Source organism: Anguilla rostrata, chromosome 14 (genome assembly GCF_018555375.3).
Source record: "Anguilla rostrata isolate EN2019 chromosome 14, ASM1855537v3, whole genome shotgun sequence".
NCBI classification, from domain to species: Eukaryota; Metazoa; Chordata; class Actinopteri; order Anguilliformes; family Anguillidae; genus Anguilla; species Anguilla rostrata.
In genome coordinates, this window is record NC_057946.1 from 28,713,413 (window position 1) to 28,784,255 (window position 70,843).

General features: G+C 48.5%; 3 protein-coding genes across 10 annotated transcripts in view; 1 reads left to right on the forward strand and 2 right to left on the reverse strand.

Moving 5' to 3' along the window:
* The first annotated feature begins 3,002 nt into the window (after positions 1–3,002).
* mmp11b (matrix metallopeptidase 11b) lies at positions 3,003–24,400 on the forward strand. 3 transcript variants are annotated; one of them, XR_010325426.1, is made up of 9 exons: positions 3,003–3,446; positions 13,497–13,738; positions 14,986–15,129; positions 19,430–19,563; positions 19,878–20,134; positions 20,447–20,651; positions 21,634–21,894; positions 22,221–23,871; positions 23,903–24,400. XR_010325426.1 is itself a non-coding variant. In XM_064308444.1 (8 exons), the coding sequence occupies exons 1-8, from the start codon at positions 3,333–3,335 to the stop codon at positions 22,346–22,348; spliced, it is 1,485 nt and encodes a 494-aa protein (XP_064164514.1). In that variant the 5' UTR covers positions 3,003–3,332; the 3' UTR covers positions 22,349–24,400. The 3 variants fall into 3 exon arrangements, 1 of the variants encoding a protein (XP_064164514.1); XR_010325425.1 differs by having other exon boundaries at positions 22,221–23,321; positions 23,357–24,400; XM_064308444.1 differs by having other exon boundaries at positions 22,221–24,400.
* A 4,180-nt stretch (positions 24,401–28,580) lies between these two features.
* smarcb1b (SWI/SNF related, matrix associated, actin dependent regulator of chromatin, subfamily b, member 1b) lies at positions 28,581–39,605 on the reverse strand. Of its 3 annotated transcripts, none has more exons than XM_064307932.1 (9): positions 39,465–39,605; positions 38,781–38,892; positions 38,450–38,558; positions 36,247–36,384; positions 34,641–34,768; positions 33,939–34,105; positions 33,014–33,204; positions 29,679–29,810; positions 28,581–29,407 (listed from the first exon to the last, which is right to left on the reverse strand). In XM_064307932.1, exons 1-9 carry the CDS (start codon positions 39,546–39,548, stop codon positions 29,368–29,370), a joined length of 1,101 nt encoding a protein of 366 aa, XP_064164002.1. In that variant the 5' UTR covers positions 39,549–39,605; the 3' UTR covers positions 28,581–29,367. The 3 variants fall into 3 exon arrangements, with proteins under 3 accessions (XP_064164002.1, XP_064164001.1, XP_064164003.1); XM_064307931.1 differs by having other exon boundaries at positions 38,450–38,579; XM_064307933.1 differs by lacking the exon at positions 28,581–29,407 and having other exon boundaries at positions 29,706–30,475; positions 38,450–38,579.
* A 7,335-nt stretch (positions 39,606–46,940) lies between these two features.
* LOC135238946 (ral guanine nucleotide dissociation stimulator-like) overlaps positions 46,941–70,843 on the reverse strand; it is a 40,333-nt gene continuing 16,430 nt past the window's right edge. For 3 of the 4 annotated variants that reach the window (XM_064307145.1, XM_064307146.1, XM_064307144.1), the window contains exons 2-18: positions 58,952–59,262; positions 58,460–58,534; positions 58,061–58,251; positions 57,361–57,482; positions 56,434–56,649; positions 55,960–56,063; positions 55,688–55,772; positions 53,935–54,009; positions 52,616–52,702; positions 52,354–52,386; positions 51,796–51,917; positions 51,471–51,566; positions 51,045–51,270; positions 50,487–50,561; positions 49,684–49,953; positions 49,161–49,275; positions 46,941–48,658 (exon numbers count right to left, since the gene is read on the reverse strand). In XM_064307145.1, the coding sequence (XP_064163215.1) occupies positions 48,483–48,658; positions 49,161–49,275; positions 49,684–49,953; positions 50,487–50,561; positions 51,045–51,270; positions 51,471–51,566; positions 51,796–51,917; positions 52,354–52,386; positions 52,616–52,702; positions 53,935–54,009; positions 55,688–55,772; positions 55,960–56,063; positions 56,434–56,649; positions 57,361–57,482; positions 58,061–58,251; positions 58,460–58,534; positions 58,952–59,262 (2,379 nt within the window). In that variant the 3' untranslated portion in view covers positions 46,941–48,482. Of the gene's footprint in view, positions 48,659–49,160; positions 49,276–49,683; positions 49,954–50,486; positions 50,562–51,044; positions 51,271–51,470; positions 51,567–51,795; positions 51,918–52,353; positions 52,387–52,615; positions 52,703–53,934; positions 54,010–55,687; positions 55,773–55,959; positions 56,064–56,433; positions 56,650–57,360; positions 57,483–58,060; positions 58,252–58,459; positions 58,535–58,951; positions 59,263–66,280; positions 67,369–70,843 lie in introns of those variants that run through there. The other variant, XM_064307143.1, reaches the window with a different exon arrangement.

Here is a 70,843-nt window from a genome sequence, read left to right on the forward strand (position 1 = left end):
ACGGAGCAAAAGCCGGAGCTTGGCTGAAATGACGCGTTGCCGTGCAACGCTCCTGAAAACGGAGGGAGTTGCCACGGTTGCGGTCGCCGCTGGGAATTCCAAACGGGAAAGAAAAAGTAACACAGGAAGCTTTCGCGAAGGAAGCCAGTCAGAAACATCGAATTTTGCGTGAAAGATAAGCAAACCTTCATAAATCACCCAGGATATTGAGGGACGCGGAGGAAAACGAGCAATAAATCAGCGGAAACTCGCAGCGCCTGCGGAAACAGCGTCCAGGTGTGGAGGCCTGAGGAATGCCTGCCCTCCGTCACGGCTACCTCCGGCTCTGCGGCCCGCGGGCGTTCGGGAGCGGCAGGCCTGATCTGCGCCGCGCGGCTCAAGGTGCGAGAGACGGGGAGGGGGTTCCCTCTGAGCCACGTGACCAATCGAACACCCAACCCCGGGGTGTCTCTGAGCACGTGACCAATCGAACACCCAACCCCGGTGTCTCTCTGAGCCACGTGACCAATCAAACACCCAACCCCGGTGTCTCTCTGAGCCACGTGACCAATCGAACACCCAACCCCGGTGTGTCTCTGAGCCACGTGACCAATTGAACACCCAACCCCGGTGTCTCTCTGAGCCATGTGACCAATCGAACACCCAATCCCGGTGTGTCTCTGAGCCACGTGACCAATCAAACACCCAACCCCGGTGTCTCTCTGAGCCACGTGACCAATCGAACACCCAACCCCGGTGTCTCTCTGAGCCACGTGACCAATCGAACACCCAGCCCCGGTGTGTCTCTGAGCCACGTGACCAATCGAACACCCAGCCCCGGTGTGTCTCTTACTGCTCCGGCCAATCCCAGCTCTTTCTCTGAAACAACAAACTGAGAAGAAAACACTAATCACAACACAGAATTAACTTTTATTTCTGCCTATATTTGAACTTTTGTCTGAACAGTTTTAAACATCTCAATTTTTCAGTGTACAGGGGAAAATGTACGGACCGCTTGACTTGGTTGTTTGAACCAAGGGTTGTGTCACCATGTGAAGGAGCTTGCAGGGTTCTGCCATAGAGGCAGAGACCCTCACAGTGTGAGGTCCAGGTTTTTTGGCGTAGCGCTACATACACCCGAGACCAGGAGCACATGAGGGCCGCAGAGTCCGCGGGTCCGTGTCCTTCTCTTTGAATCAGAACCCAATCTAGGCTTCAGAGACACCAATGCCAATCCATCACGTAAACGAAGCACGTCAGTGCTGAAACACACCAAAATCCAGCAGGCACCTCAGCACTCCTGGATCAGATTATGGCTCCCCTGCCATAGACCGTAAATGAGGTGTCTGTACGCGCCGATAGACCCATTCTGTTTGCTGCGTACCCCCTTTTCTCCCCATTTATAATGGCCAGCTGTTTTCGTCATCAGCAGCCTGCGGCCGCCTGATTGACCGGCTAGGGTCGTTAGCCCAGAATGACATGCTGTCACGCCAGTTAACCTGGGCGACGTAAGAACCTATCGCCTTGTACGGTGGGACCCATTCATCCAATAAAAGAGCACCTTCACAGGCTAACCAACCTAGCACACTCCTAATTCTTATTCTTTATTTCATCAGTTGAACTAACATATTTTCGGCATAAAGCCCTGTACTCTGATAAGCACCCACCCTCACACAGCCTGGACTGAGAGAGGAAACCAATGCATGCCTGAGTGAGGGCAGTTTTATGCACCTCAAAAAACAGATCCTAAATCAGCTTCAGTTTCAAATAACATTACAAGAGTCGGAGCTCCAGAGGCCACAAATAGCTGGTTTGGGATCAGCTGTTAGGGAAGCAGGTAATACCCTATGTTTCCAGGACAGGCCAGCTCACAAACTCCTGGCCAGGAAAAGGTCCATTAAGCATGGTAGTTTTATAGTCTGCACCTGGCTCTGCGGGAGTTGTGCTACATTCGAACTTTACAAGTGCTCCGCGGTAACCCGAGACCGCTCGGCTTTTATAGGAGGTCGCTCTCTCCACAATATACAAAATAAGCGCGTTCTCTGGGCGGGCTCGATGGATGTCCACCGTCGCGCACGCTTCCATGCCTCGCCGCTCACTTGTGCCAGTAATTGATCTTAAGTGGGGCTTCGGGGGACAGGGCGCTGGCCGTTAACTGCCCCGCTTTGTGGTGGTAGTCCGTCTGCTTTCCATGTCAGGGGCGTCTGATCTCCTAAAATAAACAGCTGACAATTACCGGCAGGAAACGTGGCCACGAGCCGCGATTCAGCACTTGGCCCGTGCAGGCACACTGATACCTGCACAGATAACGAGAACATGACGTCATTACGCGGTAGAAACAAGGATTTAAAAAATCCAACCCGCTGCGGAAATACATTAAAGATGCTATGTGGGTTATGACGCAGAATACAAAACGCCAATGAGAAGTCATTTAATTAGTGAGCATTACTTGTTTGGAGAATTGAGTAGGGTACACTTTATGGTTACACGTAAAAGGATATTAGGCTAGGTAAACGACTCTTGAGAGGAGACGCGCGCGCTCGCACGCACGCACGCACACAGAATGCAAACGTTCATTAAACTGGCAATAACCCGCATTTTGGTCGTCATTGTTGCAGCCAAAGATACACGACCCACCGCACCCACTAGGTGGTGCTAAATAAGCACTTCTGGGCATAGCAAGTAAAAATGATCTCTTGTCGATGCTGAGTAGGCTAGTGTGGTGCGTCTATAAATCTTGTTATTTTTGTTGATGTTGTTTGTTGACATTGTTTGGTGTGTTAGCAACCAGTGAGAAACTATCAATGATTGAACAGGGAAAAGTGTAAAAGAACTTGGACTTAGAACTTCTGAAACGTATCGAATAGGTTACTGATACCCTTTACTGTGGCTTGCCATGTTGTTTTGATTACTGGCACACTTGGCAATGGACTATAACTACTATAATAACTATATAACTTATACTTAAATGGCTTAACTAGCAACTCTAAAACTCTCTTTTGTCCTGAAATGAGCGTGTTGCAAGTTGCCACCTCAAAGCATTGGTGGCAGTCTGCACTTCTCTGGTAATTCTGCATACTGCAATTGTCACACGGAGCGACTTGTTGCGCGCTGTCTCGTGAAGGCAGCAAAAGGGTTAAATCACGTGGGAGCGAGAAAAGTTGTCTCCCCTTCCCATAAAGAAGTGTAATTTGAAGAGAAACCGAACAAAGAAGTCTGGGAGTATATAAATCCACCACAGGACATCTCTGCTACAGTCACTGGTTGGGCGGCGGGTAGCGCACTCTGTTGACCGGTTCCGCAATTTGCTCTCCGGTGCTCTGGTATTCAACGAGTCCGTCTCGAGTCGGAGGATGATGCGGGGTCCTCGGCTTCTATCCAGTGCTTTCGTTTTGCACTTCTTCCTTTACGCTTGCTCCGTGCCAGTACCCGAGGGCAAAGCCTCCGCCAGGCACAAAGCTGCAGCGGTGAGTTTTCCTTCAGTTTGGCAAATCTCAGCGCGCGCTTTTGCTGTAAGGTAGGCTAATTATGGTATGGGAATTTCAGCATCATCTCCGGGCTTGAGATGTCTGCATGCTTAAGGGTATCTAGGCAGTAAGTATCATTGATCCCGTGCCTCAAATAAAATACATTTTACAGTGTGCGAATTTGTGTGTGGAAGGGACCCCACGGGACTCGGCAGATGAGCAAAGGCGCGCGGCTCCCACAGGTGTTATGAGAGGTGAAACATGAGACGTATAGAAGTCTATATTGAAAATAATAATCTTATGTTTCAACATATTTTACAAACAACATATTTTTATTTTTATTTCGCGTCATTGCAATACACTGTCGGGAATGGATCGATCTGCGCCGGATGCCGTGAAATTCACCTGGATTATTCAGGATTCTTCAATTTCACATTTTACCGGCTTCTTCTGAAAAAATAAACATATTTATTCTTATACCGAGAGTTTGCCATTGTTCTAGAGGTTGAGAGAGCGAGTTAGACAGTACAGTATTATTTTACGTATAACCCATGTACAAAGTGATTATTTGCTGAGGCAAGTCAGGATAAGTACCTTGCTGAAGGATACAACAGCAGTGTATTGACCCACAATTTTGGAGTTCCAAGCCCCGTTCCTTAACTACTAAGCCACTCGATCACCGTTCCGTTATTGAAAATGCGTACAGAGCAGTGTATTCCTTTGACTGTCCATAATAGCAAAGAAAGACACAAACTTCATACAGAGGCACGCGCGCGTTTGCTTAATGCTTAAATGTCACCAAAGCCAAAGGTAAATTGCCTTTGCTTTCTGCATTGCTTCACTAACGCGAATGGCTGGGTAATGTGCGCGCAGCGCAGGTGTCGGCAAGGAAACCAATCCCTGCAGTTGTGCTTGTTTCTTGAGTAAAACGCGCTCTTTCCTTGAACTGAAAACACCTCAAAGATATTTGACAGCGTAATATTAATTTAGCAAAAAAGTAGGTTACACCATCCGTGCGTTGAAATCCTTAACGATTTTAAATGCATGCAAAGGAGTAGTTGTTTATTTCTTTAATTTGTAATGTGTAATGTCTGTCTACTACGAACAAAAAAACAAAACAAGCGATTAGAAGCATTTTTATCCATCGACAATTTGTCATAACTCGAGGCAAAACGTGGCGCCATCCCGCTCATTCAGGTTTTAAATAGTTGACTTTAATTGCCTTCATTCAGAAGGGCGCCTGGGGCACGATAGTTTTTTGGGGCCTTTGACAACCGTTTCTAAGGATATAGTAGTGGAACTTGTGAGTGCGCGCGTGCGTGCATGCATTACATTTTCTCTCCAAAATTATGTCACAAACGTTTGAAACTTTTTGTTGATCTCAGACCATGTGATCCGATGTACTTCTGAACGGATCTGAATGAAATACTAACAGTAATATTTTAAAATGGCAAGATTGTGACATGCTAAGTTGGTGGTATTGATGGTATCTTTCAGAAGTATGGTAAATTTGTGGTATTCGCAGTTTGCTGTCGAGTTGGTTTTGTGGTATTGGAAGTATGTGATGTAGTTAGCGAGAGCTAGAGCTGGAGGATGGTCTATTTTCCTTGAAGCTAATAGTGCCTGAGAGAGACAGAGATTATACAGGCAGAGACAAGTCATGTGGCACGTAGAGCTGCGTAAAAACCTGTCTGTTTGCTGATGCAGCAAGAACCGAGGAAAATGGATCGCCGATGTACTACACACTGCAGAAGAGTACTTGTCTGCGGTGTGTGGAGTTTAATTTAGCAAATATGACCAGCCAATGGACAATGTGTCAGAGGGGATTCCAACACCACTCGTCCCTGAACATACTAACAACACGCCGAACGATGAAAACATTTCAAATGTGCGAGAAGGGAATGGAGGACTCCCAGAAATAACGGAACGGACAGATGCATCCCGAGTCTGAAGTCGAGATAGGCTAAACCCTCTACGTTTCACCTTGAGCGCTACATTCACTCTAAACAGACCACAACATTCTGCAACAACCTTTGAAGTGTGTTGCTCCAACACGGTACGCGTGCTGTGGGTGTAACCAGAACAACTGAGTTACTTATTTAAGAACGAGTGCCGCACGAGTGCCGCACCTGTACGCAGTGACCCTATCAGCAGCCGCAGTGCCAGCGCAGAAAACAGAAATCAGTTCGTAAACATTAGCCGTGTTTTTTAATGCGTCCCGCAAATAAAGGTGTGAGTCACCGTGTTTTAGCTCAGCGTGTTCCTTGGCTCTGGCTAATCTTAGCGATCTGTAAATCACCGCTTTGGGCCCGGCAGCGCTTGTCAGCAGAGTGGGGATTGCTTTGCAGCGAGGGCCCTGGGTGGGGTTACAGGTAACAGGTATGGGCTTTCAGGTGGATACACTGACGTTGTGCAAACACGAACAGGTACTTTGCCTGAAGTGCGAGTTTTATAAGTCCTCTAAGCAAAGGCATGGTTTTTTTTTATTAAGCTATTATGATGATGATAATACTAATGGTATTTTCTTTTCTTTCTGAAAGACAATTCATACAAGGCAAAAGTGCGTTTTTAATCTAAGATGAAAATATAAGGTAAACGTAAAACATAGAAACTACATTATATAAATATGGCTGATCCTGAATCAGTGCATGTAATAAATTATTCCCACCCATTCCCTTTTGTGTGGAAGGGTTAGAGTCTGACCCAGGATCAGTGTTTTGGGCCATATGGGTTGCACGACCAGAACTCATCGAATGACCCATCAGCTGATCGGTCAGGCCAGGACATATTTAAGCTTCTCATTGGTCTAGTGCATGGATGGGCCCCATGGTTTGGTATCAAATACTGACAGTGTCTCATTGCACACCACTGCTGGTCAATCCTGGGTATAAATGAAGTGTCTTCCTCCAACTTAAGTCTGTGTGAGCCTGTCCATCCATCCATCCATTTTCTGAACCACTTTCTCCTGATCACAGCTCAACACACACTGGGTGAAAGGCAGGAATACACCCTGCATAGGTCACCAATGTGATCCATCACAGGAGCCGGACTTGTGAACTATGACAAGAAATGGCTGCTGACATCACATGCTGGTCTGCTGGGTGTTCCAAACTGGGGAGAAAAACCAAAAAAAAGGGGTGGGGGGTTCATTATATTAAAAAAAGCAGCGCTCCGAGCTCCGCGGAGGCGCTGACAGGGTTAACCCCGCGCCCCTGACAGCGCGGTGAGGGGGCCGGTGTGCGGGAGCGTGCGGGGGGGCCGGTGTGCGGGAGCGTGCGGGGGGGGGGGGGGACGCTGGCGGGCCGGCCTCTGCGGAGAGCCCGTCAGTCCAGCGCCGGCGGCGGTTTCTCTGCGACGCTTCGGAGAGGCCGCTCCCGAGCGGGAGATCCGGAGCGATCGGCGGTGTCCAAACACGCACACGCCTGCACAGATAATTGCAGCCCGCTGGATCTGGGCCTCTTTCATCAGCTGTGGTTGCAGAGGTGATGGGGGGGAGAGGGAGGGAGGGAGGGGGGGTGGGAATGTTACTGTTCCTCTGTAACAGTCCCATTCTCCAGTCCTTCCCTTTGTTTCCTCATTCCTCTGCAGAAGGTGCGGAGATGATCTGAAAGCTCAGTCACTGAGTGGCAGATTATTGAGCTTAATGCGGCTCTATGCTTGACCTGATTTGTGCAGATACGCACCATACTTTTTAGTCAGGCGATCTAGGTCAAGTGCCTCTCCCAAAAGTGACAAAAGCTGAGAATCTTCGCCCGGGACTTGTACACACAACCCCCCCCCCCCCGACTAAGCTTCACACATCTTGTGGAAAAACCCGGAGGGCCGAAGATCTGTCTTTGGTCTTCCTCGTGCAGCTGGAGCTAAAAAAAACGAAATGACACACCGGCTGTGGAAACGCCTGGGGAAGTCCCATTTTTTATGGCGGTATTCCATCCGACCCGCATCGGGCTTGGGCCTCAGGTATGAACCAGAGCTGCCCACATCTGCATGCTGAATGAATGAACTGTTTCAAAAAAGGAGGTCAGTGCACATCAGTCAGTCAATAAGGCCAATCCGGTGCTTCGCAGATGGAGGGCAGCGTAAGATTGCAAAAGGAAAAGGTTTGGACTACACGGATGCAAAATAAGCCCTTTAATGGTGGAAATTAAAACTGACGCGTTCCGGTGCTGAATTAACCATTTACCAGAGTATAGTATATGGTATGGAGTATGGTGTTGTTGTAACATTATTTATTTGATGATTTTAAATGCTGGTTATTTGGAAAAGTATACAACAGACATTTACTGCCTGAAAAGTGTGACCAAAATGCAGATTTGTAGCAAAAGTCATTATTTATACGTTAAGTCTCATGAGAGTTTCATACAGTGTTTAGAGAGAGAAACAGGAATCCGCAGAATGCAGGAGAATCAGACTTCAGCCTTCCTACCGCCTGTCCTTGGTTCGAATGGCATTGCCCCTAAATCTGAGGGCGGAGCTATAGCACACTCAGGTGCATGCCCTGGCGGCTTTGCCATCGCGGTGGGCGCGAGCGGGCCGGCGGACTGAGTGCCGCTGACCTCAGGGTGCCCCGTGCCACCAGGGAGGCGCTGGCTCCCCCGCCGCAGCCCCGATTCGGGTTGTTGTCGGGTTGTTGTTGTTGTTGTTGCCCTTGTGCCAAGGTTCAGGATCTACATGGTACACCTGCATATCACAGATGAGCCATAAATGACCCATAAATGATCCCTTCCCTCTGCAGAGCACCAAGAATGGTTAACTGAGACAGGTGGCCACAGTATCAGGGAAGCTTACAGACAGAACGGACCCAGTTTTCAACGACTCTCTAATATGAATCTGTACGACTGATTGGATGCGAAGCGGGTTTGATGCCATTCCTGTTCACCCCTGCTTCGTGCCGGCCCCTCATCCAGCGTATGGCAGCCCGAAGCTTCACCTGCGCTGGCCACCGGTTTTCTCTGGTTCACATTTCACAATGAATAGAATACGGCATGTCAATTAAGCACCATCCGTCTGTCAGTCATATGTGCGGTAACCTACGGTAAGACTTCACCGAGACTACATATTTCACGGGGGATGCCAAAACCATGCCAGATACAGTTCTGTCCCATCACAGAGGTATAATATACTGCAGTAAAGTGCAGTAAAATATACTATCAGGATATTGTAACAACACTATGGCAGGGCATTGCTGCCACAGTAGGAGAATATTTTTCGCTCATTATCTCGCTATAACCAGAAACTTTTCTTGTTAACAAGATCCTCATTAAATTCTCATAAAAATTTCTCATTATGGCAAGAAACTTTATCTCATTATAACGAGAAAGTAATGTTTTGAAGAGAGGGTGACACATTCCTTACTAATCAAAAGGCAGTTTATTGACATCAGCAGGTCATATAGCACAGCACTGCAGTGCCCTCTCCTGGGATTACAGAGAACTATTCTCACGCTGAAATATTATGATAGCTACTGCCATCAATACATACAGCCAATCAAATATTTTTTCACTGAAGGCCAATAACTTTGTTGGTCAGACTAATCGTTTCTTCTTCCTAGTGTAGAATTCTTCTTAGTGTATGCATACTTATTGCAATAGCACCTAAAGTGCTCAAAGATCTCGCCTTGTCCCAACCCAAGACTTAAGTAACACTTGATTAAGTAATACACACTTTTATGGAGTTATTGGCCTTCACTGAACGCATTCTGTGCATCATTTTCGAAAGGTATGTCTTCTCATCATAACAAATTATGAAAGTTTCTCCTCATAATGAGATACTTTAGTCATTATAACAAGATACATTGGTATGTTATTATAACGGGAAAAGGATCTCCTTTTAACAAGAAATGTTTCTCATAACCGGACACTGTGCAGAAAATATTTCTTCACTGTGCCACCAATGCATTGCTACACTTCACATTTTGGCAAAACTAAAAAATAATTGTCACTTTCACATATTTGATGATACGTGTATCTATTAGTATTTTTTAATAAATTGCTGAAAAATGTATACATCAGCATGGTCTCAGCGTGCATATTTTCAGGACATGGCTGTATATTCCCTTTCTGTAATGTTGGAGCCTTCAGGTGAAGCCCAGACTGCAGGACCCATACAGCCTCCTCTCTGCAGTTTGATCCTGTCTGTCACACAGGAAGTGGCAGTCTTTCATGTTCTCTGGGGTCATGTCATGGGGTCAGGCTCCTTGGTCTGGGATTTGATCTTTTGAACTTTTGGAGAATGTCCCTCCCAGTTGGACTTGACTGAGAGCCTGAGGCAGGGGGGGGGGTAGTTTGGGGGTGAGGGGCAGGACAGACAGGCACCCAGCTTTTTAATGCAATTGCACTCTCAACTGTCTTCAGAGCAACTGTCTGCAAAGGCTTAAATGCAGCTTTACATTACATTCCATTACATTTATTTGGCAGACTCTTTTATCCAGCGACATACAAAAAGTGCATTTCATGGTCACGGACAACTACAAAACACAGGTTCAGTAAGATACGACACTTATTTTGTACAGCTATTTCTAGCCAAGAACACTGTTTAGTTCACACGGTGAACACTATTCAGACCTAACTTATGCCAAGCCAAACTAGGCAGAAGAACAAGCTACAGTATTAGGACAAATACAAATGACCAAAAAGTGCTGAGATGGGGGAACATGTAACGGGTGTCATGAAGGGGGGGGGGGGGGTGGATTTAGAATGAAATGCAGCTGACAGTGCAGAGCTTATGTGGAGAAAGCGCACAGACTGCTTTAATGCATGCGCTGACATGCACCAGAATGAAAACTATGAAAGGACAGATGGACAGGTCTCCTACCGCAGAGGGCGTAGCGCCTGTGTCTTTGGAACATCTCGTTTTAAGGCTGACGCATCAGCATAGTACGACAAACCGGAGGCCCCAATAGGAGGATTCACATGTCAAGAGAATTCAGATACACCCACCCACGTTTACTGAACTGGGTAACACACCATTCATACCTATGGGCAATCTAGAGTCTACAGTTAGCCTACTGTTATGTCTTTTGGACTTTTCCAGAGGAAACCCATCCATGCGGACACAGGGAGAACATGTAAACTCCACACAGAAAAGCCCCGGCGGGATTAGAACCAAGGACCTTCTTACTGTGCCCGAGATCACAAAGCCGTAAATCACAGAGCGCTTGTCAGCGCTCATACTGTACCGCAGGAAAACCACACACAGTACTTACATTCGCAGAGAAGATCCTCACGCACTCACTCACTCACTCACTCACTCACTTACTCTCCTGATCTCTCACCTGCTCACTCACTCACTCACTTACTCTCCTGATCTCACACCTGCTCACTCACCCACTCACCCTCTCACCCACTCACTGTCCCGATCTCACACCTGCTCACTCACCCACTCACCCTCTCACCCACTCACTCTCCCGATCTCACACCTGCTCACTCACCCTCTCACCCACTCACTCTCCCGATCTCACACCTGCTCACTCACCCTCTCACCCACTCACTCTCCCGATCTCACACCTGCTCACTCACCCACTCACCCTCTCACCCACTCACTCTCCCGATCTCACACCTGCTCACTCACCCACTCACCCTCTCACCCACTCACTCTCCCGATCTCACACCTGCTCACTCACCCACTCACCCACTCACCCACTCACTCTCCCGATCTCACACCTGCTCACTCACCCACTCACCCACTCACTCTCCCGATCTCACACCTGCTCACTCACCCACTCACCCTCTCACCCACTCACTCTCCCGATCTCACACCTGCTCACTCACCCACTCACCCTCTCACCCACTCACTCTCCCGATCTCACACCTGCTCACTCACCCACTCACCCTCTCACCCACTCACTCTCCCGATCTCACACCTGCTCACTCACCCTCTCACCCACTCACTCTCCCGATCTCACACCTGCTCACTCACCCTCTCACCCACTCACTCTCCCGATCTCACACCTGCTCACTCACCCACTCACCCTCTCACCCACTCACTCTCCCGATCTCACACCTGCTCACTCACCCACTCACCCTCTCACCCACTCACTCTCCCGATCTCACACCTGCTCACTCACCCACTCACCCACTCACCCACTCACTCTCCTGATCTCACACCTGCTCACTCACCCACTCACTCACTCACTCTCCCAATCTCTCGCCTGCTCACTCACCCACTCACCCTCTCACCCACTCACTCTCCCGATCTCACACCTGCTCACTCACCCACTCACCCTCTCACCCACTCACTCTCCCGATCTCACACCTGCTCACTCACCCACTCACCTCTCACCACTCACTCTCCCGATCTCACACCTGCTCACTCACCCACTCACCCTCTCACCCACTCACTCTCCCGATCTCACACCTGCTCACTCACCCACTCACCCCTCACCACTCACTCACTCACTACCTCTCCATCCCATCTCACCTGACTCACCCTCACCACTCACTCTCCGATCTCCACCTGCTCACTCACCACTCACTCACTCACTCTCCGATCTCACACCTGCTCACTCACCCACTCACCCTCACCCACTCACTCTCCCGATCTCACACCTGCTCACTCACCCACTCACTCTCACCCACTCACTCTCCCGATCCTCACACCTGCTCACTCACCACTCACCACTCTCCCACTCTCACTCTCTCATCCCGCACTCACTCACTCACTCTCCGATCTCCACGCTCACTACCACTCACCCACTCACTCACTCACTCTCCCGATCTCTCACCTGCTCACTCACTCACTCACTCACTCACTCACTCTCCCGATCTCTCACCTGCTCACTCACTCACTCACTCACTCTCCCCGATCTCCCGTCACACCTGCTCACTCACCCCATCTCCCCTCTCACACTCACTCACTCTCCCGATCTCTCACCTGCTCACTCACCCACTCACTCCACTCTCCCGACTCCCCTGCTCACTCCTCCCATCTCCACCTCTCACTCTCCCGATCTCTCACCTGCTCACTCACTCACTCACTCACTCACTCTCCTGATCTCACACCTGCTCACTCACCCACTCACTCACTCACTCTCCCGATCTCTCGCCTGCTCACTCATGCACTCACTCATTTACACATTCATCCAGTCATTCCTTACTGAAGCACAAACTTTGAGAGACTTCCTCAAAGTAACAGAAGTGCTTCTTTTTACAACTATAAGGAAAAAAGCACAGTAAAGGCCAATGCTGGTTCTATTGTTCAGTTCTTGGTTTTGAATGTCTTTGTCCGCTGAGAAAGAGAATATCCCTAAATTGCTGGTTTTAAGCCTTTAAATCTTGTCTCACAACCCCTAAATTCCCCCTCCCCCAAACCCAAGCCTCTACCCTTCAGCTCATGGATGTTTTTTTTTTAGAGGGAAGTGACAGGGAATTTTCTCTTGCTATTTCCACAGGAGAGGCGGCTAATGGTAATAAAGATCAGAAAGGTCCACTGGGGGCCTAACTGCTCCGTCGAAAACCAACCCCCCAGCCAACTAATCGTTATTTCCTCTAAATTCTGCAGAGGAAATTGACTGTGATAATGCGTGAGATTATCCACATCCTGTGAACTTCTCTCCGTCTCAGACATTCCAACCCCCCCCCCCCCCCAAGAAATACTGAGGAACCTCTAGTGATGTGAAATGGGGTCACCATTGTTGTGACTCATTTTGGATTCTGATTTACCTTGAAGCATGACAAGGTTTAGTGCAATACATCCAACAAACACAAAAAAACAACAAAACAAAGAATTTTTTTTTTTTAATCTTTTGTTCAATAACATTTTTTTATTAGTACTGTTGGGTATGTTTCTTGAGTTTGATTTTTTCAAAAATTGCTCGTTAGATCAATTGATTTTGGGTTGATTAATTTCATCTTTGTTTCATATATTGTTTGACTTCTCAATAGGTTAATTGAGTTGTTAATCTAGTTGCTTCATGTTGTTGCGTTGATTAGGTAACTTATTGCTCCATTTATCTGTCATTCGGTTTACTAGTTCCTCTGTCGATTGGTTTATTATTGTTCCATTGACTGATTGATTTATCAGTGAGTTGATTGCTCGTGTCTGTGTTGCCAGGGTTGGCTCCAGAAGCCCCACCCGTACCCGCTGAAGAAGAGGGTGCGGCTGAACCACGGCCAGGACACGCTGAAGGAGGCGACCCGCGTTACGCCCGGAAACGTCTCCGAACTCTGGAGCCGACCCCGATGTGGCGTCCCGGACTACCCCGCCCAGAAGAGGGGCGTGGCCACTGGGAGGCAGCGGCACAAACGATTCGTTCTGTTTGGGGGCCGATGGGACAAGACTGACCTCACCTACAAGTGAGACTATTATTATTATTATTATTATTATTATTGTTGTTGTTGTTGTTATTATTATGATTATTGTTTTGTTATTATTATGATGATTGTATTATTGTTATGATTACTGTGTTATTATTGTAGTTATTATTATCATATTATTATTATCATTGCTGTTCTTGCTGTTGTACAGGTAAAAAATACAGTGATTATTATTAATATCAGTGATGGTGTTACAGCTGTAGCAGTACTATTGGACACAGCAGTATTAATCAGGGTGATGAAAGTAGATTTCCCTTTGATGACCAATGCGAGATCACGGCTAAAGCAGTACCTGTCCGGGGAGGTCTGGGGTGATGGTCTGAGAGGGTACAGACTGGCGATCAGCCCACAGTAACCAGGCATCCAGCATCAAAGCAGACGGGGGTGTACACAGTATCCCCTAAAAAACAGAAGTATCACACTAATTAGCTTGTCGTGTTTCATTTCTCTCAACGGCCATCCACCCGCACCCCTCCATCACTTTCAGTCAGGCAGGTCAGGGGTCAGCCGCATGTCGGGGGTCAAACGGATCCAAGGCCCTTGATGTAGAGAAGAGGCAGTGGAAGGGGAGGGGCTAGCTCACAATAGCCCTGCCCCCACAACACCCCACCCTGCTCCAGATTATTTGGGGTGGGGGTAGGGGTGTAGTTAGCAGGTGGGGGGTAAATAGCTGGCGTTGAGCCTTACAGAAAATCCTGTTCATTTCACCCCACTGGAGTTCACAGTGACCCCCCCCCCAGCACACACAGACATGCACATGCACACACACACACACAAACAGAGAAAATACGTGCTGTGGTTCCCATGACTACATTCATGTGTGCGTGACCCACAGTGCAGAGGCAGGCCTGAGGGTGTTTTCATGAGGGTGCCTTGCACACAGCCGCAGTATCGCAGCACGTAGGTGGCATCGCGCCCGCTCAGATGGCACAGGATGAGGGCGCGAGGCTGTTCGGACACGCCAGCCGAGCTCAGGTGCAGGGATTACCTAAAATACCGTAATACCAGGGGCATCGACTGCCTGTCACAACTGGGCACATTTCAGATGACAGTGACAGAGGTGGAGAGGGAGCTTTGGGAGTTTTGAAACACCGGACACGTGCGTTTTTTAAAATGTATTTGTGTGTGCATGTGTGTGTGTGTATGTGTGTCTGTGTGTGCGTGCGTGCGTGCGTGTGTGTGTGTGTGTCTGTGTGTGTGTTCGTGCGTGCGTGTGTGTGTCTCAGGATCGTGCGTTTCCCCTGGCAGATGAGTAACGACAAGGTGAGGAGCATCCTGCGGGAGGCGAACCAGGTGTGGAGCGACGTCACCCCCCTCACCTTCACCGAGGTCAGCCACGGCCGCGCTGACATCATCATCGACTTCACTAGGTAAGGCCGCCATAACCAAGCAACCTCCAGCTTCAACAGTTAACCCCGCCCTGACTGAGCAGCCCCAAACCAGGTAACTCCGCCCACACCTGGTGACCCCACCCTGACCCATGACCACATGACCCCACCATGACCAGGTAATTCTTCCTTAAACAGACACTTCTCTGTCCTGGTAGCTCAACCCTGACCAGGTAAACCGACCATGTCTAACCTTGAGTACCCAGAGCACCACCCAGGGAGGAAGGGCTTATTGCTCGCTAGTGCCCTCTCTGGTGGACTGGTTGTGAACAGTCCTCCTCTGGCCCTTACTCTCCTGAATAGATGAAGAACGTTGTAGTGATGGGATGGGTCCTCAGCAATTGGGCGTTCCAAAGCAAAAGGTACTCAGGAAAAGAAGCATTCTGAGCTGCTTTAACTGAAGCTAACTTAAACACTTTTTAAATAAAGTTTAATTATCTGTTAGAACCTCATACTCTTCTACAAAAAACCTGAGTTGGCTAATGTTTCAGCCTCGAGAAGAAGGACCAAATGAACCCTGGTCCTGGTGAGCTTTGTGCAGTGTGTGCAGGTTTTCACTGTCACTCAGCACTTAATTGATTGGATTTAAGCTGCTGATTACAGAAATAACTCACTCCACCTGGGCTCTCGGGTCTGAATTTGGTTGCTGATTTTTAAGGTGAAAACAAACACCTACAGACCCTGGGGCCCTCCAGGACCAGAGCTGGAGAGGCCTGCGCTCGCAGTGTGTTCCCCAGCCCCATTAGATTCTCACCAAGCAGCAACAGAGCCTGTAGGCCCCGGCGTGTGGAATCTCTTCCCCTTCGCGGTGTATTGTTCTGCTCTCTCTCTCTCTCTCTCTCTGTCTCTCTCTCCGCCCCTCTCTCCCTCCCTCCCGCCCTCCACCGCAGTATCTAAATCTATGAGCAGTGCAGACGTTTAGAGTCCCCGAAAGATGCAACCCTTGCAAAAGCGAGATGCCGAACATGGACTCCCAATCAGCAGGAACTAACCACCAGTGTCGAGCGGCCGGTGGAGCCCGGGCTGTGCGCAGGGCAGGTCATTACACCGCCTGCGTCAGCTCCTCCAGGCCCCGGGCTCCAGGCCCCGGGCTCCAGGCCCCGGGCTCCAGGCACAGCTCGTAATTTGCCTGCTCACACAGTGCATTCCAAAAACACAGCGGGCAGCACTTTTCACCCGCGCCCGTCCTCCAGGATACGGCAAAAAAAGAAACTACTGCAAAAGGTTGAGGACAGAAAAAAATGTATCCGGAAATTAATTAAAAGACATATTCCTAACCCAGAATAACATGGGAACAAATAGAGCAGGTGGAAAGATGAAGTTGTAAATAAGCGAGGTGTTGTAAAAAGTGGTGGCCAGTTCTCTCCGGTGTGGTTGTGTTTACTGAGCTGTCCCTGTTCTCAGGCTGTCCCGTTCAGCTCCATCTCCTTCCATGGGGCCAGAGAACACCTCACCGGTCTCTCCCCTCCCCTCGTCGGCTCGATTCTGGTTCTGAGCGTTCCCTCCAGAATAAACTCTGTGTGTGTCTGTAATCCAGGCAGCGGAAGGAGCACCGGCCGTATTTCAGAACCTGCGTTCCTACCCGAGCTCCAGGATCGCTCCCTTTCTTTCTCACACAGTTTAATGGCCCACATTCGTCTGTGGGATCTGTGAGGCGTCCCTCCCCCCCATTTTTATACACCTGCCAGTTGGCTTCCGGGCACATGCTTGCTGCTGCAGTCTTGGCACAGGTACAGCACAGGTACAGTGTGGTGCGTTTCCTACTCCTACAAAACACTCCTGTCTTTACAGACCCACAGGCACATAGGAGTTCTCATGTCTCTTCATGAGTCACATGGCGTATTGATGTCTCTTCATGAATCATATGGTGTATTCATATCTCTCCCTGAATCATATGGTGTATTCATATCTCTCCATGAGTCATGTGGCGTATTCATATCTCTTTATGAGATCAGTGAGATCAGATCAGTGGGATATAGAGATTCTTGTCCTTTATAATTGGGGCCTGAGCTCTGTCAGTCCAGCTCAGGGGCCTGTTTTAATGGGGTGGAAAAATTCACCTGCAGAACTGGTCCCAGGCCAGCTGCACAGAGCCTTTTACCCCCCACGGAGCTCACCGCTGTCCTGACCCAAAACCAAAATGGGACAGGCTTGGTTCAGGCTTGGTTCAGGGTGCCCCATTTTGCTGACGCACTAGGTTCAAGCATAGTGGTGCCCCACAATGATCTGTACCACTGTATACATGGTGTGTCTACATGGGATAGATATGATTTGTTTTTTTGGTGGGGGGGGGGCGGTAATAATGGTACTATAGGGAGATTACTTATTCCCAGATAAAAATAAGGTTTTAGGACAGGCTGCATAACGATTTTGCCAGCAGAGTTTTGAGGCTGTGATGAAAGCTTTGAGGTCTTTTATTATTGTTAGTATATCTGTCAGTCATTCGACATTCCTCTCAGTCCGCCACAGAGTGTATTCACAGAGAGAGCGAGAAAAGAAAGAGAGAGAGAGAGACAGAGACAGATTGAGGAAGAGACAGTGAGAGGACGAGAGAGACAGAGTCAGAGGGGGAAGAAGTGCAGACAGAGAGAGAGAGAGAAGTTCAGACAGAGGGTGTAAATAAAAGGCTGTAAACCCTGTGAATATTTCAGCAGCCGACCCCCCCATTTAAAAGCCGTGCCATCCTGTCATCAGCGCTGTGTGGGGCGGTCGCTGTTGGCGGGATGAAAAGGGCATTTGGCGCCGTCCTCAGCAATACCCCCCTCCCCTCCCCCTCCCTCCCCTCCCCTCCCTCTCCCCCTGGAAGTCCCCCCCTTTGATTATTTTATCATTTATTTCCTCACTTATTTACGTTGACTTCAGTTAGTCACTTCACATTCACCTGGCGGATGCTCTGATCCGGAGCGACTTGCAGGTGAATGGATCAGCTTGCCGGGTCATGCAGTCCAGGGACAGGCAGTCCCTTGGGGGTGTTCAGGTCTGGGCATGACCCACATGCCGGGTGCTCCATGGACTCACTCCGGCTAAATGGGGAGCCTGGATGGGCTGAATTTCCTGCTCTCTACATGCTGTATACAAATACGTTCTTTATCTTCTTAACAAAGCTAAAGAACATAATCAGAGGTGAGGGAAGTTCAGGGGTCATACGGTAAAGGCCTTGCCACCTCAGCCAGCTGACTTCACTAATTAGTTCCACCTCCTGACTGGGCTAATGAGCGAATACTATGGGTGACTGGAATGAAATTTTACTTCCTGAACCTGAATTTTCCACCTTTGATCAGAAGTGGGTCCACATGCGTTTATAAGAGCAGCAGTGATGTAGACCTGGCTAATGACACCCTTAGGCCAGAGAGAGCATGCTCGACAGAGGCCACTGACAATCCTCGCCATGGCCGCTGGTGCATCCTGGGTAGCGGGGCGGTGCCAGCGTGCTCATGTTCATCTGTAGCCCCAAGGCAGGATTGGTGCAGCACTTTAATAGAGTACTCGCGAACATTTAAAGTTTAAGTAAAACAAAGAGAGAGAGAGAGAGAGAAGCACGGATTAACTGTGTCTGTACCCCACCCAGACTGAGCTGGTCTTTGGCACTGTGTACGCCTGTCTGTTATCTTTATCAGGGTAATATGTTTGCTTTGTGTAGACCTCTTATCCAGGGTTGAAAGACACCTGGGCACCAGTTCATCATTTTGAATACTGTAACCCTTTATGTGCTAGGAAAAGCCCTGCAGATAGCTTAGCAAGAAATGTGTGTTCTTAGGAATTTTAAGAGCAAATCCTGGCTTTCGTTCTAAGGTATGATTGGGTTATGATTTGTTAGTTGAAAATTTGTTGAACATTTTAAGGGATCTGCAGGATGGGTTTTTGGCATATAATGAGTTAAAGTATTTCAGGGATGTATTTGAACTTTGACCCAGGTGTGTGTGTCACTCATGTACGATGTGTCTGAGATACCTGTTTGTCCAGGTTGAGCACTAGGGCAATAAAAGGTAATAATAGCCTCCCCATGCCCACACCTGGGAATCACAGCAATTTCCATCCATATTTAGCCCCGCCCACCCCTACTGTAGCCCTGCCAGTCACTGGTGTAGCTCCACTTCTTCCCTGATGTTTTCTGAGCTGCTCTGTTGGATTGACAGGTACTGGCACAGGGGACAGCCTGTGGAAACTCTAGAGATGTCCCACAATGATCGGTACCAGTGTCTGCACGGTGAAGAAGTACAATCTGTCCATATCCTGGACAAGCACGATGGGATCATGTTGGGACGTTGTGTTTGATTGACAGGTACTGGCACGGGGACAGCCTGCCCTTTGACGGGCCTGGAGGAATCCTCGCCCACGCCTTTTTTCCCAGAACCCACCGGGAGGGAGACATTCACTTCGACTATGACGAGACATGGACGGTGGGAAACAGCATTGGTCAGTGTGTGGGTGGGGGACAAAGGGGCGTCCAATGAAAAATAACCACATAATGCATTTATAGTTTAAGTATCATAGCACTTTACAGTGAAGTTATACTTCACTGGCCACCAAACGACCAATGACGGGCCTTGCTTCAGGGTACAGCAGCAAAGCCACACCCAGCTGTCAAACCAGAAGCAGAAACTCAGTGCCAGCATGGCAGACTGAAATCTGTGCTCTGTGTCTCCTCCCCCCTCCCCTCCCCTCCTCCTCCCTCTCCCTTCCCTCCCCCTCCCCTCCTCTCCTCCCCTCCCCCTCCCCCTCCCCCTCAGGTACGAACCTGCTCCAGGTAGCGGCTCACGAGTTTGGCCACGTCCTCGGCCTCCAGCACTCCCAGGTCCCTGGAGCAGTGATGTCACCGTTCTACAGCTTCACCTACCCGCTGGTGCTGAGCGAGGACGACAGGCGGGGGATCCAGTCCCTGTACGGCCAGCGCCTCACCCCCGAGCCCCGCCCCACCCAGCCCCGCCCCTCCAAGCCCCGCCCAACCCGCCCTCACATCATCGAGACCAACGAGATCCTCACCGTGGTAAGTGTGTCAGTACAGCAGCAGACATGCACACACACACACACACACACACTCTCTCATGCTCACACAGAGGCACACACAAACACAATCTCATATTACCAGATGCAAATTCATACACATACATTCTTACACACACCGCACTGAACACAAACATATATTTACTTTATGTACTGCTACTACCAAAAAAACATCAAACATAGACTAATCTCTTTCCCTTTCCCTCTCTCCCTCCCTCTCTCCCTCTCTCCCCCTCTCTCTCTCTCTCTCTCTCTCTCTCTCTCTCTCCCTCCCTCCCTCCCTCCCCCCCCGCAGCCGGACACCTGTCACACCGATTTTGACGCGGTGTCGATGATCCGAGGCGAGCTGTTCTTCTTCAGGTCGGGGTACGTGTGGCGGATCCGGGACGGGCACCTGCAGACGGGGTACCCCGCCCTGGCGTCCCGGCACTGGCCGGGGATCCCCGATAGCGTGGACGCCACATTCGAGGACGAGTCCGGGAACATCTGGTTCTTCCAAGGTGGGTGAACGGGGTGTGGCCTGCGGCTGTCATAAAAAAGGATGGGTATGTTAACAGGGTTTGGCAATAAATACCAAGGCACAATGATGCTTAGTTATATCATATTAACCTTTGTCCATGGTGGAGTTCAGGGGTGGCCAACCCTGATCCTGGAGATCCATAGGATAGCCATAGGGTGTGTGTGTGCGTGTGTGTGATGCAGGGGAGAGTTACTGGGTGTGTGTGTGTGTGATGCAGGGGAGAGTTACTGGGTGTGTGTGTGTGATGCAGGGGACAGTTACTGGGTATGTGTGTGTGTGATGCAGGGGAGAGTTACTGGGTGTGTGTGTGTGTGATGCAGGGGAGAGTTACTGGGTGTGTGTGTGTGATGCAGGGGACAGTTACTGGGTATGTGTGTGTGTGATGCAGGGGAGAGTTACTGGGTGTGTGTGTGTGTGTGTGTGTGTGTGTGATGCAGGGGAGCGTTACTGGGTGTGTGTGTGTGATGCAGGGGACAGTTACTGGGTATGTGTGTGTGTGATGCAGGGGAGAGTTACTGGGTGTGTGTGTGTGTGTGTGTGTGTGTGATGCAGGGGAGCGTTACTGGGTGGTGTGTGTGTGACGCAGGGAGAGTTACTGGGTGTGTGTGTGTGTGATGCAGGGAGAGTTACTGGGTGTGGTGTGTGTGATGCAGGGGAGAGTTACTGGGTGTGTGTGTGTGTGATGCAGGGGAGAGTTACTGGGTGTGTGTGTGTGTGACGCAGGGGAGAGTTACTGGGTATGTGTGTGTGTGATGCAGGGGAGAGTTACTGGGTGTGTGTGTGTGATGCAGGGGAGAGTTACTGGGTGTGTGTGTGTGTGATGCAGGGGAGAGTTACTGGGTGTGTGTGTGTGATGCAGGGGAGAGTTACTGGGTATGTGTGTGTGATGCAGGGAACAGTTACTGGGTATGTGTGTGTGTGATGCAGGGGAGAGTTACTGGGTGTGTGTGTGTGTGATGCAGGGGAGAGTTACTGGGTCTTTGACGCGGGGAGGCGGATCACGGGTCCAGACCCTGTGCAGCGGCTGGGCCTCCCGGTGTCCCACATCCAGGCCGCCCTCCTGAGGAGCGAGGACCACGCCCAAAGGGTCTACTTCTTCAAATCGGGCAGCTACTGGCGCTTCAGCCCGCGGGAGAGGCGCGTGGACACCCCCCACCCCCGACACATGCAGGACTGGAGGGGCGTGCCCGCCAGCGTCGACGGAGCCTTCCAGGACCGGCAAGGTGAGTGACCTCCGACCTCCGACCTCCGACCTCCAGGCCAACGCTGGGGTCAAATCAAGACTGCCAGCTTACATCCTTGGAAAATACACTTCATACAAATGACACTTCCGAGTGACTCAGGTCAGCTCCATTTCATTTCAGTCAATTCAGAACAAAGAAAGGCAATTCTGTTGGTTAATTTAAAAAGCTATACGGAGCATCATGGGCGGCACAGTGGGAAGCACTGTTGCCTCACAGCAAGGAGGTCCCGGGTTCGAATCCGGCCGGGGCCTTCCTGTGTGGAGTTTGCTGCAGGTTCTCCTCACCCTGTCCTGTCCACATCTCAGGGTACATCCACTTCCTGAGCGGCAGGCAGTACTGGAAGGTCGACCCGGCGACCCGGTCCGTCCTGCCCGGGTATCCGCGAGGAATCGGGATGGACTTCTTCGGCTGCCCCGGGTCTAACTACCGATAGGACCCCCTGCGGAGGGACGGGGGTCTCCTGGACAAAGCGGGCTCAGAACCTGTGCACGGTCATCTTTTTCGGGGCCCTGTGAGGTCGAAAACATGCCAGTTTCCCCACATCGCGTTTGGTAACAGGGGAACAAATGCAACAATGTTTTTTTTTAAATACATTTAGTTTTTTGTTGTTGTTTATGTTATAGTAAGTATATCAAAAGTGACTTTGAATCTCAAGACCTCAGCTCCCTGTTTGAAGAAGCTCTTCCGTGTCGAGGAAGACTCGAAGAGCATGAAGTCACCCCCATTATTTTCCTCCCCACACCAGAGTTGCCACCAACTTCACATGAAGCCACTCCCACTTAACCCCCATAAGGACAGGTCAGTGTCTTGGACACATCAACACCCCGCCCACTAGCCTGATCAATGATGAACATGAGAGAGAAAGGCAGTCTCTCCTCAGACCTGTACATTTCACCTGGCAGAATGGCAAGCCAAATTTAAAATATCTATTTCATGCCTTGCTCTAGTACAGTGAAGAATAAGAAGCACGTGGGTCGGTTGGAGATGCTACAATATGTGAACAAGTTAGAAGACCACTGTGCAGGGACATTACACTGCAGTACTGGAGATAGTGAATTAAAAAAATAAATAAACTTAAAACATGCGTAGAAAACACTTCAAACTTAGAAAAAACGCTTAGTTGACGTGACATACCTGCAACATGAAAGCTACAGAGGACTAAAGAAATCATATACGCCGTTTGATTAAAGAGTATAGTCTGTGGCTGAATGCAACAGACTAAATACTTTAGCACTGAAATTCCTTACCTGTTCTACCTTCCAACTCCTCTGAAATCAGTCAAAATTAGTCTCCTGGGTCTCCAGACATGAAAAATGAAAGGTGGAGCTCTGCTCAGAATCCAAAAACCTTTTCTTCTCAGGTAACAAAGGGGAGCGTTTATTTTGTGTGTGCACGTGTGCGTGCTCGTGCGTGCGTGCGTGCGTGCGCGCGATGCCTTCAGCCTGTTTTTCCAGCCTTGTTAAGGGGAGCCATGCTACAAATCAATTTAGTTGAAACTGAGAAGTGTTGTAGTGACCAAAACGGCATGATACCACCCCTCAGTGGCTTGTAGGACAACCACCTGCAGTTCTCCTTCCTCCTAATGCAGCCCAGCATTCTGTACTACAGGTTAGTTCTTTTTAAATAGTTTTTTTTTTTTTTTTTTAAATATCGCTTTGTCTTTTTTTATGCATAAAGGTGCTAAAAATTTAAACAAACAGGGTGGTGGTTCCTGTTTCAGGGTAATACTGAGGTTTTATCAGTGCGTCGGAAACGTCTTACTGTGGTGTTTCTGAACAAAAAGGACAAAATGCAGGGGGAATTCACAACCCCAACCACAAATTCCAAACAGCTTTCCAAAAAATGTGCTAACACTTAGAAAAAGGTGCTTTAAATGTTTACTGTTGTTATTGTTATTATTGATTGAGCCAATTAACTGAGAAGTGCGATGAAAACAGGAGTGTGAAATCCAGACTGGTATTGAAGCGGAAGTGGGAATTCTAGATAGGAATTGAGCAGGAAGTGGGAATTGCAGACTGGCATTAAACAGGAAGTGGTAATTGATGAATAGCATTAAAGGGGAAGTAATTAATTAGTGACTGACATTAAAGGGACGGTGTGAATCAGCAACTGTAATGAATACGCAGCGGTATGACGTGACTGATATGAAAGCTGTGCTTCTTTCCTGCAATATAAATGTCATTTCCTGTCAGTGCTGGACACTGATGTCATAATTCTACTTCTCACTTGTAAGGGAGTTTTATATGCATAATTGTGATCACGGTTTTCAATGTAATCCATGCAGAGACTTATTCGGTCTTTGCTGGCACTGGTAGCTTTAGATGCTATGGAGAAAACTCTTTAGCACTCAGACACTGTTATTGTAACCAAATACATGTATCTCTGATCTGAAAATCTTTTAAATCAAATACCGTATTTACTGTGTAAATAAATCTTTAAAATGTTGTACAATATTTTGGTACAAATAAAGTTTTTCTTCTTTGTACAGAGTCCAATTCATTTCATTGCAAGTAACAAGTGCTGTGCCTTGTATCATGTAATGTTTCCAAAGGTTCATGTGGTCACATTGATTTTGAGCATAAGATGCATCAGAGCATCAAAAAGAAAACTCGGACGCCACTAAAAATCCTGTTAAGTCCAAAAGAAAAGGTTAATAAAAAAAAGTCAACCTAGCAAAAAATCTATGATTTTATTCTAGGAACAAAGTGAACTCTGGAATGAATGTTCACCACGCGCATCATGCTCTTTCCATGCAATAAAAGCACTTCTACCTCCATCTCTTAATTCTTCACCCCATACAGCTGCAATCTTTACAGCCTGTTCTCTGCACCCCCCCGTCCCCCTGTCCCCCCGTCCCCCCCGTCCCAAAACCATGCCTGCCTTGAGGGGGTTCTACTCTGGTACAGAACATTGAGAACTCACATGTGACACATCACCGTGAGGGAGAGGGCCTGGGGTTACTTCAGCTCAGAGGACTCCAGTCCTTGGGGTTCGGTGTCTACTGTTCTTTTGTGTTTCGGCATTTATGCGCAGATCCAGCTGCCCTCCAGGGCTGGAGTTAAACCTGCAGAGTCTGCGTTCTGGGGCATAGACTCAGAGGCGTGGCACCGTCTTCCAGAAACACTGGCCTTGTTACACGAGACAGTCTGTGCAGACAGGCTGAGGTTTTCATACATAATTATGACCGGGGGCTACAGAGGTGTACCGGTTCAGTCAAATGCAACACTGAACAGAACCCTGTGTTGTTCTTAAAAATAAACAGCAATCGCCTGCGTGAGCAGTTTTCAACTCCCGTCCAAAGGACACTGCAGGGCCCGGGGGGACACAGCATTGATCACTGTCATACGGAGGAGATGAAAGAGAAAGTGCTTCTCCACCACTGCGAGCGCTTCAGCTACAGCCTGAGCAAGCACATCTACACCACTGTGCGTTACAGCCTTTACAGTCTGAGCACATCTACACCACCGTGCGTTACAGCCTTTACAGTCTGAGCACATCTACACCACTGTGTGTTACAGCCTTTACAGTCTGAGCACATCTACACCACTGTGTTACAGCCTTTACAGTCTGAGCACATCTAAACCACTGTGTGTTACAGCCTTTACAGTCTGAGCACATCTACACCACTGTGTGTTACAGCCTTTACAGTCTGAGCACATCTACACCACTGTGCGTTACAGCCTTTACAGTCTGAGCACATCTACACCACTGTGTTACAGCCTTTACAGTCTGAGCACATCTACACCACCGTGTGTTACAGCCTTTACAGTCTGAGCACATCTACACCACTGTGCGTTACAGCCTTTACAGTCTGAGCACATCTACACCACTGTGTTACAGCCTTTACAGTCTGAGCACATCTACACCACTGTGCGTTACAGCCTTTACAGTCTGAGCACATCTACACCACCGTGTGTCACAGCCTTTACAGTCTGAGCACATCTACACCACTGTGTTACAGCCTTTACAGTCTGAGCACATCTACACCACTGTGTTACAGCCTTTACAGTCTGAGCACATCTACACCACTGTGTTACAGCCTTTACAGTCTGAGCACATCTACACCACCGTGCATTACAGCCTTTACAGTCTGAGCACATCTACACCACTGTGTTACAGCCTTTACAGTCTGAGCACATCTACACCACTGTGTTACAGCCTTTACAGTCTGAGCACATCTACACCACTGTGTTACAGCCTTACAGTCTGAGCACATCTACACCACTGTGTTACAGCCTTTACAGTCTGAGCACATCTACACCACCGTGTGTCCACACTCCTTACAGTCTGAGCACATCTACACCACTGTGCGTTACAGCCTTTACAGTCTGAGCACATCTACACCACTGTGTTACAGCCTTTACAGTCTGAGCACATCTACACCACCGTGTTACAGTCACCAGGGCGAGACCTTACACTCCAGCCTGATCAAGAGGCCTTTAAACAGTCACCAGCATGAACCCTTCTGCAGTCGGGCATGCCCCATTGCCTCCCCAATGTCAAAGTAGCTATTTACAGCTGCATTCATGCAGTGATTATGGAAGCCAATTCAGAACTGCATACATCTGTGATTGTCTTCTGAAAGACGAGGGCCATGTCTGAATCAGCTTACTTGCCCACTATTGAGTATACAAGTTGCAGACGTGTTGTATACTCAATAGTATGCAAGTAAGCTGCTTCGGACAGAGCTGTGATGTTGCCGGCTGTTTCTTTTCACAAGCCAAGCTTACAGAGGCATGAGGCAGAGGAAGACACTTGACGTGCAGCTTCACCAAGCAGACGGCAGGAGATCTGTTGACCAGCAGGGGTCGCCAGCGAGCGATGAAACACCAATGAACGGTCCCGCACTCGGGCCATGCGGTAACCACGCGTAGCCTCTGCAGCAGTGGTGACCAACCCCGTTCCTGGAGTTCTACCACCCAGTAGGTTTTCATTCCAACCGTACCAAAGCACACCTCATTCAACAGCTAGAGATCTCACTGAGCTGCTAATTAGTAGAGTCAGGTGTGCCAAATTAGGGTTGAAATGAAAGCCTACAGGACGGTAGATCTCCAGGAACAGGGTTGGTCACCACTGCTCTACAGGGACGACAGCCGCAGATCTCACCGGCCGCGGTCCGGATCCGTACAGAGACAGCGGGGCCAATTCCTTCTATTCCAACACGCCTTTAAAACGGCCACAGCATACAGCCGCACAGGAAGGCATGCGAGACCGCGAGGCAAGAGCGCTTATACATTTCACAGTCATCTGCACGTCCTCAGGGTAAAAGTCAAATAGCAAAAAAAGGGGAAACCATACCTGTACTGTGCGCACAATAACCCCACCCCCAGACCCCCGCAGGACAGCACAGGCCCGCACCGGTCCTGGCCCCTCCAGAGCATATGCTTAACAGCCCCTGACGTTTTATTACTGAACATAACAAAGGCATTTTTCTCCCTGCATTTAAAAAAAAAACATTTGTGCCAAGAGTAAGATACCAAGAGTAAATTCACTTACTGGGTTTGGTCCTTGCATGCGAGGACAAAGGGAAATATAACATGTAATGAATTCAGACAGGCGTTAGGATAAAAGCAGAGAATGAATGTAGGAATTATGTACACATGAGAGAGCGCTGCACACTTTCACATTGGCGCACTCACAATTACTTCAAAATGAACGACGGAGAGACATCCTAGGAATCCACTGCCTCACAATTACCGACTATAAATGCTGAGGAAACGGCGGTGTGGGGAAAACCCGTTAACCCACACACAGTGGACTTTCAGCACGTGCGGGCGATTGCATTTTCGGGAGGGGGAGGGAGTCTGCGGGTGGATTGCAGGTGCGGGGGAGAGCATCTGGAAAGTTCCCCAATACGCTTACTAGCGGTGGGTTGTGGATAAGGACAAAGGCATCCTACCAATTACATGCGTGTGTGTTGGAGGGCAGCAGGATTCAGCGCCGTCGTGCCAGAGCGGTTCAAGGTAACGGAGCCATGATGTGAAAGCTCTCGCTCGCGCTTCCGATTCGCTGTTCTAACGTACTGGTCGCCGATAGCACGCGGCGGATTCACAGTACATTTGCGGCTTTGTTGAATCTCGCCGTCTCCAGTCACCGGCGTCTCGGACAAGCGACGTTTCTTATTTTGTGCGTGAGAACTGAAGAGATAACTCGCCGGATACCGGCAGTGTGGCGCGGCCCATAGCCGTTCGTATTGCAGCCGATTAAACCAGGTTCAGATGCCGGGATTCGGTCTATTAATTGTAATGTGCTGCAGCCTTTGCTTTTTACACAGGACCATTACGACCGTTGTGTGTGAAGCCGTTCCAGCTGCGGTCCATATCAAAGACGGCGCAATCTCGCATAAAGTCAAAAGTGGAAACAACGTTTCCTGGCTATGACACTGCAAAACGCCGTATAACTGGGGCTCCAAGGGTGAGTCGAGCCGGGCGGCGTCCACAAAGAGCCGTCACCAACTGTTAATTCAGCTTGCAGCTCAACCCAACCAAGAAACTTTCCACTCGCAATAGCCTCTTGCACGTCAGCTAATCAGACCACTGTATCCTGTGCAAAATTAGAGTTCCTGGAGATCCACCGTCCTGTGGGTTTTCACTCCAACCCTAACAAAGCACACCTCATTCAACAGCTGGAGATCTCATTGAGCAAATGCATGCGGACAGGCCAGGGAAGTTCTTAAGTACAGACTTTATTACAAAAAAATATGGAAAAAGAGGAAAAAATAATAATACTAAGGCCTGGATTCAGTCAATGTTCGTCCACAACAGTTCACTCACAAATTGAAAATACAGTACTGCTATTTTTCACAAACATATGCAACTATTTACGTTATCTATATGACTGAACTAACAGTCCCTCGCAGCGTTTTAAATAATTTAACTGATCAGCAGCCTGGAGCATCATGTTGTGAAGATAGCTATATGATAATAATAACAATAATAATAATAAAAGACTGAAATGTGGCTTGGTGGATTTATCTTGCCTTGGCTTGAAATAGCTGCATTTAATTGTGAGCCACAGAAGTTGAAGAAAAACTGTAACGGAAATCTAGGCCCAAGTAGTGGAGCTCACGACATGGTTCGCTCAGCACCTATACAAACTAAACACACTATCGGCTTGATGACAGACATTACGAGTCGATGGTTCTCTACAGGGGGAGTCTCCTGGCTATGTGGCCACACTGGGAGCGTCTGTGAGCGATGATGTGAGGACGTAAGCAAGCAGAGGTTCGGCCAGGAGAACGCTGATCTGGGTGCAACGCTAGGGAGGCCTGCGCTGGGCCCTGACCCAGGATCAGTGTGAGCGCTCTGCTGTGTCCCAGATGAGTGGGTAGGGGGGAGGGAATGTCTCTGGTGTTGTGTTATTGGGGGCGGCTCGTTCACCCAAACGGCCGCCCCCGCGTGAGTCCTAAAAGCTTTGACCGCTGACGTGGCTTCCTCTGCGCTTCGTCCACGTTTACCAGGCCGGGGCGGTGTTGGCCAGCCTCCTCATTCGCCTGAAAGGGAAACACAGACACGGGTGAGAGGTTCACCTTGCGAAACAAGTACCTCAAAGCCTGCACTGAAATATTAACGCAGAACAGCAGCAAGTTTCACTGCAGACGTTTACAGCAGCGTGCACGAACGTGCAGGTCAGGCTAACGGCCATTTAGGATTTATGAACAGCACTGCTATGAAAATTCAGACAGGTGGAGGTGGAAAGGTGGAGGCCAGGGGGATCTGGACAGGTGGGGGGAGGTTGGCTGGGACGCAGGCAGAGAAATTCACCTGGTGTTCCGGTCCTGGTCTCTGATCTTCTTCTCCATCTCCGCGTCAGTCAGGGTCTCCAGCAGGGGGCACCACTGGTCAGCGTCGCCCGTGTTGCGGATGGCGATTTCCACCGTGGGCAGGGGGTTCTCGCTGTGCAGGAAATGACATCACGGCCAAGGACAGTCAGTGACGCTGCTAATGCGTAAGCATGCCCTCCCAGCGGGACGAGAATGTAAAGCAGGGGGGTCTCCCAAAAGGGGGGGGGGGGAGAAACAATCCACATTTTATATATTTTCGCACATCGGTTTTTACTGTCTTATCTCTTCTACCACTAATTCTGTGCACATGTTGCATGTTCACAAAAGCACCGTGCATTGAGAAGTGATGACGCTAAATCTGTGTGTATCGTTAAATGTGTTTCATGGTTTTCATTATTTTACACAAAGGGCATCAATCCCAAGTCAGGCTTCTGTGGTCTCTGTAATCAGATGGGGTAGGCCTCAGAAACAAAGTGTGTGGACTCATTAGCCAAATGGCGATTTAAACGAGGTGCTGTTATGCTGAAATCCTCCAAAAACCAGCAGAGTTACTGGCCCCTACAGTGACATCACTACTTTGACCATTTCCCTCCTCAAACCCAAACAGAGATGCCCCCCCAGGTTAGTCCTCAGCAGGGAGGGGGGCAGTGTGACAGGCAGGGACGGAGAGGAGAGTACTCAGCTTCGTGGGGTCAGAGGTCATGCGCTGGGACAGAGGGCGTGGAGGGAAGGAGGGGGGAGGGGCTAAAGGACAAGAATATTGACCTGAAATCAGACCTATTGGGGACAGACAGTGAGAAGCAGGGTTAGGTTTGCAATTAAAAATAAAAATCACACAGCATAAAGAGCCAGAGTCAGCCCCCACATCCCAAATCAACACCGACAAGAGAGAGAAACAAGCAAAGCAGCCTCCCCACCAGTACACACACACACACACACACACACACACACCACAACACACACACAACACACCACACACACACGAACAGCAGCAAAACACCACAGATGCACACAACCGAGAGCTCTCACAACACACAGCAAGCAGCGACGCTAGACCCCTGAATAGAACCACTGACACACGTAACGCAGGCGTGAGCGGTTACACCAGAAGAAGCAGCACTTTCTCAACGCTCTCCAGGTGTCAACAATGGCCCTGGTCACAACAGAAGACAGACATTCTGAGCATCGCTTAAAACGCCATCCTGAGTGTTAACAACGCACGTTGACATCAGAAGATCAGCACATTCTGAGCATCGTTAAAACAGCACAGTCTGAGCATCGTTAAAACAGCACAGTCTGAGCATCGTTAAAACAGCACAGTCTGAGCATCGTTAAAACAGCACAGTCTGAGCATCGTTAAAACAGCACAGTCTGAGCATCGTTAAAACAGCACAGTCTGAGCATCGTTAAAACAGCACATTCTGAGTATCGTTAAAACAGCACAGTCTGAGCATAGTTAAAACAGCACAGTCTGAGCATAGTTAAAACAGCACAGTCTGAGCATCGTTAGAACAGCACAGTCTGAGCATCGTTAAAACAGCACAGTCTGAGCGCTGATGATCCTGTGCAGTTTTCCCACTTGCCACTACTGCGTGTGTCATTATAAAGCTTGGGATGCTAACGTGGCGATTTATCCCTTTGAGACAAATCCGAGCAATCTGTTTTTTCCGAAGCGATATAAATTTTGGTGCAGGGGCTATTTTAACACGCGACAACGCTTGCCAGATGCAGTGGAGGGCTCTGATAATTCTCCCAGACCCTGAGAGCTAAAGTACCAGGGAGAGGGGAGATGAGGGGACAGGGCTGAAATAACCACCGCAGTACCGCGGGAGAATGATAAAGAGGGTAAGAGAAACGCAAGGAGTTCTGCGTCCACGGAACTGTTCGACACGGGCACACAGAAAACACGCTGCTTCGAATGCCACCTCCATCTTGAAATTCTGAAATAAAACAATTTCATTAAGCAGCATCAATATCGCAATTAAAATTAACTTAAGAAGTGAATACTGCTGTGTGAGAAATGTAAAATCTGTGATCAGAAAACCCACTGGAGAGTGCAAGAGGGGTGAAGCAAACAGACCCGGTGGAAGTGTGAACCTGTGAGCATCCAACGATCTTGCCTGGCCCCGCCCACTCAGGTTGACTGACAGGTGACCACTCCAAGAAATACGTGTCGTGATATGAAGCGTTGCGATGAAATGGAAAGAGAGCTATTTGGAAATGTGCTATTTGGAAGAGTACCATTACGAAATAAAAGTAGCCTCTAGAGAAAAGCCATGTTGATATAAAACCTGATATTATGAAATAAAAATGAAATTAAATGTTATTCTGAAAGTGAGCACCACGAAATAATACTTCATTCAATGAGTTGGGCATCATTTCATTGCGGAATTATTTCGCAATTAATTGACTCATTTAAATACATTTCTGCATTTATTCATAGGATTATTCATATCATAAAGGCATTTAATTTTGACAAAACCGGGATTCCATACAGTGCCATTCCTGTGTGCAGCTTGTGTGCCACAGATGCTGTGTGTGTGGTGCAAATGGAGTGCTAGAGCATGCTGGGAACCGGAGCAGTGCTAAATCCACTCCGAACGGGGCGCTAACCCGCGCTAACGCTAACGCTAACTCTGCGCTCTACACAAGACGCAGTGTACAGAGAGAACACTGCGGGAGCAGCGCTTCAGTGCTAAGCTCCGCCTACTCTGGTTACGGTCCCGCAGAATAAACGGAAAGCTCCGCCCCTACAGCCGACCGCCAGGCTGCGGGTTCGGCTACAGTCGCGTCCCCTGCCCCTGGCCACTGCCTGCGGGTTCGGCTACAGTCGCGTCCCCTGCCCCTGGCCACTGCCTGCGGGTTCCGCTACAGTCGCGTCCCCTGCCCCTGGCCACTGCCTGCGGGTTCGGCTACAGTCGCGTGCCCTGCCCCTGGCCACTGCCTGCGGGTTCGGCTACAGTCGCGTGCCCTGCCCCTGGCCACTGCCTGCTGCTTTCTGTGCACGTCCTCGTTAAAACGTCTATGAAGCAACGCGTTTGTAACCAAGCTCCGCCACCAGCAGTGAAGGCAGCGAAAGATGGGGTGGGGCAGTGTGGGGCGGGGCTGGACAGAGGAGGCGTGGCTGGACAGTGAGGGGTGGGGCTGGACAGAGGAGGCGTGGCTGGACAGTGAGGGGCGGGGCTGGACAGAGGAGGCGGGGCTGGGCAGTGAGGGGCAGGGCTGGACAGAGGAGGCGAGGTTAGACAGTGAGGGGCGGGGCTGGACAGAGGAGGCGTGGCCAGGCAGAGCAGAGGGGGCGGGGCCGGGCGGTACCTGAAGGCGTAAGTCCTCTGGTGCCAGCTGAGCTGGCCGCGGATGCTGTAGGCGATGGTGGTGACGAACTCGCCCCCAAGGCCCAGCTCCGAGCACAGCTTCAGGGCGAAGGTTTCCGGAGAGTTCTCCTTCTCCGACATGTCCCACTCGAACTGGTCCACCAGAGAGATGTTCCCCACGTGGATGTTCAGCTGCGGAACAAACAGGCCTCCAATAAAACAAGCAACCAGAGAACAGAACCCACCATCAAACAGGAAATGAAGCCTCAAACAGGAAACTAGCCCAGAGGACCCAAATGAAACAGGAAGCCAAGCCACATAAAGGAAATAAAAGACTCAAACAGCTGGAGCAGCTATCCAAAGCTGTGGCATAAGGATTAGCTGTTCCAGTTGATATGTGGCTCTGTGGTCTCGATCTCCAGCTGAGCAAACTGCAATTAAGCATTAAGGTTTTCTTTGTGTCTTTAGTCAATGCACCGCTTCAACATCATGAGAGCAAGACCCACTTTGGGGTTCTCCCGTTATTTCTGAAATAACTTGTGCAGAATGCCCCCAATGATTTGTGCTACGCTAACGTTACCTAGGATACTGTGAGCTCTCTTTGTTAAGAGACTTGAAGCAATGATGTGACAGAGTCGGACTGGTATTAATTGCCTACTGCATGTTAACATTAACTCAGGGTTCACAGTCACAGTTTATTTCAATCTCATCTCATCTTCACACAGGTGGTAAGTTAGCCAACCTTTTAACTTCCACTGACTGTGCTTGTGTGATATCGAGCAAATCACAGCATGGTGAACTCCTCAGCCCCATGCCCTGTGTGCCAGAGCCAAGGAAGCGGAGCTGGAAGAGGGGTCCCTCGTGCAGGAGAGAGTCCCCCTGGCGGGTCCCCAGCAGCAGCAGCGCCCCCAGCCTCCGGGCCCTACCTTGATGATGACGCGCTGGTCGGTCTGCTCCTCCAGGATGCTGTCGGTGGGGTAGGACTCGATCTGCTGCCGGATGGCCGAGGCGATGGCCGGCACGAAGGTCAGGGGGTTCAGGTCCAGGTCGTCGCACAGGATCTCCGCAAACATCTCGGGGGTCATGAGCTTCTCTGTACGCATGCGCGCACGTACGGGTACACATACACACACACACACACACACACACACACACACAGGTTCACACAGGTTCACACACACACACACGTACACACACACACACACGTATACACACACACACAGGTTCACACAGGTACACACACACACACATACACACAGGTGTACACACACACACACACACACACGTACCACACACATACAAAGGTACGCACACAAGTATATATATATACACATGCACACACGTACAAATATGAACAAACAGATGTACATGAACACAAACACACACACACACACACACACACACACACAGACACACACACACGCAGAGCAGTGTGGACATTAGTATGTGTGCGAGTGCGGGTGTTTGTGGGTGTCTGTGTGTATGCATGTGTGTGTGTCTGTGGGAGTCAAACAGGGTGAGCTCATACAGAATGGACATGGCCCATAACAATCATGGTGGACTCATACGGAAGGGGGCAGGGTCAGGTTAAACAGGGCGGGGCGGTATGTAAGGGGGCGGAGCTGTACCGTTCATGTTCCAGGTGAAGGCATCGCGGAGCTTCTGCCCGTCGATCTCCATGTCCAGGCGGATAGGCACCAGCACCTCCGACTGGCCCGCGTTCTCATGGATCACCGCCGGGTCATGGTCATCAAAGCTGTGCACAGAGAGAGGGAGAGAGACCTTTCAGCCCAGGAGAGACCAGTCAGCTGTACTATAGGCCCAGGAGAGACTCAATGACACGCACAAGAGAGACAGTTGCTTGTACAACATGCAGAGGAGAGACCTGTTGGCTGCATGTTACAATTCATACAGCTGTTCAACTGAGCCCTGAGCTCTCGAGTCGACTGCGAGCAGAAGACCCAAGAACACTCCGGAACAGGGTCACACGAGAGAGGCCCAGTCTTCTGACTGGCTGGCGAGACACTCATGAGTTACAGCAAGGGTGGTGCGGGGTGCTTTTCCCATCTTAGTCCAGTGAAGGGGGGGTGGGGGGGATTGGGAGATTGTGGGGTTGGGGGGCTTGGGAGGGGTTGATGCCTTGGCAGTCCCTGAAGCATTTGGGTCAGGAGAGGACAGAGAAGTCAGTTTACAGGAGGCTACAAAAAATTTTTCGACACATAATTTTTTAAGGCAGAGTGGAGGTGGACAGAGAGCAGACAGGAGGAAACTAACGAGCGTAACTGCGCCAGAGGGGCGGAGCCAGCAGGGTGCGGGGCCGCGTTCCACCTCCGGGTCCCAGAATAAACCCGAGGGGGGCGGAGCTCGGAAAGTGGAACGCGACCGATCGGCAAGTTCGTTTCCCACGGAGACCGCAGACATTTCGGGACCAGAACACCCCCCTCCCCCACCCACAACATCGTCATGTTCAGCCCTGCAAAAGCCAACACTGCATTCACCATTTCAAGGAATGGTGATTAGTCGCCCCATTTTCCGCAGTGTAAAAATAAGTTCATGGATTAAAACAAAGCAATAAAGTCTAATATTTGGTTGCATAGCTCTTAAATGCAATAGCTGCGTCAAGTCTACGACCCACAGACATCTCCAATCATTTGGAGTCTCCTTTGGAAATGCCTTTCCAGGTCTTCACTGAAGCCTCAGTGGATTGTTGTTTCAGGGGGTTTCTCTCTTCAGTCTCTTCGATGGCAAGTGAAATGCATGGATTTGGATTTAAATCAGGTGACTGGCTTGGCCAAAACCATCCACTTTTTCCCCACTGATGAATGCTTTGGTTGCGCAGGCGGTGTGTTTGGGGTCACTGTCTTGCCCGCAGAATTGAATTCTTCTCTACCTTTTTTTTTTTTTTTAAACCACCAGGTGGCCCAATGCTTTTAGCCTGTACTGCATATTATATAAAAACTTCAGGTAGATAAGAATTCAGTTAATATATGCACATCTATTGAAAAATCTATCAAAGCACAAACTTTTTTTTTTCTTTTCAATTTCTACCTCCTATAACACAAAAAGATGACTTCTAAAAAAAAAGATGATTTTCCTCAAAAAATCCTCCTTTGGATTTAATTACAATTAATTTAATTACTGGAAGTCTCAAAAAACCACAGGTGGCCCAATACTTTTAGCCTGTACAGTATATTATATACAGTACATTTATATATATATTTAAGGTGTACACACCAGAGGGGGAAGGTCCTCTTCTTGTCGCGGCCCATGCGGTTGCGGTTGATGGAGGTGGAGCAGGGCACGGCGTCCAGGTGGTGGGAGCTGTTAGGCAGGGTGGGCACCCATTGGCTGTTCCTCTTCGCCTTCTGCTCCCTGATGGCATGGTCACAGCGTGAGGGACAGGCACATAAACCAATCACCGTCACTACACCACCCACAACCACCAGAGCCACCCCTCCCACACACACACACACCCCTGGCTTGTACGTAGCCTTAGAGCTGTGATTTACAGCCCTGATCCCAGTGGGCTGTAGGGTCTGCTGGTTTTTGCTTTCACCTTAAAATCACTGACTAATTCACACCCGTGAAAGGAGGTGAGATTCAGAGTAAATAAGTGTTGAGTAAAACAGCAAAAACCAGCAGGACCAGAGCTGAGAACCACTGCCTAAGAGCTTTAAACTCCTTCACATTTTCAACGGTCGCCAAAAGTAAGGTGGGCCACACTTAGAAAAACAACAGACTTTTAAAATAACATTGATAAAACAGACATGTGCAATACACATGTAAAACACAGCCAATGCCTTTGACTTAAAGCCAATCTTCATGTAAAGCCAAGTTCATATAAAGGCCTTTTACGCTGCTCTTCATTCATGTAAGACAACTCAGGCCGCACGGAGCCAAACCAGGACTTCTTCCCGGCTGGTGTGATTAAATCTGGGGGGGGGAGCGACAGACAGCGTTTCCGCACCGGTCAGAGTGGGGCCAAAACCCCCTCCCCCCCCGAAACAGTCAGCGAGGCTTGGCTCTGATCAGAAGCTGTACTGAAGATGTACTGAACACTCACCGCCCATCCTCAGGCACTCAGACCCAGTGTAAACAGTGCAGTCAGCCCTACCGTGTTATTTACGCCCTCACCAGACCAGACGCCCTCGTCCGGCGAGACCAGCCAATTAAACTGGGGGGGGGGGGGGGGGTGGTTGAGAATGTAAAGCCAGTGAGCCAGGACCTCGGTATGATGTTTCATGCAAAAAATGGCGTCTCCCACAGTACGGTGTCCTTGTCACGGCATCAGGCCATTTGTTTTTCTACTTGGTCCAAAGGAAAGACTGCCCCCTACTGGTTGTACAGTAACACTTCAGCACCAACCTTTCTCTCAGAGGTCTCCCAATGGCAGACTGACTAACCCCAGCCGAGCTTATCTTCAGCAATAAGTCTAGTCCTCTTTAGCTTCAGCACTAACCAAACACAGCTCAGCTTAGCTTCAGCACCAGCCAAACCGTGTCCTGTTAGCTTCATTAGCAATCACATCCAGTCCAGATTAGCTTAAGTACTAACCAAACCCAGCTGGGTTTAGCTTCAATACAAACCAAGCCCAGCCCAGTTCAGCTTCATCACTAGACAAGCCCAGCCCAGTGTAGCTTCAACATTAACCAAGCCAAGTCCTGCTTAGCTTCAGGATTAGCAAAGCCTTGCGCTGCTCAGCTTCATTATGAACCAAACTCAGCCCTGTTTAGCTTCAGCATTAACCAAGCTCAGCCTGGCTTTGTTCGGTACTAAACAAACCAGGTCCTGCTTAGCTTCAGTACTAACCAAGCCCAGACTGGCTTTGTTCGGTACTAACCAGACCAGGTCCTGCTTAGCCTTAGCACTAACCAAGCCCAGACTGGCTTTGTTCGGTACTAACCAAACCAGGTCCTGCTTAGCTTTAGCACTAACCAAGCTCAGACTGGCTTTGTTCGGTACTAAACAAACCAGTTCATGTTTAGCTTTAGCACTAACCAAGCCCAGACTGGCTTTGTTCGGTACTAAACAAACCAGTTCATGTTTAGCTTCAGCATTAACCAAGCCCAGACTGGCTTTGTTCGGTACTAAACAAACCAGGTCCTGCTTAGCTTCAGCACTAACCAAGCCCAGACTGGCTTTGATCAGTACTAACCAGGCCAGGTCCTGCTTAGCTTCAGTCACCAGGCAGGAGAAGGTTACTGGGTTTGTACGGTACCTAGCGACAAAGCAGAGCACTGCCTCAGATTTATTATGCTAACAGTACATCTGAATCTAACAATTTCGTCACACTGTCGCTGGATCTCAGTGTTGTTTATGCACTTCACCTGATAAGCCACTCTGGACAAGAGCGGCCTTCTAAATGTGCAACGTTACGAGATGTGATGACGACAACCACGCCGAACAGACAAAAGACGGGGTCCCCCGTGTACTCTACCTGAGGTATGCCGGGGGCTCCGTGCTGATGGATACCGCCTTGTACTTCTCATCGTTCCCTTCGAAGATCTCCTCCACCTCAGACGCCTTCAGCAGTGTCACACTGGTGGCTAAAGTTGTGTAACCATGATCTAACACAAAAAAAACACTGAAGACACTGATGTCCAAAAGCAGATGATGGGATATGCTAGGTGGCTGTCTACCTCGTTGTCTGGAAAGGCGAGTCTTGCTTTAATGCCCCATTGCCCGGAGTAACCAGCCGCTCTGACGTCATTGGAGGTTCAATTGAAGGTGTTATGCTATTCCACCAAAGGCAAGAATGTATCACTCACCGTGCGATGACGCTACAATCTTCTTCCTCTCTTCGACGGACGCGAGTCTCCTCCACAGCGACGGATACCTTTTGTACAGGGAGCCACGGAACATGCGCAGATAGTTGCCCACCTGTGCGAAGAGAAAGTGCAACATCAACAATCACAATCTGGTGGTCGTTTCAAAACCTTTGACATCTAATTAGCAAAACTTTCACACAAAATTACCGAACGTGCCAGTCAGTTAAAATAAATGGCCACTGCAGTTGGACAATTATCTATAGCTAAAGATTACTTCTAGCTGAAACAAGTCGTCCTTAATTAAACTTAGAAATGAAATGTTAGCTAGCTAGATATCATCATCAGCTAGCTAAAAGTAGGAACCTATCACCACCCACTAAGGCACTTAATATAACTAAGTAAGTAAATGATAACCATGTTGTGCTACAACTGGTTACCTAACTAGTCAGTAGCTACGAAACGTCGTTAGTTCGATAGTCTAGCTAGATAATCAACTCATTCGTTCATTCATTCAATCAGATGTTAGTTAGCTAGCTAGTTAGCTGGGTACACCTTGAATACATTACCACAACCTGCTAGTTGCATTCTGGGCCGTTTTCAAAGCGCAGCAGTTAAACGTGCACAAGAAATTGTGAAATACAAATATATTCGGATTCTGCGTTCTCCCCGCAACACCATGCATACCTCTGATCCAATCATGTAAAAATCTCCATCCTGTTCTAGCTGGAATTTCACCGGTTTCTGCCCGAACGTTTTGCTCAACGCCATCTTTGCTGTAACAAAAGAGGCCCACTGCGCATGCTCGGCCACATGTTAAAGAAAGAGGACGCTTTCTAGCGCCACCTTCAGATCGATCAAGTTGATCAACGCTGTACTCAGTAGAGTAATCAATAACGTGATGTGTTAAATACGTTGTTGCCTTCCGTTTATTGATTCCCAGAGTAGTGCGGACTGAAATAAGAGAACTGAGTTTGATGCCTGAAGATGTTGTAAATACAAATCCCACCCAAGGCGCTTGTAATCCTGCAACGTTTATTCTTGTGTGGCAATTGATAAGGATTAAAGACTAGTTGTTTCGACTAAAATACCTTGGATACATAATATGATCATAAGAATGTAATGATAATTATTACTGTGAAATAAAGATAATCACTCTTCTTTCCTGGACATATATTCCCTCCTTCCCATTAATCCATCCTCTGTCTTCTCTGCAGTATACATCCGATACATCTGCTGCAGTGTATGTCAGTGTTTGTAGTGCTGTTCTTCCCTTTCCTCATCTTCCCACCCGAAACTGCTCACTATCAGCTACAGAATGTCACGGAATCATGGCACATTGTCCCAACCTTTGGTTTAGTTTACCCCAAAATGATGAAGTGTTAAGATTAGCATCAGGCACTGTGTATATGTGTGGTGGAATTCAGTGCAACAGAGTTAACACATGAACATCCACTACAGAATATGACATCATCTTTTCATAAAGTAACGAGAGGTCAATTATTTCATTTGGGTATCTTTAGTGCCATTTCATCCAAGGTCTTTAGTCCAGCATGCTAATCATATTTCTTAATGTGTGGCAATAGCAGTAGGCAAAAAACTACACTTAGAAACCCCACAACTAACCTACAGCAATAGATATGCCAGTCCAACCTAGTGTTATAATTTATAGGTCAGCATTAGACGCAGGGCATTTGCTTGTCTGTCGGAAAGTGATGTAGCTCTTTATAGTTTATACATCAAGAGATAAGGAAAGGTTCTCTCTATGAACGTTTTGACATTCTTTGTATATGATTGGGTCTGATTGGTTGTGTTTTTTAACCTCAGTTCTTTTCCACAGAGTAGTTGGCTGCTTCTCTGCCATTTTTACCAGCTCAACGTCATTTATAAGTGGCTGGAGATAAGAGACTCTGCGTAATACATGAATAACAATAACTGGCCAGGTAAACTGCTGCTTGGTTTTCATGGCTTGAGTGGGGATGGCTTTCAGCCTGGTCTAGGTCCAGAGTCTGACAGCGCAGTACGGTTCATCAGGAAGTTCAGAAAAAAATATTTAAAATACTACTTTTTTTATTTTTTAAAAAAGTATTTCTTTAAAAGGGGAAGGCTAAAACATTGCCAAGTAAGCGCTCTGCATTACAGAATCCCTCCCCTCAGAAGTTGTTTCACAGGCAGACATTCCTATGTGAAAAGCATATGGGTTATGACAAAAACAGTTCACTCTTCTGTTTCACATCAGGAAGTCTGGCTCGTATCAAGGCTGCGCAGCTTTGTTTTTTTTTACCTTGTTTTTGGAGACCCTTGCCTTATATTTCCTTCAGGCACAGAGAGGATATAAATAATATTTTAGTCTCAAGTTTCGAAAAACTGCACCATTAGAGGTACAGTATTTCTGCAGTAGAAGAGGAAAATGGACACTGAAGGCTGTTGTTATTATTATTATTATTATTACTATTATTATGGTGCACTTTGAAGATCTCATCTCAAAGCACTGTACAAGATTAAAACCAAAAGAAAAAGGAGTTTTTAAAAGTATATCAAATCTATGCTAGTCAATAAAAATACAGAATGTTTAAGGACAGACTATTCTGATTCACAATAAACTACATGATAGGACAGTACCTGTACTTCAGAAGGCATCACGTGAAGGCTGCCAGTTCTGACTGTAACTCGGTCAAAGGACTGAACTGGAACTGCTTCAGCAAATATAATGTATGACGGAGTAATATCATTATTATTACATGTTAAATTGCATAACTGCCAGATGAATAGCTGTACAAAATAATTGTACCTTACTGAACCCGTGTTCAGCAGTTGTCTACGACCATGAAATGCACTTTTTTGTATGTCGCTTTGGATAAAAGCGTCTGCCAAATGAATGTAATGTAATGTTCTTATCTGCAGTGACTGACACGGATGGGAAATTCTCAGCTCTTGGAGGTAGGTTCTTCCTGGAGAAATTCTGGTTAAAGGAATAGTTCACTATCTGGAGTTTGAATATTATTGCAGTTTTTGTGTGTTTTTCATTGGCCCATACAGTTGTTGTGCGATATACAGGATATTTTACATACTCAAATAAGTTTCAGAACCTGCCAGATTTAGCGTGATGGGTATCAGGGCATTCGGGGGTTCGAGGTCTAAAGCTAGCAAATACACTTCAGCTAATTACGTCTTGTACAGAGATCGTATTCCTCCGTATACTGAAACTGAAATAATCTTTCTAAAACTCCAGAAAGTGAACGGCAGCTTCTCTCCAAGCATACACTGACTGTGTCCCACCCTAACCAGCGACCATTTTGGTTGTCCAATCTGTACAACCCACACGGCTGCTGCACCCACCCTAACTGCAATGTGTTCAGTTATGCAGAACACAAAGGAAACACCTAATCACCATATATTTCTGGCAAACCCACCTCTTCTGTGTTTTCAGAGGCATTTGGTAATTTCAAAGTCTACAAATGCAGTAAATTCTTGCTCTCTTGATCTGAAATAATTACAACCCGGCAGCAGTTTGGGACGTGGTATCCTCGTAAGACCCACCAATGCATTTTGGTCCCCTTTAAGAGACATGAGTCTCTGGACTTAATCTCAAGAACCGTGTATTGTACAGTGCTGAAGCCTATATTATATTTTTGAAAATTAAAATGCTTAAGCTTCTTCTTCTGCTGGGTGTCTGGAGGATATAAGAGGGGACTGCGAAAGGGTCTCTCGAGCTAGCCGCGCTAAAATAAATTGACCCAGATTCCGCGTTTTGCTTGTTTGATCAGACGGTTCCTCGAACGGAGGGACTACCCGATGATGGAAAAAACGCTTATTGCAGAAGGTATTTTATTTCAGGCAAGCGAATGGCAGTGGTGGCTGTGAAGGCTTTGTGGCGACCAGTGGCCTTTTTTGCGTCATTCCTCTGTCATGTGTTCTCAGCCTCGTCTGGAGCAGGAAACAGGAAATGAGAACGGCGGCGCTACGCGTATTATAAAGAAAGAAATGCTGATTTGTAGCCACGTGGACACGCAGAAGATCAAAGCGACGTTTGGGCCTACATGCCCCAACGAGAGAGACATCTGGAAATGTTCTTCTTATCTTCATCTGCTCTAATACTTCTGTGTTTTTGATCAGCCTTTGCTTTAGTTTAGTAAATTTGATATTAAAAAAAAAAAAAGAAAACCAGTGGCTTCCTTCCAAGGTGGGAAAGCATGGTGAGCAAATAGCTTCCTTTTGGCAGGAGGATAGACAGCAGGTTCTTTATCAGTACTCGACTCCGGGAAGTTATGAGAAACAAGCCAGGATTATTTCCACCCCATTTATACCTGGGCCCGAGGCTGAATTCAGAGTAAGGCCAAGGATCATATGAGGAGATCACAGTGAACTTATACACGCAGACCATAAAAAAATCATAGACGGCACTTACACAGAAATAAAAACACACTTTTGACACTATGCGCAGCATTTCATTGACACAGTGCCAACGCAGATCAGGCCAGATTTATTAAAGGATTAGCACGTGCAAAGGCGTTTAGCTCCAGGAAAATATTTCCCATACTTCCACCAATGTTAAAAGCCAAGATAGTGATTTATGTATACATTTACTTTTTGCATGTGCTACAAACTTTAGGAAAAGTGTCACTCGGCAGTGATTATATAGCAATTCAAGTTAAGTCTGCAGTACTACTGCAGGGAAACTGAACTGAATGCTTTACAGGTACGAACCAGTTTCCTCAACCACTACGCCGTACCGTCCTCCATTGAAATGAGGGGGGGGAATACAGAAAAGAAAAACCTTTTGACAATATCTTAAAATTCTCCAATGATTCACCTCAGCAAGGGTGCCCCACATATAGCCTGAAGACAACAGCGAGAGGTAATCCACAGCGGTATCGCCGCCTGTAACCAGGAGACGGTGTGCGCATTGCTTTCCCCGTGTGAAAGGATAATTACTTTCACTGAATCCGTCCGCTCTGCTCCGGGCTCCGGCAGACAGACCCCAGTTCAAAGGCGGTGCCTCGCGGTCTGGGAGGGAAAGCCTGTGGTTAGAAAGCCTGATAAATTTGGTTTGTCAGAGACACAGCTCAAAATAAAGCGGCCCCGCAGCTGTGTTAGAAGTCGTATCCGAAGGGCTGCGTCTATCGTAACTCACTTACTAATTTTGCCTGGATGTTTACATCGTGGTTTATCATGTAACCCACGTTGCTTAGACACGTTATTATTTCACCCATTATTTCAGCTATGTAATTACTTGTTCTATTTCTGGTTCTTTCGTCTAAACCACATAAATTGTGTATGAATTTTAAATGTACTTTGAAAATATTCTGTTGTCTTGTGACCCACCTCACCCAACGACCCACCAGTAGGATCCAACACAATAGTTTAGAAACCACCATTCCAGACCCTGGTCTTGGAGAGCCGCGGGGTCTACCGGTTTTTGTTTTTATCTTAAAACCAGCAAGAATCTAGATGGGCAGTGTACTAGTTTTCACCATAAAACATTCGTTGCATAAAAAAATATCTGACCTGTTGCTCTGTACTGTCTCCTCTTCACTTTTTGGCGGAAACTTATAAACTTATTTTTCATTGCCGTCGTTATAAGTTTGCTTCTCATAAAATTAAAGCAAATCTCTGCTCCCACCTAGAGGTTATTTCCATGATATACAGTCATTCCGCCAACATGTCCCAGAAAGAAAAGAAACGGTACCTGTAGGAACTTCTGTACTTCAGAGTTTGTTGGGCTGAGAGAGAAATGAAACACGGGCAGATAATCACACTGCGATCCTTTATTACACAGGGTTTCCCCAATATGGTAAACAGCTCTTCAGCAACGGGGTAACAAAAATGCTCCATCGTACAAAAGACACAAGATTGCAAGAACTTAAAAACCAGAGGGAGGTGGGAGACAAGTGAATTCACAATTACACTGCTATAAACTTTGTATATATGTACATATATATTAATTTAGTTACATACGAAAAGAAAATGTACAAAGCTACACAACAGCACTATGTACAACTCAATAAATACAGGCAGAACATGCAAAAAAATACATTCCCTCTTTATACAAAAACATACAAAATTAATATACAAAAAGAAAAACAAGATAGTGGCCAACCATAGTAAAAATGATTTGTTCTTTGAGTGAGTTAAATGGCACCTGATTTGGGAGTTTCAAGCCCGTACCCCTAAAAGCACTAAGACCCCACGAACTGGAACCAGGCTGGCTCATTATACCCCTTTCCCACTGTAGAGCTAGAACCAGACTGGCTCATTATACCCCTTTCCCACTGTAGAGCTGGAACCAGGCTGGCTCATTATACCCCTTTCCCACTGTAGAGCAGGACCCAGGCTGGCTCATTATACCCCTTTCCCACTGTAGAGCTGGAACCAGGCTGGCTCATTATACCCCTTTCCTGCTGTAGATGATGTCACTACCATCAAACCAACTGCAAGCCGTTTCTCTTGGTTAGCAGCTGGAAGCAGGAACTTAGTGCTTTTACAGCCCTCAGGTATGCAACATCTGAGAGCATAGACACGTGTAGATGTTATGATTTATATCTATTTCTGCCTCACAGAGTGTGGACTCTGCATCCTCAGCTGATTAAAGTCACATTTTGCATCGCACAGCAACGAGTTCTGGCCATTTCCACTCCAATCTTGTCAATTTGGGAAAATAATTGAAATTCAAATCATTAATTTAAAACTCTTCAGAGAACATTATGGGCACTTTTCAATTGATGAATTGTATTGCAATTAATTTCCTAAATTGACTGAACTTGAATGGAATTGACCCCCAAACCTGGTACAGTACACACGCAATTAGACACTTTGATATGCATCGACGCACTTTGTCATATCTTGAAAAGCCATCTTAAATGAACACACACAAGATACTTGACATTCTGCCCGATAACATTTCTACTCAGATGTAAAAATCTTAATTTTTAAAAATTATTAATACGACCAGCGACCTGCATACAGCCGGTATTGTTGCCATGGTGGCATGTACTGTTCCAGCCATATTTACCCACCCAATACCTGATCTTTGGCACATGTATAGCAAGCCCAGTGATGCCCATTTTACCTGTGTACCTGGACCACACCCACTGTGTTCTGCGGTTGACATCGAAATGTTTTTATTGGTCCCGACAAGTCAATGACTGACAGCTCACCGCAGGGTCACCCATTGTGGAGTTCATAAAATTCACTGTCCCAACCTTAAATTCCTCTGTCCCATTCACTCATGGTCTCTCCCCCCACCCCCTGCCCCTTACAGTAGCCTTTGTGATGTCACACTCAGTCTTACAAGGGTTGGTAGAGAGGACTGGAATACAAGGCAGCAACCTTCCAAAAGATCCAAAAGATTGGTTGCCATGGTAAGCATGGGCCATCTTCCTTTTGGGCAAATCCAGGCAAAAAGAACTGGGGGGACTCCATTATAATCAAAGTGATCATAACCTAACCCAGGAGGCAATATGGGCGAAGGAGGGGTAATATTAGCACCAATACTAAAAGAGAGTAGCAAATAAAGGCAACACAAAAAATAAAAAAGATGATTGCAATGATGATTTCAACAGTAAGGGTTCATAATGCCCTTTTTCATATATATATATATTTTTTAACTAAAAGTACACAGATTATTGTAAAATGTCAGTGAAGCTTTGTGCATGGTGACAAATGTGTTTTTCTTGTATCTCCTGACATCCCTGGTCACATTCGAGTGTATTATTTTTCCACTGATACAATGCGTGACAAATACATGGGTTCTAAAAATTGCTATCTTGCCAACACTGAAGAATGGGAGAAAACTCTGAAGAGGTGCCAGCAACAGGTTCTTTTTCATAACATTTTGCTTTTCAGAGACATTTTAAACATTGAACTGAGTGCAAGCAACGTTCAACAAGCTAAAGTAGATCAAGGTGAAAGGTGCTGTCGAAATAGCTAAATGAAAAACATAACAGAAGACTAACAAAGACCACTCTCAGAGTTTAGTTAATGTTAGCTAACTTTTGTGAAGGCGAAATTTTTATTTCTTTCTATTGTTGTATTTTTAGCATTTTCTTCCCATTTTCAGTTTGGGTAATTTCCAATTCTAGTAAGACTACTTACTCCCATCTACAACATCCACCACAGTCAGGATGGGTGACCAACAAAAATAAGTGCAAGTTTTAAAAGGTAAACTTTGAAAACTTAGGGAATGTTGCAATTAAATGCCTCAGTACCTGTACAATCATAAAAACCTAACCTTGTAAAATGCTTCAAAGAAGTTTTGTGGTAGAACTGTAAAAAAACAGCTACAAACTAATGAGAGCAGCAAATGAAAACAAGAACTTGGCCCATTTCTTTCAAAAAAGTCACAGGGCATGCCTGACACCTGCACAGTGTGAAATGCATAAAGAATACCGGGTAGGAAAAAATAACGCTACGCTGGAAGGCTGGTCATGTGACTTCTACAGGGGGGACCAGTCATGTGACCACTGTGCAGGAAGTCTAATCATGTGACGAGCCCTGGTCAGTCCTGACCTTCTCATGGTTTTTGGGGTGAATGACTCCTCTTCTTTCTGTTGGCTACTTGGACAGAATGGCTCGGGTAATTTCTTTTTGGCTGCCTGAATGGCTGTTCGCTCTGCCTCCAGGTCAGGCACAAGCTCTGATATTACCAAAAAAAAACAAAAAAACTTAGTGTTATGTAATGTGCTTGTACAAAAGCTAAAAGGTATGTAGGCCATATGCCTATAGGCCATCTTGGAGCATCCTGCGAAACTAGGGCTAAATGTAGCCCTGTGGAGGGGGAATGCATTGTTTGGTGCACTAGGTTGTGCATCACTTGTGGTGCTCCCCCTTCCTCGTTCTCAAGGTTACAGTCTGCACCCTAATCTGACTGCAAGATGACATTGATACACATTCAGTGAGGAATCCAACGACAGTATTACAAGATGAGAACCGAGCTGTTTGGCTCTATTGGTCAAAGAAATCACAACCCTTCAGTTCGACCCAGGCGTCAGTGGCCAGGAATGGCTGTCTGTGGTAGACACGAAGTGGCTGGCTGCACTCACAGGAAGCAGCTGCCTGCACTCACAGGAAGTGGCCAGCTGCACTCACAGGAAGTGATTGGCTGCACTCACAGGAAGAGGCTGCCTACACTCACAGGAAGCGGCTGCCTGCACTCACAGGAAGTGGCCGGCTGCACTCACAGGAAGTGGCTGGCTGCACTCACAGGAAGCAGCTGCCTGCATTCACAGGAAGTGGCCGGCTGCACTCACAGGAAGTGGCTGCCTGCACTCACAGGAAATATTCTCACTGGAAATGACAGCCTGCACTGACAGGAAGAAGTAGCAGCATGCTCTCTCAGGAAGTGGCAGCCTTTTGGGTGAGGCGGCGGGGTTGGTGGGGAGGGGGGGTTTGGGGGTGTGAAGTTTACCTCTCCATCTGCACAGCAGCAAAGAAGCACAGAGCCTGTCTGACCTCATAAGGGGGTAGTCCTGCCATTCCCCCAGTCTGTCAGTCTGTATGTCTGTCTGTCTGTCTGTCTGTCTGTCAGTCTGTCTTTGCTCCATAGTCACTGCCCAACAGTCTCCTACAGGCCTGCCCGTCTACTCGGTGAGAGGGCGGGGCCTGACTAGCGAGAGGGCGGGGCATGTCTGGCCATGGCTGCAACAGGGTGGGTGGAGTCCCAGAGGGGGCTCCGGGTGGGCGGGACTCCGACTGGGGGTGCCCCCCTCAGAAGATGCCCTTGGCAATTTTGAGGCCCTTCTGTTTCATGCGTGGGAGGGTGGAGCTGGCCACGTGCTTGGGGCGCTCCGCCTTGGGGAAGCCCCGCCTCTTCAGCACAAAGTCGTAGTTGGCCGAGGAGTTCATGGCGTAGAAGACGTTGGCATTGTCAGGGATCTTCAGCTCTGGGGAAAACAGAGACAGATATGTCACCATGATTATTACTATATTATTATCACTGACATAATTATTTTAAGATGATGATGATGATGATGACACTGTCCTCCATAGAACATGATGTTAGCCAATGATTGTCAGCACACTGCAGTATGCAAGGCCAGCACACACATGAGGTAGAGGAGGACACTTCATGTGCAGCTCAACAGGCGAACCTTGGGCATCCAATTACAGAGCTGGAAAATCCATGTTCACAAAGAAAAAGTCCTCTCCAGTATTTTGTCCCAGTCACCTGGATTTTTAATTAGCACCACCATTCTTCAGCCAGGAGGTAGAGGAAATTTGTGAAATTGGCTGGCTGAGGTCATGGGTGGAAGAAACACATGGCAGGACCTTTACTTTGCTAGCATGACCTGTGTGCCACCCTGCGGCCTGCTGGTCACGGTCAGCACTAGCCTGCTCTGGGTCCGATACCAGACTGCGGGGTCCGTGCGTGCGGTGGAGACTGACCTTTCTCCTCCGAGATGCGCTGCAGGAGCTCGTAATCCTCGGGCCGCTCCCGGTCCAGGTTGTGTTTGACCATCGCCTTCCGAATCACCGCCGGCGTCTTGTCTTGGCTGGTAACCTGCGGCAACCAAGCAGCCAGCCAATCAGGAACGAGTCTTCAGAAACGCCTCTACACGCCCTCCTCTTTCTCATTCCTTTTATTACTGTCTCCCTTCATCTCTCTGTCTTTCTCCGTTCTCTCTCTAACTCTTTCCCTCCATCCCTCCCTCTGCTTTCCTACCCTTCCCCTCTCTCTGCCTCTCTTTCACTCCTGCCCAACATCTGATCAGTATGCACTTGTACATGCTCTCTCTCTCTCTCTCCCTCTCTTTCTCACACACACATACACACCAGTATACTGCTGTATATGCTGTCTGTCTTATTCTCTCTCTCACTCTCTCGTGCTCACACACACACACACACACACACACACACCCATACGCTGTTGCATGTGCTCTCTCTCTCTCTCTCTCTCTCTCTCTCTCACCAGTATGCTTTTGTACATGTTCCCGTTGTCCACGTCCAGGCTGACTCTGATGATGCAGCAGTCGTCCACCTGCTGGTTGTAGAGGGGGAGGGAGAGGGAGGAGTAGCTGGACACGCCCGAAACCGAGCGCTTGTGTGAGCGGGAGGCGGCACCAGAGGCGGAGCCAGGGGCGGGGCCAGGGCTGGAACTGACAGAGGAGGACGACGCGCTGCTTGAACCCGAACCCAACCCAGCCACGTCCAGCGACAACAGCGAGGTGGAATCCCAGAACTGGCCAGTAGAGGGCGACACGCAGAGACCGTTAGCAGCGCTCATTCAAACACAAAGAGTCTGCTATACCAGCCTCATTACTCAAAGTGATGATGATTTACAATGCATTGCACATATCATGCCATATTATTAATGGGCCCTGGGTGTGGTTTTCTGACAAATACATATAGGCTAATACCTACAGATCCATAAATATATATGTATATATATTCATATACACATTCTGTACATATACCTCATACACAGCAGAGGCAACAACAAAAACAACAACAGTAATAATTACATCAATAACACTGATCACCACTGATCACACCGTCACCCACAAGAACTGAACGAACTGAAGAACACTGCTCTACACTGCGTGGACATGATGTCCTGTAAAGATGATGATGAAGAGGATGAGGATGAAACCAGTTTTCAGTGATATAACAGTGAGAGAAAGAGAACAAGGGTAAGAGAGGGACGAATAAAAGAGAGAAGGATAGAGAGAAAGAGAGAGAGAGAGAGAGAGAGAGAGAGGGAGAGAGAGATACCGTGGGGGCGAGGTCTTGTTCTGGTCCTCCTTTCCCTAAGGCGGAATTGGAATGTTTTACTGTCGGCGTAGACGTCTACAGAAAGGAATCAAGAGCCGCAGTCACCACACACTTAACAGTCGGACCGTACCACTTCTCTGGGCTTAGGGGTGACCATCACAACCATCAGAACTTTCACACAGAATCCAGGAACATGATTATCAGAAATACATTTTGAGTTGCATTACATTATTACGCTGGAATCATTGGGCAGATGCTCTTATCCAGAGCGACACAGTAGTGGAGAACATCAGTGTCACTCTAAGGAAAACAAGAATGCAGTATCACCCAGAAGGCACGGAGGCCCATTTACAAGCCATATATATGCTCTGCCTACCTACTCTGTGCCTAACTACCCAATCACTCAACAGGCACACACTGTAACAATCACAGGACTGACGCTCACTGTCCAATCATACAACAGCCACACACTGTGCAGTCACATTACACACTCTATCTTTCGTAATCTGACATATATATATCTCCTTCCCTCTGTTCCCGTGTGACCTCTGACCTCACCTTTTTGTCGTGCGCGTCCGGGGAGTCGGAGACGAAGGTGACGTTGACGTCCTCCACGTCGGAGCTGCTGGAGCCGGCCGAGGTGACGCTCAGCGAGTCGGCGCTGTCCCCGCCCCCCGTGCTCCCCAAACCGCTCAGCAGGAGGCCACAGCGCAGCTGGTCAAACGACTTTGAGTGAGAACTGCCCACGCTGCTGCTGCTCCCGGCCTCCGCTGCAGGCTGCCGGCTGGGGGGGGGGGGAGGAGAGGGGAAGAGGGGGGAGAGACAGGAACAGAGAGAGGAGGCAAGGACAGGACATTAGATGGGGGCAAGAGAGAATTTGAGTTTGATTTTGAATGCAATTTGAAATTGAAATGGAGAAGAGGGCGGAGACTTGTTCATTCCAGCGAATGATAGGATGAGAGGCAGAAGGGGGTGGAGACTCACTCGCTCCAGCGTTTTATGATGCCTGTGTTCTTCTTGGCCTTCAGAGTGTTACTGGCCGACTCCGAAAGAGGTTCGATGTCACATGACTGGCTGTAGCTATACATGAACACAGAACAACGTGTCAGAGCCTGCGTGTGTATGCCTGTGTGAGTGAGTGAGTGAGTGAGAGTATGTGTGTACATGTGTGTGAGTGAAATGTGCATGCTCATGCATGCATGTGTGTGTGTGTGTGTATGTGTGTGCATACGTACACGGATGCGTGTGTGTGTGCGTGTGTGTGAATGTGTGTGTGCGTGCGCGAGCGTGTGTGTATTTCTATGCTCACCTCTCTGCCTCTGTGAGTTTCTCCACAGCAGACAGCCACGCCCTGAAGTGTGTGTTCCTGGTGAAGTTGTAGTTGTTACAGGCCAGCTGCAGCAGTTTGATCTGAGCGATAACCTCAAACTCCTGCACCAGAGGCAGTACGAGAGAGAGAGAGAGAGACCCACACCGTTACCTAGGAGATCACCCTCTTCACCCTGGAGACCACCCCATCAGCAGGGACCCCCCTCCCAGCCGCATAGGAGCCTGAACAGCAGGGTGACACATCACCCACAGTGACGGCCAAAAAGAAGGGAGGTCCTGGAAGAACTGGGGTTTGCGGGTTCAAACCCAGACTGGGCACAGTCACAGCACTGCTGAAACAGCGTGCTAAACCAAAACTGAACTGTTTCAGCTGCGCTAATGGACATTGTGTGTAAAAGAGTGTGTATAAGAGCTGTCCTGAGTGAGTGCGCCTGTGCAGAAAACTAAATACAAGTGTATTCATGCGTTAGATTAAAGAACATGCTGCCTCTTCGATGCTCAGCCCATATGAGAGCGTCAGGGGGGAAATCCATCTCACCTTTCTCCTCTTCTCAAAATTGATCAGCCCCACCTGCAACAGTAACAAAAACACAAGGCCAGAGCTCATTTGGGGCTTCATCAGGACATCAAAGCGATACACCTTATCATAGGAAACAAAAAAATAAAACATGCACCAACACTTGCAAAACAAACGTGTCAAAATTTAATGGAACAATTCCTTTCATGACAGTGAGTCGTATCACAATGCACATCAACCAATGTTGCTTTCTCCTGGGGGCGGGGCAGGGGGCGTGGCTTACGTCCAGGTAGTCCTTCATGGCGGTGTCCATCATCACCAGGTCAGTCAGGAAGGTACCCAGGTAGGGGATGGTCCCCTGCATCACACTCTAAGACACAGAGAGGGGGTGTAAGGGGAAGGGGGCACCTGTTTTGTAATGTTTTAGTGTACTATATAGAACTGCCACATTACAAGGATAGCCGAACAGTTTGATACACTGTGTCCTACAATTTATAAATTCCTAAGCGCTGATGGTCATAATTATTATTTCAGGGCCACTGATGGGATTCAGTTGTTCAAAACACTGACTGGGCCAGATCTGCTGGGCTAGCTGCTGAGGGAAGGAATGATTGACATTTGAGTGGGTGGGGCTTAGGGACAAAAGCTGATAGTGTGAGACTGTTTCAGTGTCTGCGGATAAAAATAGATCAGGGAAAGAGTTCAGGAGCAATGAGATAACGAACTGAAAATCAGGAAACTCTGAGCAACTTCTTTTTTTACTGCCCACATATTACTGTCGGGAGGATAATAATTACATAACCTTCACCCAGTTATTATCCTGCATCTCAAAGCTGCAGTTCCCAAAAAGCACCACAAGTGGGCGCAACATCCCTTTCTTCGTCCTGAAATGTAACTATACATTGCTAATTCTCTTGTAACCACTAGAACGTGCTGGTGTACCGTTTCTAAATTCCCCACAAAAGCACAAATCAAGTAAATTCAGTTGATTCAGGGGATGATTTGGTGATGAGGAGATGTCCCGTCTACAGGGGGGTGCATGAGTGATGAGATCAGCCACGGATGGTTGGGGAATTTTGGGAGGAGAGGAGAGTGCACACAGAGAGGGCCATTTGTTGGCCTGTGGATCGGTGCCTGCTGGAACCCGTCCCGCCACAGCCCAAACAGGCCCAATTACACTCATCTGCCTAATCTACACCCCCAAACTGCCACTGCTGTAAGCACGTCAGCCCCTCCCTCCCTCCCTCCCTCAGCTGTCATTTTGCTTTCCCGTTGTTCTCTCTAGTTTCTCTCCATCCCTCCCTGAACCCGCAGCCTCTCTCCTCCCGCTGAACTCTACCCATTCCTGTACATTCATTCTCTTTCAGATCACTTTTCACTTTTCGTTCATTGGAATGGCTGGAAATGGCTCCACAAAGCATAGAAGAAAAGAACATTATTATAGGCCCATATATCTCTTTTATAACTTATTTTTTGTTATTTCTAATTAATGTCCAAAATCTGTAGATCTCTGTTCCTGTCTCCTTCTCTCAACCCCCCATTCATTCATTCATCCATTCATTCCTTCTAGTCTCTCTCTCTCTCTCTCTCTCTCTCACTCACCAAGTCTCTCTGCTGGTGTCTCTTCTGTGCCCGTTTAGGGTTGATCTCCAGCGTTGCAAATTTCGAGGTCCCCTCCTGCACAAGAGAAGAGCAACAGACCCCAGATCAGCTCCCTGCTATACAGTAACCCTGTCAGTTCTGGTACAGTACAGACCCCGGATCAGGCCAGAGAATGCTTTTCATCAAGGCAACGGATGCCCCCCACTGAAAGAACAGGGTTCTTATCACTTGCCAGCCATGATGTCACTGGGAATCCCAAAGATGCCTCCCCCGCCCCCCATGGAACAGCTCACCCACTGGGTAATCCCTGAAGAATTTTAAGAATGTGTGTTTCTGAGTAAACTTTTCCAGAGTGCAGAATCCTGCTTCCATTCAGTCAGGACCTCTCAACAGCACAGCTCCACAACATTACCGGGTACGGCCTGCGCATGTGAACAAGGCTTATGGCTACTACCATAGATATTAACAAGTTTACACGTTGCATGGTAATTTAAATAGAAGAAACATTTCACATGTTGTGCATTACGCTTATGCAGGTAAAGATCATGCAGATAATACACTATCGATAGGCATTCCCCAGTCAGAACATTTTGGTCTTTGTTGCCCGTTTTGTGAATCACACATCATGTTTTTTTTCTGGCACGTGATGTTCAGTGGGCACAAAAGCATTGCAATCATTTTGTGGATCACCCTGAGATTTCGCAAGTTCCTACGACTGAAGTCAAAGCAATATAATTCAGCGGAACCCCTGAAGGTTTATTAGGGGGTGGGGAATGATCAAAGACAGTTCTAAAGCAACATGTCGTGTCCTCTAATACAGCACCAGAAACCCCTGTTGCTGACTTCCTGAAGTTAAGAACGTGAAGAGGATGGAGGGCCTCTGCTACTACTCACTGGCATCACTAAAACATCAAAGAATTCAAGGCTATGGCCCACCACATTATGACATCACAATGATTACTCTGCTGTAGTTGACAAGTGGTTACTTCTGCCGTGGGGTACCTTAATGACATCACAATCATCCGACTGCCCTTATACAGGGCTTCATGACAATCATTTACCCTATAAGGTGTACGATCACAAATATGTGATTAGAATCTTCTTACCCGAACATTCTAATGCTGATGTAACAATCAGGCTGGTAATTGAAAGCAATGTTCTGAAAAAACACTCTTCAAGTTAATGTTACTTCTGTCATTACTACCTTCTGACCAGGGTAGGTACATGGCATCGCTGCCTTCACCCGTCACTGTGTCACCTGACTTCACTCGTTTCAGTTCAGTATTAATGCATGTAAACTGGCAGAAAAAAATGTTTGTGGTGTTTTTCCCAGTTGCATAGTAGTATACCGTTGTGTATTCGGTATAATTGTATCCTTGTCTTGTGCCTGTATTGCTATCTGTTCACCAAATGCTCCAAGCCAAAGGATGCAAAGCCCTTTGAATTGCACTATATAAAATACAGGTACGCACAATATTGTACAGGCAAATACAGGTATACACAATATTATCTATATATATATATATCATACAAACATGTGCAAAAGGACAGACGCTCCCTGGGGAGACCACTGTTCTTCCAGACCTCTGGGCCTAAGTTGTCATAAACAAGCTTAATTAAGGGGGACCCTTCCTGCCTGAATGAGCCCTAACGAGCCCTAACGAGCCTTAACGAGCCTTTATGATGCGCGGGTAAACGGCGTACGCCCAGCATTCCCCCCCCCGCCCGACCCCACAGGTGCGCCGGGGCTCACCTTGATGAGCAGCTCACGGCTCAGGGAGTGGTTGTTCTCGTCGGAGAAGATCTCGGACAGCTCCTGGAAGATGCGCAGGTTCTCCCTGTGTGTGAGCAGAGGAGAAGCTAGTATTACACCTGGACACGCCCCACTCCCCCTCACCTGGACACACCCCTCTCCCTATTTACGTGGACATGCCCCTCTCCTCCCTCACTGGACACGCCCCACTCCCCTCACCTGGACACGCCCCCCTCTCCCTCTCACCTGGACACGCCCCACTCCCCCCTCACCTGGACACCTCGTCCCAGGTCCTCTTCAGTCTGTGCACAGGGTTGCACTGCAGGGCTGAGAGGATGGAGCGCAGCGAGGAGAAGTTCTTCAGGATTCTACACTCCTGCAACGCAAGCACCCAATCAGAAACCAGCATTCATTTTCAACACCCAATCAGAAACCAGTAGCCCCCGTCAAAGGCACAATGACAAACCTGAAGCTTTTAAACACCCAATCAGCAACTTACACCCCCCAAATATCCAATCAGAGACCTAAAACCCTTAACCACCAAAGTATAAACCTACCCACCAAGTAATACCAGCCTTTAAAAGACCAATCAGACCTGTGCGTTCACACACCACATCAGAAACATGCTCCCTCCCTTTAAACACCCAATCAGAAACCACATTCCACCCTTAAACATCCAGTAAGAGACCCCGAGCACTCTGAGCAGGCTGGAGGTCACGCTCTCTCACGGCTCCACAGCGCCTCACCCTGGCCACCTCGATCCAGCGCTCCAGCAGCTTGGCGCGCTGCGCGGGCTTCAGTGCGCGGTCGCTCAGGCAGGTGGCGATGACGCAGTTGGTGACGCAGTTGAATTGGGCCACGGTGGCCCGCACGGTGGGCGCCAGGTGCTCCTTCCCCTTCTTGTCCCGCTGAGACCAGATGTTGCCCAGGCAGTGGTACGGGACCACCTTCTTAAACAGCTCCTGGGGAACAGAGAGCGGACAAATCTGTTGGTTTTTATCATCCACTTATTTGCATTAGCTTGGTTATTTTGTGTGTGTGACCCTTTCCATCTATTTGTGTTCCTTTCCCTTATAATCTTCCCCTTAGTCCCCCTCCCCCCTCAAGATGCTCTCTCTTCTACAGCATCTAGAAGCTACAGCTTTTTATAATTGGTTGGTTCTGGAAAGGTTTAACCCAGCGGTTCCGAACCCTGTTCCTGGAGATGTACTGTCCTGTAGGTTTTCACTCAAACCTTAACAAAGAACACCTCATTGAACAGTTTGTTCAACTGCTAATTAGTAGAATCAAGTGTGCCAAATTAAGGTTGAAATGGAAACCTGCAGGACAGCAGATCTCCAGGAACAGGGTTGGGAACCAACAGAGGCTTGAATTAGAAAGTGACATCACCTCATAATTAGCTCCCTTAGCCTGGGGACCACGGGTCTTTGAATCTGCGGCTAATCTCACAGTGAACCTAACCGTAATACACACGCATTTACAATCGCAGAGACACTCTCACACACATACACACAGGAACACACACACACACACACATACACACACACACACACAGGAACATGCACACACACACACACACTCACACACATACACACAGGAACACACACACACACTCACACACATACACACAGTAACACACACACACACAGGAACACGCACACACACACGCTCACCGCGTCCATGAGGGTTAACTGCTCGGCCACCAGGGTGGGATCGAAGGCCAGGAAGTCCGGCCGGTCATCCTCAAACCCGTTCTCCTCTGGCATGGCAAAGGGGCAGGGGGCATGGTCCAGTGCTGCAGGGGGAGGGGCATGAACAGGCCTCTGAATACGGTGGGTTATGACTTTATGACTACGACCACAGACACCGTGCAAAACGAGAGTTCCTTTAGCCTAACTCCTTAAGACAAGGATATGTGTGTCTGCTGAAGAGCACAACACACATGATTGGGTGTGATACAGTGTGGCGCACTGTGATTGGGTGTGATACAGTGTGGCGCACTGTGATTGGGTGTGATACAGTGTGGCGCACTGTGATTGGGTGTGATACAGTGTGGCGCACTGTGATTGGGTGTGATACAGCGTTGCGTGCTGTGATTGGTTGAGTTACAGCATGGCGTGCTGTGATTGGGTGTGATACAGCGTAGCATGCTGCCATTGGGTGAGATACAGCGTGGTGTGGTGATTGGGTGTGATACAGGGTTCCGTGCTGTGATTGGGTGTGATACAGTGTTGCATGCTGTGACTGGGTGAGATAGAGATACAGTGTGGCGTGCTGTGACTGGGTGAGATACAGCGTGGCGTGCTGTGATTGGTTGAGATGTATCGAGATCGGGAAACAGCACGCCGTGATTGGGCGGGGGGGCAGGCCTACCCTCCCGCTCCAGGTGGTGGTGCCGCAGGTGGAACTGGGCCAGCAGGTTGCAGGCTCGGCGCTCCAGGTCCGACCCGGGGAAGTTCTGGTGCAGGTAGGCGATGAGCCTCCGCAGGCAGCTGTACTCCGGAGGCTTCCAGAAGTCCTCGGAGTACTGATCCAGCCACGCCCCCAGGATGGACGAGATCGCACTGGGAGACGATAACGACAATAGTACAGTCGATTTCTGTGGAGGCTGTTTGCTGAACTTGAGAAAGGTAGCTGGTCTGGACTGAGGTGCATAAAAATCTCTTGATGTACAGGTATACAGGTAAGCAGGTGTACAGGAGAGCAGATGGACAGGTGAGCAGATAGAAAGGTGAGCAGGTGCACAGGTGTGCACGTGAATAGGATACTCACTTCTTCAGCTCAGTGCGATCATCGTGTGTTAGTCTGGGGCCCTCAGTGCTGGACAGGTGCTGCAGCTTGGCATACCTGCAGGACAGAGAGACAATCAATCAATCAATCAACCAAACATTAAATCTACACTTCCTCGGTGACACGTTATTTATTTTAATGAGTTACAGGAATAATTAGTCATTTTTTCTTCAAAAGGGGGCGCTAGTTTTAAATGTGTGAAAACTTCAGAGCAATGTTGCATTCCACATGAGATACTAAGAAACGTTTATGTTGCTTTTGATTTTGGACGGTTGATTGTCCTACTGATCAATCACTTGATCCACATGATTGTGTCCATGCTCGATTGTGACATAACCAATCAGCTAATCGCATTTTACCCAAATAAACCACAGAGAAACACTAATGCGAATGATTGACTGGACCAGGAGCCAACCCTGGCCCTGGCCTCGCCCTCTAGCCCCGCCCCAAGCCTAAAACCACCCCTAGCCTCACCTGTTGAGCAGCAGGTCCAGCACCTGCTTGGTGGTGGCGAAGGAGCGGTAGGTGCAGAGGAAGATGGTGACGTAGGTGGAGTCGTTCCCGCGGAAGGCGGACAGCATGTACTCCACCAGCTTCTCCAGCGTCCCCGCCTTGATGGTGCGCACCTTGCAGGTCTCGTACAGGCTGAGGGCGGAGTCCGACTCCGCCCCCAGCCAGCGCTGCCCCTTGCTGGCCGCCGCGTAGCGGTGCAGCTGCACCCGGCGCAGGGTGATGGTGTAGACCGCCCCCTCCTCCACCTCCTCGCCGATCTCCTGCGTCGAGCTCTGAGCGAGAGACACGGGGGGGGGGGAGTGGGAGGTCAGACAATGCAGAGACACACAGGAGACCCACGGAGAGAAACCGTACACTAAACAGGGAAACAGAACTGATGCTAACACTCATTTGCATCAAAGGGTCTCAGAAACATTCCTCTCTGCATTGCCGATGAACTGTTGAACTTTGAAACCATCAGTACTACTGTGGAGAGAGGCCAAGGCTTCATATGGGAAATCCCTGATTCAGTTTCTGGGCTGAACCTTCAACCAAACCCTGGCTGTTTGCTCAACACAGTGTGTGTGGTGTGAATTTCAAGTACACACTGAACACATTTCACACATTTGAAAGCCTACATTTTGCTGGCGCCATGGTGACATTCCACGTTCTCTGGAAAACATAAAGTAATTGTTCCACCTCCCCCATTAAAAATGTCTTGCTTGTGATTCCTGGTTGGTGAGTATTGTCATCATCAGTGGTTGCATTACATAAAAGTGGCAACACCCTGACAACATACATGAAGCAGATGAAGCAGTGCCTCAATGAAGCAGAGTGATTTGAACCCATGACATTCTGGTTTTAAGGTCTCATGGCCTAAACACTGCTCCACAGCACTACTCTACCGGTACTAACACCCACTGCTAAATCACAGCATCCACCCAGTTTGAGTGAGCAAACCTGAACCCCAGAGAGAGTGAGCTAAGAAAGAGAGGTGAAACACATTCCTGGCGTGAGGGAGGGGCAGGGGGGCGGGCTGTGGGGACCAGGAGTGGACTCGTCTGGCCAGAGGGGGGTATTGGGACAGAATCTCAGACAGAGCTCACACAGGGGGGGTCGCAGACAGAAGCACACAAACGCCCACCAGCAGGCAATACGAGAATCAACCAATCACAGTGCTCCCCAGCTGACCGCAGGAGGATTGTGGGTAATAAATAGAGATGCAGATGTTGGGGTGGGACTGTGGATGCTGCCAGGCCTCCAGGCTCTGGCCATAGACAGAACTCTCCCCCCCCCCCGCTATACCCCCAATAAGGCCCAAATCCTACTGGAATCCGCCCAGACTAGGGGGGGTCAGAAAAGGTTCAGCCAGAGAAAAACAGGGAAATTAAAAACAGACAGAATGGTGCCATTTGGTGGGTGTATATGTGTGTATGAGACAGCGAACGTGCGTGGGAGTGTGTATATGTGCATATGAGAGAGAGAGTGGGTGTATGTGTGTGTCTGGGGGTTTGTGTGTGTGTGTGGGTGTATGTGTGTGTGGGGGTTTGTGTGTGTGTGTGTTGTGTGTGTGTGTAGGTGTATACGTGTTAAGACAGTTTCCACGGTCAGATCAGCTGCCTCATGCAACAACACTATGCTCTGGAGTCAAGTGTGAGTAAATAAGGTTCTCTCTCTTCTCTCTCTCTCTCCATATGTTAACATCACTTGCTGTCCCCTCCTATCCTATGTTTTCTGTTTTTGGGGTAAAGGTGTACAGATGCAGTCCAGGGGTTTCCAAAACTGCTGCGATCCCGATTGTACCCCGGGTGGACATTTCAGTCTAACTGCAAAGGCCATTCTCCTTAAAGCTTCCTTTCCAATGTTCACACAGCACACTCTTCACACTTACAGAAACACACTAAACACACAGCGTGAAAAAACTAGAATCGTCCCACACACAAGTGAACAGACACGGGCACGCAGCAGTGTTATTCCAGCCCTCTGTAGCTGAGCAGCTGAGGCATTAATCACATGGAAACAAACCCTAGCTACAGTACATTTATCGCAAGTGTTTGAAAGGGTGACGCAAACATACGTGTGGAGACACAAACACAGGCGTGGAGACACAAGCAAATGTAATATGAGACGCACAAACACACAAGCTCCATATCCACCCCCCCTCCCCCCTACTCACTCTCTGTGCCCCCCTACCCCAGTGAGACAAGTAGACAAGATGAGCTCCAATGCACAGAGGAATTGTGGGTAATGAGCTGGCACGCTTGGTTTCCGGGGAAAGCGGAGGGCATGTGGGGTTGTGCGGCAGGAGACAGCTCCCTCAAAAGGGGGGGTCTGTAACAGGCTGGTTTCTGGGGGGGGTGGGGTGGGGAGAGGGTAACGTCTTCGCTTCTCTGGCTCTTGGACTCTAAGCAGGGCGCTCTCTGGAGTTCTGGGGAGCAGGGCGGTGGGGGGGGGGGGGGGTGTTAGGGTCTGGGGAGGTTTCAGCACTGCCCAATCACAGTGCTCAAACACAGGGCAGACAGCCTGGGGTCTGATTCTGAAAACAGCTGGAAAAAAGGAGAGAGCGTAGGACAGAGGGAGAGAGGGAATGAGTGAAAGAGGGAGAGAGGGAGAAAAAGAGTGAGAAAAAGAGGGATGGGGGAAAGAGGGAGTGAGAGAAAGAGGGATAGAGGGAGAGAGGGAGTGAGAGAAAGAGGGATGAAGGGAGAAAAGGAGTGAGAGAAAGAGGGATGAAGGGAGAAAAGGAGTGAGAGAAAGAACTGATGGAGATCAGGTTATGCACCTTGTTTAAGGCTAAAACAGCAGTGTACAGGGCTCTACAATGCTCCCATTTTAGTAGCATTTGCTCCTGAAAACTGATGTGTGGTGACTGGAAAAATAATTTCGGTTATAGCTGGGACGCATTAGTGTGTTCCGAAACATTTCAACTTAGAAGCACATGTGCTCCTTGGAAAAACTGTCAGCATACAGCCCTGGTTCGCCACCTGGGAGTCAAACCTGCAACCTCTGAGGTACAGGCCCAGTTTCCTGACGACTACAGCACCCTGTCTTCCTGGTCTCTGCCTCTCACAATGAGACCGAGGGCAATGCCAGTGCCGTTGCCCAGGCGACGTGCGGTAGGCAGGTGCCAGTGAGATCGGGCTGCTCCGTTCCTCAGAAACCAGTGAGTCAGAGACCGAGAGAGGGGTTTAAGGAGCACAGCCAGGGGTCTTTGTGCAACTCACTCACTCAACCCCCTCCCTGATGTCCCAGCATGCACTTCTGTTCACTCTGGGGGGGGGGGTGTCTGGCCCAGTCTGTGGGTCCAAGCCTGGAGCTCTGCAGCAGAAAAAGTTCCGGAACGCTGTCTCATGCCAAGATTCCAGAGAGTCACTGCACATACAAACATGCACGCACACACACACACACACACACCCCTAAGGTTATGGGATTGGGTGGGGGGAGACAGAGTGATTTTCCAGGTTTCTGTCTGGAGCATTTACGGGACACATCTGCTTTAGTCGGAATTAGCAGGAATACAAAAAAACACAACACTGCACAGCTGCCTCTATAAGGGTCAAAGGGCAGAGGGGTGGGGCCAGTGGGGCCCCACCCCTCCACAAGACAGAGCCATGCAAGATAATGAGGCAATGAGATGCGATCTAACACAACCGATCAAATGAACAGAATCCAAACCACCATGAAGTCACCACTACCACTGTAAGAGACCTTGGCATGGGGGCCACCCACACACACACCCCCCACCCACACTCTCTCTCTTTCCCTCTCTCCTTTCTTGGAACACAAATGAGAACTGCTGCTTGTAGATGTGTTCATTTTACTAAACGGGACGGGGGTGGAATATCATGCACTCCCAGCACCCCTCCCGAGACCAGCTCCCAGCAGCCCCTGCTCCGTCTCAGAAGGACATTCTGGAACCTCACTCCTGTTTCTGTGTTGAGTGATATCATAGTGCACCATGCATGGTAGGAGGAGTGATGTGAATGCGCTGTAAAATAAATATGCTGTTTATATTTCTGTCTGGGCATTGTTTAGATGTTTAACCTTTTCCTCGGAACACTGGAGCTTTGTCCGTGGTTCACCCTGGAACCGGAATGTTGCTGCTGCTGCGTTCTAGAACAGTCTTCACTGAGAGAACACATTCTGCAGAGAAAGCAGGGAACCCTGAAGCAAGAAGGGAGATCAGTCTTAATTAGCTAACTGGATTACAGGAGCGAGGATTTAGATTTTGGGAGAAGGGAGATGGAGAGGGTGCGGGGCTCGGTGTGGGGAGGGGGGAGATGGAGAGGGGTGCGGGGCTCGGTACGGGCAGGGGGGAGACGTGGCCCCTTTTTGCCAAGGCCCCCCTGGGCCTGCCCGTCATCTCTGGACCGTGTCAATCACTCCACAGACCGAGCGCGACCGTGACAGAGCGCCGGCTGGCTCTCCACGACCGCCGTAATTCCAGCTCAAACACGACAACACCCGCTATCAGCAGGGTCAGGCTTCCAGCGTGAGAAGGAGAGCTAAACCCCGAAGATTCCCGGAGAATAATTACAACACACACCCCAAAGGGAACTGCCAAGAAGCTCTAAAACCGGGGAAGTACCCTACAACTCACACAGGAACGCACTGCCTTCTGGCATCGGGCTGAATTCCAAAAGCGGCACTGTGCAAATCAGCCTCCGGACAGCGTAGCCAGCCTGCGAAGCGCCGCTGCTCCGCGGTGTACAGACATCTCAAGCAGCACACCAGCAGTGCGACAGCCAGACCCATGTCCTCAACACAAAACAGCTGCGTAGGAAATGTGTAACCAAACACTGGCCACTGCAGAGTATAAAAGCCATCTGTTCGCCTATCAGTCTCACGGGAACCTCTTACATAAGAGATTCACTGACTCTTACTCACAATTATGCGCTGAAAGCAATCAATCTGCAAACAAGGACACCTGATCTCAGCCATTGAGCGCAGCCAACGCACTGTCCTTGACGGAATACAGCCGACACCCTCGCAGAGAGCAACTGACATGACATGACATAACTGGCATAACGTTTTTCAAAATGCTATGCCAGTGTTCTAGAACGCTGTTGCTTTCAGTTGCCAGTAGTGATTGTCACATCAGCATTAGAATGTTCAGTGAAGAACCTTCTAATCACATGTTTGTGATCTAACACCTTAAAGGGTTAAAGAAGAAGAGTCGTTTTTCCCAAATACAAAAACAGTGAGAGAGAGAGAGACGGAGAGAGAGAGAGAGAGAGAGCAGTATCACCAGGTTTCTCTTACAGTGAGAGGAGGAATTGGAGCCTGCCCGCCTTTTTAGCACAAAACTCAGGAGTATAAAAGCGGGGGTTGGATTTCCCCCTGTGGGACTCAGACAGACGTATCCTGGGTGGAGTCTCGGGAGCCTGGCCTGGGGCGGCAGGGTCAGAGCGGGGTAAGGATCAGGGGCGGGGCCAGCGCTCCAAAGCAACATTATTTTAGGAAGGGGCTAAACGAAAAACGGCCCTAGGAAGATGAACCGGAGCCTTCCTCCTTGTGCTCTCTAACCGAGCTGGCCAACTGCAGTCCAGATCATTGCATCACACAAAATAACCGCTCAATGCCACGGCAAGCCCTGCAATGGCTACCCGCCCATCACCCCAGTGAAGGCTGACATTTGGGGCTTTGCAATGGGATGAGCCAATTCTCAGACTTTGGTATAATAATTACTCAAAAAAGCTTTAACCCTTGAGATGCTGGTAACATTTCTACTGATTCCTGGCAGTTTTAAAGCAATGCATTTGTTGAAGATGCATCAATTTGGAACAATCCTGCTTCAACAGTAGAAAGACAGTACACCCAGTGCTGTGGACATGGAGCAGAGTATCTGGTGTGTCTGTGGAATCTTTGCTGGAGGTCAGAGAGGTGTGCTGGAGAGGGAAAGCTACGGTTCACAGCATGGTGATGCAGCTGGGCCTGCTCCTTGGGTTGCCACGTGCATCCGACCCGTCGCTCCAGGGGGAGGTTAGAGTCAGGCGTTCCCACAAGAGACTCAAACTCCCGCCACAGGCTGATTCCCTCAGCAGATCGTGTTACTGCACTGGAATGAACAGCAGGAGAGCACAGGGGCCATTCCATCCACACTGACACACAGCGTCACTCCGACTGGCTGTCTGGCAATTCAAGCAGATGGCAGATGGGGCTGGTCCATTTTTGGGCCCTGATCCCGGTCCAAAGGATCTCCCTTGTCTGGTTCATGACTGCAAATATCCCGTCCGCCCCTTCTGGGTGGACCGGTTAAGATGCAAAAATGTCACGCCAAAAAACTAATTATGCCTTTAAAGCTAAGGCATTTAAAATAGTGTTTAGTATTTGTTAAACCTTGGGTTCAATTGCATCTGACTCGATTAAGTTATGAACGCAACGTGTAATGACCACTGACATGTCAAAGCCGTTTGAAGTAAAATTTCATAGCGCAAGGCAAAATATAACGAGTCAATGAACAAAATCCAAAAACTGTTACATTTATACCGACACTCCCCGAAATTTTACTCCAATACAGTACATTTAGCCTATCCCTACTGGAATCATATAAATTCATGTTAACACTGAATTAACACCAAGCATAGGCTATACTCTGCGCACTTCGGCTATTATTGGGAAAGACAATGTGTTCTGTGAAGAGCAGCGCCAACGTGCGTTTCACCAACTTGGCAGCTGTAAATTCACAATGATAAAATCCTATACGCTTTGGGATTTAATCGCTGATTTACAGGTGCTTCTTGGCCAAAGTTGTATTTCGCTTCCAAAGCGAGCTTGTATAGTGAATCACAGCGGAGAAAACAAGCCACTCACCCCTCCCTCTCTGTTTGACAGTAATATGAAGATGACAGCTGTGTGGGTCCTCTGGCGGTTATTATCGGTCTTACTCTTCTATGTAACACGCTAAACAAACATGCACGCGCGTAATTCTTACTTTAAAAGGCGTGTGGAATATCACAAATATCCCACTAAACGTATCGCCAATTATACGAGAACAAATCAATATTTTGGAATTATGCAAATGTATTGGCAATGGTTCGGACACATTCCTTCATGCAATTTCTACGGTATAATTGCTGTTATATCGATTGTTTATGTAGATGTGAATTATCTTCAATCTCACTAAACACTACTCGTGTCAAAAACGTTAAATACAAAGCAATACATTTTGTCCAGAAAAGCTAAATGTTACCTTAATGATCTGTAGATCTCTGGTCATATCAACAAATGTTAACAAGCTCACCGCCGCTTGTTCTGCCTAATTCCCCATATAGCCACGAGCCAAGAGTCTTTACCGCAACTGTGCCTCACCTCTGAATGGGGAAGGTCCGGGTCCAGCTGCGTGACGCTGTTCAGCACGACTGGACTGGTGTCCCCCGCTACCTCAAGCTTCACAGCGTCCCAGATGCTGCGTATCCGCCAAGCGCTGGCGTCGAACATCCCATCCGCGGAGCCGGGTTTGACGCTCTGCGCGTCGAAATGCATTCCAATAATAAATACCATTGGTGCAAGCGATGGCGTTCACAGCCGCACAGGCAGGGGGGAATGACACTGCGGCATACTCTCTGCGCGTTGGAACCGGCAAAAGGCGTCTTTGTCGACCCCTTTCCTTGCTGATTAAATGGATAACTGCACAAAAAAGGTCACAAATGACACCAAAGCGCTTCGATGATCGCCTCTCTCTCCCGCGCGCTCGTGTCTGTGTACCGTTGCTCTGCAGCGGCGAGACAGTGTCTAATCAAGCCCTCCCCTCATTAGCATAATAGCTGCCCACCTCTCCAGAATCATGATGTCACTTTCACAGAAATATGAGGAAAAATAAAAAGCTCCAAATTGTGCGGAACACCGCGGTTTCATTAATAACCGGAGATTACTGCCACTCAGTAAATGCGGTCTCGAAGTCAGACTCCAAATTGCCTTCTCAAATAAATTAATTAAAAAATTCGAATGGTTATCATATTGCCGATCAAGTTTTACTTGTTGCGCGGAAAGAATATTTTATGAAAAAAAAAAAATCTGCGGTGATTTCTATTGGTCTGACTGAAAGTATGCATTTCGTAAGATATTTACGTGTCCGCACAAACCTCCTTGGTCCGCACAATAAAATAACTAATAATAATTAAACTGTACACCGAGTTAATATGAGTCCAATAAGGAACACATGTACGCTGTAACGGTTGATTTAACTCAGAACATTTTACTGCGCACGATATCAATGTCACACCCAGACAAGAACAGCTCCAGGAATAATAAATACAGCAAAACCACTTTATGAAGGTGATTTAATCACCTATAATATCTCAATGGGATATAGTGACTGTGACAGCCGTCTAAAATTTCGATCTTGGCAGTTACTACAGTTGAGAGCAACAGCTTCCACTTGGACGAGGACATAAAACTGAAAGACAGGTACCTCCATTAAGCGTCTCTCTCACTGCCCCCTCCCCTTCTTTTCCCTCCCTCCCTCCCTCTCTCCCCCTCTCCCCCTCCACTCCTCCAGGGTGCTCTGGCCCTCCGTGCACATCTGGTTTGTATTGTGAGGGGGCTGAGCCGCCTCTCTCATTGCCAGTTAACGTCAGCGGCGATATCCGCAGGGATTCGGAGCAACACAATAAGAGAGACAAGGAACGGGGCTGCAATGTGTGTGTGTGAGTGTGTGTGAGAGTGTGAGTGTGCGTGCGTACGCATGTGTGTGTGAGTGTGAGTGTATGTGTGTGAGAGAGTGTGTGTGTGTGTTTGTGTGTGAGTCATGAGTGTGTTTGTGTGTGTGAGAGAGAGAGTGTGTGCGTGTGTGTGTGAGTCATGAGTGTGTGTGTGTGTGATTGTGTGTGTGAGAGAGAGAGTGTGTGCGTGTGTGTGTGAGTCGTGAGTGTGTGTGAGTGTGTGTGTGAAAGAGTGTGTGTGTGTGTGTGTGTGTGTGAGTCGTGAGTGTGTGTGTGTGTGTGTGTGTGTGGTCCTCTCCCTGATAAATGCCCTCAGTGGTGACAGAGGGCAGTGCATTTTTCCCAACTGTCCACATCAGTCTGCAGACACTTGACGAACACGCCCTCGATATGTCCCCCTCACTTACAGCCTGGAGCTGCATGATCCCCTGCCTCCCCCTGAGGTCAAAGCGGGGTGCCTACACCCCCAGACTCAGCAGACACGCCCAACATTAACCACAATCCCCCCCCCCCCCCTCCAGCAGTTCAGATCCCGTCAACGCCAGGTCACCCCTGAGCATCCATCACACAGTGACCTCCGAACCAATGCACCCCACACTTAACAGGGCCTCTAAGGGGGGCTGAGGGTATTATGGGAACCCTGTAAGTTTAAAGGGGTGCTTTGAAGATAAGGACCTGGGGGATGTACAGTGAAATGAGCCACAGCTCTCCAAGCAGAGCGATCCTGTGGCTCAGACCTGACGGGGGAAACACAGGGGGTGTACTGTGATGCTCATTCTCGGAATGTAATCCGAATATCACTGCTGAGCACATCGTGCTGTCGCAATGCACTGTGGGTAGGACAGATGCAGCGGGCCACCCGCCCCCGCAGATATTATACTGGTTATGTAACCCTGACTGTGGGCGCAGGGGAGGGAGCTGCAGCACTCAACACTCCCTGATATTACACACTCTGGGTTAGTACGCACTCCTCTGTTATTACACACTCTGGGTTAGTACGCACTCCTCTGTTATTACACACTCTGGGTTAGTACGCACTCCTCTGTTATTACACACTCTGGGTTAGTACGCACTCCTCTGTTATTACACACTCTGGGTTAGTACGCACTCCTCTCTTATTACACACTCTGGGTTAGTACGCACTCCTCTCTTATTACACACTCTGGGTTAGTACGCACTCCTCTGTTATTACACACTGTGGGTTAGTACGCACTCCTCTGTTATTACACACTCTGGGTTAGTACGCACTCCTCTGTTATTACACACTCTGGGTTAGTACGCACTCCTCTGTTATTACACACTCTGGGTTAGTACGCACTCCTCTGTTATTACACACTCTGGGTTAGTACGCACTCCTCTCTTATTACACACTCTGGGTTAGTACACACTCCTCTGTTATCACACACTGTGGGTTAGTACGCACTCCTCTCTTATTACACACTCTGGGTTAGTACGCACTCCTCTCTTATTACACACTCTGCGTTAGTACGCAGTCCCCAGTTATTACACGCTCTGGGTAATTATGTGCTATTATTACAGGACCACTCCAGGCGATAGATACCTGCAGGTTGGGTCAGCGGATTAAAATGAAACCTGGAGAGACAGGCTTCCCGCTCCGTCTCCAGCCCTTCATTACTGCAGGCACGCCTGGCTTCTCCAGGGGTCTGGAGAAGGGGCTCATTAGCGGAAGCTTAATTAATATGGGGACGGCGTGTAACTGAGGGCCCAGGATAACTTGCGCTGGCTGATTGGTCCTCAGCCCGACCCTGAACCCAGACAGAGAGGATTCGTGCCGAACGGTTCCCACGTAGCGGCGGTGAGTGATGCGTGTTCCGCCCACAGCGATCACTCAGAACCGTGTGTGGAGGTGTGGAGGTTCCACAGAACACGCTCAGAACAAGTAGGCGCGTTACGTATGCACACGAAACAGCATTCTCTCCCTTTCACACTTTCCGGTTTTTTTACACACACCCCTCTCCATTGCACACACGCACTTTCACATGTCTCTCTGTGCTCTGGGTATCTCTGTGCTCAGTGCTCTGAGCTTGCAGTAACTGTGAGGATATTAATATTCACGAAGAGGCGGGACTTGTGTCTTTTCACCTCTGATAAGCAGCTTACTAGCCCACGCTACACTACACACAATATCTCATCTACAGCAGTCACCACACATAACCTGTGTGTGTCTTTGTGTGTGCGAGGGTGCACCTGCCTTTCACACACACGCTCACACATGCACACGCACGCACGCACGCACGCACACACACACACAACACACACACAGCAGCTGAAGAACATAGTCTCTCAGCACAGGTACCGCTCAGCCCACAGCAGAACAGCCCCCCCCCCTAGCCGTAAACAGGCCTGTCAGAGCTCCCAGCTCTCAGGCTGGGCATCGTACATTAGCACATAAATCACCTGACTCACAAAAGCGCCCTGTAACACAGCCAGACAGACCCCCAATCACCCTCTCTCTCCCTCTGACGCTTCCAGCCTCATTTCAGACTCAAATATCACTATTCCCATAGCAACCAGTGGGCCCCAGTGCATGACATCATACCAGACCGAGCAGACAGTGTTTTCCTCTACATGAAGAGCAGCACCAGACGAGCGCTACAGCTGCTGCCTTTCCACAGACACTAATAAGGACCAAGCAGACGTGTCTTTCTCTCACAGTGTAATACTAATAGAGGACCAAGCAGACGTGTCTTTCTCTCTACAGTGTAATACTAATACAGGACCAAGCAGACCTGTCTTTCTCTCTACAGTGTAATACTAATACAGGACCAAGCAGACCTGTCTTTCTCTCTACTGTATCTAATACAGACCAAGCAGACCTGTCTTTCTCTCTACAGTGTAATACTACATACCAGAGTGACTCAGGAAGCAGACCTGTCTTTCTCTCTACAGTGTAATACTAATACAGGACCAAGCAGACCTGTCTTTCTCTCTACAGTGTAATACTAATACAGGACCAAGCAGACCTGTCTTTCTCTCTACAGTGTAATACTAATACAGGACCAAGCAGACCTGTCTTTCTCTCTACAGTGTAATACTAATACAGGACCAAGCAGACCTGTCTTCCTCTCTTTAGACAGTGTAACATACAGGACCAAGCAGACCTGTCTTTCTCTCTACAGTGTAATAAATACAGGACCAAGCAGACCTGTCTTTCTCTCTACAGTGTAATACTACATACAGGACCAAGCAG

What these genes read in the sequence shown, in the direction of transcription:
- mmp11b (XM_064308444.1), top strand. Translation starts at nt 3,333, where the DNA reads ATGATGCGGGGTCCTCGGCTTCTATCCAGTGCTTTCGTTTTGCACTTC. An exon ending in CCAACGAGATCCTCACCGTG is followed by an intron (nt 20,135 to 20,446) that starts GTAAGTGTGTCA and finishes CCCCCCCCGCAG; the next exon opens with CCGGACACCTGTCACACCGA. An exon ending in AGCCTTCCAGGACCGGCAAG is followed by an intron (nt 21,895 to 22,220) that starts GTGAGTGACCTC and finishes TCCACATCTCAG; the next exon opens with GGTACATCCACTTCCTGAGC.
- smarcb1b (XM_064307931.1), bottom strand. Translation starts at nt 39,548, where the DNA reads ATGGCGTTGAGCAAAACGTTCGGGCAGAAACCGGTGAAATTCCAGCTA. An exon ending in AAGAGGACCTTCCCCCTCTG is followed by an intron (nt 34,769 to 36,246) that starts GTGTGTACACCT and finishes CTCTGTGCACAG; the next exon opens with CTTTGATGACCATGACCCGG. An exon ending in ACCAGCGCGTCATCATCAAG is followed by an intron (nt 33,205 to 33,938) that starts GTAGGGCCCGGA and finishes TTTGTTCCGCAG; the next exon opens with CTGAACATCCACGTGGGGAA.